The 72089-nt window shown below is 41.4% G+C and overlaps 1 protein-coding gene across 1 annotated transcript; it reads left to right on the top strand.

Annotated features, from left to right (window-relative positions):
* The first annotated feature begins 17943 nt into the window (after nt 1-17943).
* SHCBP1 (SHC binding and spindle associated 1) lies at nt 17944-45168 on the top strand. Its single transcript, XM_002913393.4, has 13 exons — nt 17944-18089; nt 20846-21013; nt 21210-21325; nt 22773-22981; nt 27844-27936; nt 31895-32128; nt 32219-32387; nt 32687-32807; nt 35642-35773; nt 36430-36548; nt 41740-41826; nt 42214-42355; nt 43949-45168. The coding sequence occupies exons 1-13, from the start codon at nt 17981-17983 to the stop codon at nt 44272-44274; spliced, it is 2025 nt and encodes a 674-aa protein (XP_002913439.1). The 5' UTR covers nt 17944-17980; the 3' UTR covers nt 44275-45168.
* Nucleotides 45169-72089: the final 26921 nt, after the last annotated feature.

The following is a 72089-nucleotide window of genomic DNA, read 5'->3' as shown; positions in this document are numbered from 1 at the left end:
CTGACAACTCCTATTCTCTGTTAACATTTCCTGACAAGGGCTAGAGCCTCCATGTGCCATAAAGAGGGCTCTCTCCTGGTCTGATTACCACAGGGCCTTCTTGGAAGTGCTCTCCAGTGGGCAGGTGAGAGGGGAAGGTATATTCAGAGCCACCTGATGGCTGTTCCTCCAGCTGCTCCAGGCCCCAGACCTCCCTCAGTTGGGCTAATAGAGTCAGAAGTATGAACGTGTTAGCAGAAACTCTTGACCTCTTCTGTGCCATGATCCCACTGGGTGAAGCCTCTGGATCTCTCTACAGAGTCATATTTTTAGGTGCATAAATAAAATATATAGGATTACAAAGGAAACCAATGATAATGAAATGCAGTTATCAAATTGTTATAAAAATATTTTTGATATAGTAATATATGTGCTATTTTCTCAACTCATCAAGTAATGAGATCTAGAGGTAGGATTGATGACTAGAGAAAGTTCAGAGGACAGCAAACAAGGAAGGGAAACAAGGCTCCCCGGAGGATGTGGGCTTACCCTGTGCCTTAAAGATGGATAAGATTTGCAAAGACATGGAGAATGGATCATAAATACAGAGTGGAAGAGACAGGGCCAGTGTCTGAGAGAAGGTGACCCTGAGCTCTGCGGAATGGAACACAGAAATCTGGGGTGTGTGAGTCACTTTAATTGGGGCCATGAGTCAATTATAATATTTTAATTACTTTCTATATTTTACTATCAATGTCCCTTAGTTATAAGCATCTAAAGTAATAAAGAGGCATTCAATTAAAAATATGTCTGTCTCCAAATCAGCTGATCATGAGAGTCGGCCCTGTTTTGGAGTCAGCAGATCGCATACGGCACAAGCTTCTCCTCCGTCCATGTTAGGGTTGGACCAGCACAGTGGGATTTCTTGGGGCTGAGCTAAAGGAAGGTGAGGTAATGCCCCTGACACCCTCCTTCCCAGGTACCTCGGGGTACCTACAGGGGCCGGGAGAAGGATGCAGGCTAGTTGCTGCAGTCTTGGGTCAGTGGGAGAATTCAAGGATTGGCAGCTGGTCCTCATTTGAAATATATATTCATACTGTGTGTGTGTGTGTGTATCTGACACATAAATATATGTATTTGACACACATACACATATATGTACCACACACACACACACACACACACGTAAAGGCCTGAGAGCCAGAGAGCTGATGGTATAGATTTCAGTCTTGGACTAAAGGGCAGGAATTGATCCATGTCCCAGTCCAGCACTCAGGCAGAGAGAGGTGCCATATCCTCTTCCGTCCCTCCATGTTTTTTCCTCTAAATCTTCCTTTCTTCTACCCTTTTGTTCTATTCAGGCCCTCAATGGGTTGGATGATGTTGCCCACATGGAGAAGGCAATCTCTTTACTCAGTGTAGGGATTCAAATGCTAATTCTGGAAACATCCTACCAGACAAACCCAGAAATAATGTTTAACCAGATATCTGAGCACATAAAATTGACCCATGAAATTAATAATCACAAATGCGCCTTTGTTGACGTGGCACCCGTACACATCTCCTTAAACCACACTTAATCTCCAAACAAAGACAATAACAAGGTCATAATTCCACCTACCGTGACACAACTATCCTGTGTCAAACCAAAAACACACTAACCCCCTCCCCAGAAAAGGAGGTAAAGTCTGTGGACAATGCTTACTTTCTTGATATCCTGTGACTTACATACAATGATTTAAAGTCAACATATGGGCACCTGCGTGGCTCAGTCAATTAAGCAGCTGCCTTTGGGTCAGGTCATGATCCTAGGGTCCTGGGATGGAGCCCCACAGTGGGCTCCCTGCTCATTGGGGAGCCTGCTTCTCTCTCTGCCCGTCCTTCCTGCTTGTGTTTGTTCTCTCCCTCTCTCTCAAAAATAAATAAATAAAAATACTTAAAAAAATAAAGTCAGTGTATTATGTTACACTGCTAGGGAGTGGTAGAGGAAAGAAAACGTGTGTGCATGCATGCATGTGTGTGTGTCTGTGTGTACACAATGCATTCATAACAAAAAAAGGAGGAAATACTCATGGCAATTATAGTTCTTGTTTCTGTAACTGGTCACATGGTCATGGCTGGTATTTATAACAACCTTCACTCTTCATTTTGGATTCCCTTTGTTCTAAGCAAGCACCTCAGCTTGTCATGGTTCTTCACCTGGTGGGGTGACCCAAATCTTTATCTCTGAAGAGGTTGGGTCATTAGTAGTCCTGCCTGGATTGATTTATTGTAGTTTTCCATTGACTTTAATCACAGGGCATGGTAATATAAGAGGTACCCTAAAAGATCTATATTTCAGACTCTTCCCTACCTCCCTTGTCAAATTTCCCTTTGGTGATCTGGATCAATCACCCCAGATGGCACAATAACTCCCTACTTTGCCTGTTGATTCTGAGGTATGAAGAGCACAAAGTGGCCTGGTGGCGGTCTTAACTTACAGTTCAACGGAATCATTGTTGTATCTCCTGGTGGAAGCATCTCACCCACTGGAATTAAGACCTGTAGGCCAGCAGAGTGTAATGTGGGTACAGGAAGAAAAAATTTTGCTAATGGGTCATTAAGAGTAAGAGTAAGTGGCACCACTCTCATTTCCACCTCTTGAATTCCTGGAGTCATGAATCCTGGCTATGGGAGAAACAGTACCATACACTGGCACTAATTCAGAGCATATACTGCCTTTTGGAAAGCTTTGCCCCAACTCTACAACGCATTGCCACTAGCTAGCGCTTAACAGAGTCTTCAAGAGGCCATTCTGCTGTCAACCAGCTGCTTCAGGATGGTAGAGAACATGATAAAAATTCTAGGAGCATGGCCAATAGCCACATTTCTTTTGCTCTGAAGTTGCTTGATCAGAAACAATGCTCTGTGGAATACCATGATGGTGTATAAGGCATTCTATAAGACCATGGATAGTAGTTTTGGCAGGAACATTGCATGCAGGGAAGGCAAGTCCATATCCAGGGTAAGTATTCCAGTAAGAACAAGAGGAGTCACATAAGCAGTCCAAGATAATCAGCCTGACACCAGGTAGCTGGCTGATCACCCTGGGAACGTCCCCATTTCTGGGACTCAAGTCCATGGCCTGAAGCCAGGTCATCTTTGGTGAGTGCCTAACTTCTATTCTTGCTATCATGGCCATGTTCTTCATGAATCCAGTGGGCAATGACAGAGTGGCTGGGGAAAGAGGAGGACCGGTATCCACACACCGGATCACCCTATCTGCTTGATTATCATTCTCTGCTGAGGTCCCCTTTTGGTGAACATTCAAATGGGACACACGTATCTTCACATTTGTATGCCCATTCAGAGAAGCCTATTCCATATCTGTTCTCTAAATTTCCGTGTCAAAAATTATCCAATCATGTTCCTCCCAAGCCTTGGACTATCCAGTCAAACCATTGGCCACAGACCATGAATCTGTATGCCATCACAGAGTGAGCAAGCAGGCCTTCTCCTCACCACTGTCCTAAGGACAGTCCTGAGAGGGACTGTTATGCTGCAGCCACTCACTTTCAAGTGGTGCTTCGATGTTGTACCGAACCGTCTGAAAACTCTTCTTCCTGTGTGAACTGACTGTAGGGACCTCCCCACGAGGCTGTAGGCTCTGGCTGGGAGAGACAGAGCAGTGTTGTGGGAGCGGGGATCATGGGTATTGGGGTCACTTCTTAATGTAACTTACTTACACCTTCAGGGCCTGCTCAGGTATTTATTGTTTCTATCCGATGACGTAGTGGGACTGTGCGTGTCACGGCTTGGTGGGTCAAATATCGCTCAGTTCATCATGGGTATCTCAGTTTGCATGACACTTCGCTGACCCATGGTTAAGTGTTTCGTCTTTGCTAAGGCCCCGTAGCAGACAAGAGCCTGCTTTAAAAGGGGGTCATTATCCACAGAGGATGGCAGGGCTTTGCTCCCAAATCTAGGGACTCTGTGCTGTGATTCATCTATAGGGACTGGCCCGAGGCTCCAGACAGCATCCTGATTGGCCAGTGGCACTTCAAGCACCATTGGATCTGCTGGGTCACATGGTCCAAGTGGTGCGGCAGCATGCGGGGCGGCCCGGACTTACTGCAGAGACGTCTCCTGTTCTGGGCTTATGCAAAACTAGCAGTTTTTGGATCACTCGGTAAATGGGCCCAAGTAACACACACAGATCAGCAATACGCTGCCTCCAAAATCCAAAGCACCTCACTAGGCATTATGTCTCTTTTGTGGGAGGGGCTGGATGAGTAACTTCATTTTTATTCTAGAAGGGTTATCTCAATATGCACCACACTTTTTTTATTACATTTTTATTTTAATTCCATTATAGTTAGCATACAGTGTTATATTAGTTTGGGGTGTACAATATAGGGATTCAACAGTTATATACATCATCTGTGCTCGTCATGACAGGTGCCCTCTTTAATCCCCACCATATAGTTCACCCCTCCCCCCACCCGCCTCCCCATTGGTAGCCATCCGTTTGTTCTCCATAGTTAAGAGTTTGTTTCGTGGTTTGTCTCTCTGTCTCTTTTCTTTTTTTCCTTTGCTTGTCTGTTTTGTTTCTTAAATTCCATATATGGGTGAAATCATATGGTATTTGTATTTCTCTGAGTGACTTATTTCACTTAACATTATTCTCTCTAGTTCCATCCATGTCATTGCAAATGGCAAGGTTTCATTCTTTTTATGGCTGAATAACATTCCATCAGGTGTACACACCACATCTTCTTTATCCATTCATCTATCAATGGACACTTGGGCTGCTTCCATAATTTGGCTATTGTAGGTAATGCTGCTATAAACATAGGGGTGCATGTATCCTTCTGAATTAACGTTTTCCTATTCTTTGGATGAATACTGAGTCGTGCTACTAGTAGATGATAGGGTAGTTCTGTTTGTAACTTTTTGAGACGCCTCTGTACTGTTTTCCAGAGTGGCTGCACCAGCTTGCATTCCCACACTGCAAGAGGGTTCCTTTTCCTTTTCCTTTCCTTTCCTTTTTTTTTTTTTTTTAAAGATTGTATTTATTTATTTGACAGAGAAATAGAGTGGTGGGAATGGCAGAGGGAGAGGGAGAAACAGCTCCCCTCCAAGCAGGGAGCCTGATGCGGGGCTTGATCCCAGGCCGCTGGGATCATGACCTGACCTGAAGGCAGACGCTTAACCTTCTGAGTCACCCATGTGCCCAAGAGGGTTGTTTTTTTCTTCACATCCTCACCAACACTTGTTGTTTCTTATGTTTTTGATTTTACCCATTCTGACAGGTGTGAAGGGACATCTCACTGTAGTTTGGATTTGCATTTCCCTGAGTGGTGTTGAGCATCTTTTCATGTTTGTTGCCCATCTGGATGTCTTCTTTGGAGAAATGTCTTTTCATGTCTTCTGCCCATTTTAAAATTGGATTATTTGTTTTTGGGTGTTGAGTTGTATAAGTTCTTTATATATTTTGGATACTAATCCTTTATCAAATGTCATTTGCAAATATCTTCTCCCATTCTGAAGATAGCTTTTTAGTTTTGTTGATTGTTTTCTTTACTGTGCAGAAGTTTTTTATTTTGATGTAGTCCCAATAATTTATTTTTGCTTTTGTTTCTCTTGCCTTAGGAGACATATGTAGAAAAATGTCACTATGAATATACCCCACACTATTGAACCCCTGGAGATTTCACTGGGGTAGAAGGTTCCCGATTTTTTTTTTAGATTTATTTTCCACCTTCTGGCATGCAAATGTCTTTCTAATAAGTCTGGGGTATAGTTGCTACTTCTTGCTTACTAGGTCCAATCAGCATACTGTTATCAATGTAATGGACCAGGGTGATATCTGGTGGAAGGGAAAGGTGATCAAGATCTCTGTGAACTAAATTATGACACAGGGCTGGAGAGCTGATAATGCCCCTAAAATAGGACTGTGAAGTTGTATTGCTGGCTTTGCCAGCTGAAAGCAAACTGTTTCTGGTGGGTCTTACAGATAGGGATGCAGAAAAATGCATTTGCTTCATCAATAGCTGCCTATCAGGTACCGGAGGATGTGCTGATTTGCTCAAGCCAGGAAACCACATCTGGCCCAGCACCTGTAATTGGAGTCACACCCTGGTCAAGCTTACGATAATCTGTGTGTTTCTCTAAGATTCATCTGTCTTCCACACAGGCTGAATAGACAAGTTGAATGGGGATATGGTGGGAATCACTATTCCTGCACCCTTCAAGTACTTGATGGTGGCACTAATCTCTGCAATCCTGTCAGGAATGTGGTATTACTTTTGGTTTACCATTTTCCTGGGTAGAGGCAGTTCTAGTGGTCTTCACTTGGTTTTTCCACCATAATAGCCCTCACACCAGAGGTTGGGGAGGCAATGTGGGATTTTGCTTGTTGCTTTGTATATCTATTCTAATGATGAATTCTGGAACTGGGGAAATGACCACAGAATGGGTTTGGGGACCAACTGGACCCACTGTGAGATGGATTGGAGCTAAAACTCTATTGAGCACTTGACCTCCATTAGCCCTACTCTGACTGGAGGGCCACAGTGACATTTTGGGTCTCCTGGAACTAGAGTCAGTTCAGAGCCAGTGTCTTGAAGTCCCCCAGGTTTCGCTTATTTTCTTTTCCCCAATACATAGTTACCCAGGTAAAGGCTGTTGATCCCTTTGGGAAGGCTAGAAGAAAAATTAATTGTATAAAATTTTGGCATATAGTGGGGTTCTTCCTCAAGGGGACCCATCTTCCTCTTCATTCAAGGGGCTCTGGGTGTGTAAACTGGCTCAAGTCTGGGAATTGGTCGAAACACCATGACTATGTTTTTATGGTTCAAGTTAGACTTTTATTTACTTCATGTAGAACTTTTCTGCTTATACAGATCAGTAAGAATTTAGGTGGCTTCCTATTTCACTTCTAGGACCACCATGATCCATTAGCCAGCACCATAGATCTGTGTCAGACCATTCTGATCGCAGCTTTAACTCTACTGTCCTTTACCAGTAACCGTGCTCGCTTTTCTTCTGGTAGTTGAGTGCCTTCACTTGGCCCCTGCCACCCTAGGACCCAATTACTCCCATTGCATTTAGGTTTCCTAATTCAGTGGCTGCAGTACCCACTGCAAGTTCTGGCCACAGAGAAGAGTCATGGAGCTCTTCAAGGATAGAGCTGCCCTCAGAAATTTATTTCTCACAATCGTGGTGATGGGTATGTCTTCGGAATCCTCCCAATGTGGGTGAGTAGGTCTTGAGTGACCAATCTATTTTAACATTCCAACCTTCCTAAGGCTTCGAATCCTGTCCTCTCCATTAAACCAAAGCATGTTGGGCACTTCCAATTTGTTCACTGGGTCCACCTTTCGGTGGCCAAAACCCAAGTTAAAGTCCTTTCGAACTCTCCAAGTTGCTACATTAAACAGAGAATCTGCTTATTGAGGCCTTGTCCAGTTTTATGTTCCTTCCGCCATTATCCCACCCTCTTGGTATTCATGTAGGCACATGTTGTCTGGATTTTGGCTTGTATAAATTAGAAAACTCAATTAGTTCTTTTGGAGTATAGCACATCTCCTCATGGGTCACACTTCGTTCTTTACCTTTAAGGACCTGGTGGGACTTGAGTCTAGTTATAGGTCAAGAAGCGAAGAAGCAGAAGGGGCGGTGGGGGTGGGTCCTGAGGAGAATTAGCATTGCCTTGCAAGGCAAGTGCCTTGGGGGAGGCCATTACAGTTTCCTTAGACGGGGCAGGGTTAACATCCTCTGATGGGGCGGAGAGGCGGCTGCTTCCGCTGGGATTGGGGAGACCACTTCCACTGGCAAAGATTCATGAGAATTTAGGGGGTCAATGTCCCTAACTTTATCAGTGTCCCTAACTTTATCAGTAATCTGACACATCCACCTTTGCTTCCCAATCAATGCCCTCACTTTACCGGTAGACCCCTGTGAGGCTGGGAGTTCAACTTGCCTTGTAATTCAGCCCGTGGCAGGATAAGATTCTGTGGTGGATTTTCAACAGTCTCAGCCCTGCAGTTACAGGACAGAAGGGTCTGTTTCAGGACGTACATGGAAGCTTTCAGGTCACTTATGTGGTATTTGATCTGGAAATTTAGATCCCTGAGTTTATCCTTTTTTAATGTAGTTTGCCCAGTGATATCAGGAGCAACCAACGTCATTAAGTTCATCAGTTTTCACAAAATGTTCAAAAGTATCATATACACAGTCCCTCAGCTTCTTGCTTCCTATAAGTGGTTTATTAGGAGTATCCAACGCAAATATTTTGCATCTCTCGATTACCATGTCACATCGTGGACATGGTATTTTATTGGAAATTTGCTCTCTTATTGGAAATAGAAGCCACTGGTATTTTTAAGTCTAGTCAGATTAGAGATTCAAGTCTAGAAATCCCAGGACAAATTCAGAAAATTCATCCCTGTGCTCTCTTATTGGAAATAGAAGCCACTGGTATTTTTAAGTCTAGTCAGATTAGAGATTCACGTCTAGAAATCCCAGGACAAATTCAGAAAATTCATCCCTGTAATTCTGTTGCTCTAGAACCACTCTCAGTACCAAAATCTGTATTAGTCAGGGTTCTCTAGAAATAAAGAACCAGTAAGATATATATATTTATTTACTTACTTATTATAAGGTATTTGCTCTACTCAGGCCCTCAGTGGATTGGATGATGCCCCTATGCCTTAGGGAGGATAATCTGCTTTACTCAGTTTATGAATTTGAGTGTTAATCTCATCCAAAACACCTCATAGAAACACCCAGAATAATGTTTGAACAAATATCTGGGCACTCCATGACCCAGTGAAGTTGATACATAAAATTCACCATCACACCACTTAAGAAATAATTTGGTGTTTTTTCCCCAAAAGTTAAATACACACTTATGTGACCTAGAAAATCCATTCCCAGGTATTTACTCAGGAAAGATGAAAATATGATCACAAAATGACTCATACTCAAATATTCATAAAAGATTTATTCATAATGGTAAAAAATTTGATACAACATAAATATCTATCAACAAGTGAATGGTTAAATAAATTGTGGGGAAAACTTCCATACAATGGGAATAAAATAATGAACTACTGTTGTATGGAACAATAAATGTGAGTTTCAAAAACATTATCCTAAGTTAAAGAAGCCAACACAAAAAGAGAACATACTATATGATTCTACTCATATGAAACCCAGAAAAGACAAATCTGTAGTGACAGAAAGCAGATCAGTGATTGACAGGGGCTGGAAGCAGTGGGTTTTTTTTTTTTTTTTTGCGGGGGGGGGCGGATGTTGACTGGGAAGAGGCATAAGAGAATCTTTTGGGGTGGTGAAAATATTCTGTATCTTTTTTTTTTTTTTAAAGATTTTATTTATTCATGAGAGAGAGAGAGAGAGAGCACAAGTAGGGGGAGAGGCAGAGGGAGAGGGAGAAGCAGACTGCCCACTGAGCTGGAAGCTGGACATGGGGCTTGATCCCAGGACCTGGAGATTGTGGCCTGAGCTGAAGGCAGGTGCTTAACCTCTTAACCGACTGAACCACCCAGGCATCCCAGAAAATAGTCTATGTCTGTATTGTGGTGGTAATTATACAACCGTATATAATTGTCAACTTACAGAAGTATATACTTAAAATGGGTGAATTTTATTGGTGTAAATTATAACTTAATAAAGTTGATGTGAAAAAAAAAGAATACTCTGGTTTCTCCTCAGATTGAATAAATATATCACCCTGTTTCCTCTGATGGTAACATTTGCAAAACTACAGTATAACGTGGGATATATCATACCAGCTTATCAACACCGATAAAATCCACTAACTTTGATCGGATTTCCCCAGTTTTCCTTACACTCATTGTGTGTGTATGGGTGTGTGCACACACATATTAAGGTCTATAAAATCTTATCACCCATGTAGGTTCATACACCCAACACCACAGTAAAGATTCTGATCAGTTCCTACATTACAAGGATCTCCCATGTCACACTTTCATGACCACACCTTCCTCCTTCCTTTTCTCTTCTCCCCACTCCACCCCCACTCCCAGTGCCTAACCCCTTGGTACCACTAATTCCTCTTCCATTTCTAAAATGTTGTCATTTCAAAATGGTATATGAATGGAGTCATACAGTATGTAACCTGTTGGGATTGCTTTTTTCACTCAGCAAAATTCCCTGGAGAGTAATCCAAGTTGTTAGATATACCAGTAGTTCACTCCTTTATTGGGTAGTGTATGTGTGATAATTAGTTTCACGCATCAACATGGCTAGGCTATGGTGCCCCGTTATTCAATCAAACACTAATCTGGGTGTTGCTGTGAAGGCATTTTGAAGGCGTGGTTAACATCTACAATCAATTGAGTTTATGTAAAAGAGATTGCCCTTGATAGTGTGGGTAGACCTCATCCACTCCGTGGAAATCCTTTGGAGCAAACTCTGAGGTTTCCCAGAGAAGAAGAAATTCTGCCTCAAGACCGCAGCATTAACACTTACCTGAGTTTTCAGCCTGCCTCCTCCCCTACACATTTTTGGGCTTACACCCCCACATTTGCATGAGCTAACTCCTTAGTATAAATCTCTCTCCCCCCTTCTCTCCTCCCCAGCCTGCTCCATTTCTGTCTCTCCCCCTACCTCTCTGTTCTCTGTTGATTGTCTCTCTGAAGAACGCTGGTTGATACACATGGTATGGCGGTACCAGTTTGTTCAACCATTCACCTTTTGAAGGACATCTGGGTTGTGCCCAGTTTTTGGTTATTGTGAGTAAAGCTGTTATGAACATTCACGTACAGGTTATTGTAGAAACACAGTTTTCATTTCTCAGAGATAAAGCCCAGGAGTGGAGCTGTCGGTCATAGAGTAGTTGCATGTTTAGTTTTTTTTAAGAAACTGCCAAACTGTTTTCCAGAGCGGTTGTTTTCCAGAGTAGTTTTCACTATTTTACATTCCTGCCATCAATGTTGGAGTGATCCGGTTGCTCTGTATCCTCAGAAAGATTTGGTGTTTTCACTATTTTTTATTTTAACTGTTCTCATAGGTATTAGTAATATCTCGTTGTGGTTTTAATTGTCATTTCCTTCGTGGCTAATGATACTGAGCATTTTTTTCATGCACTTATTTCCCATCCTTAAATCCTCTTCAGTGAAATGTCTGGTCATGTCTCTTGCCAATTTTCTAGTTAGTTTTTTTTTTTTTTTTTTTTTTTTTTTTTTACTGTGGTGTTTTGAGAGTTCTTTATATTGTGGATACTAGTCCTTTGAGGCGTCCCTTCTGGCCGGTCTGAAGTCAGATGTCTCTCAGGCCTATGTGAGTTGTGGTACTTTCTTAACTTAGAACTTCTTGGCCCTGACTCCTGAAGTCCCACCCTGTGCATCTGTGACTTAGTATTCAGGAACAGACCAGAAGGGAGCCTTCTGCTGATTTCTGGAGCTTTTTCTGTGATCAGTTCTTTTTCCTGGTCCTCATTCCTCAAAATCCCAGCCTGTCTGTCCGAACTCCCATCTCTGTGTCCTCAGCTCAGGGAGATGTCAGGCTCTGGTTAAATCCCCCTTTCAGACACTATAGCCCAGAAACTGCCGCTGGCACAAAGGTAGGGCAGTTATAGGATTCACGTCATTTGTTTCTCTTCTCTCAGAGACGATGGTCCTGCAACATCTGTTGTTTGAAAACTGTTGTTTCACATATTTTGTCCAGGTTTCTGGTTGTTTATGGTGAGAACATAAGTTTAGTCCCAGTTACTCATCACAGCTGGAAGCAAAAGCACTGATCTGTGTTCTTACAGTTGGTTAATGTAAGCATAAACGCCGGGCTGTGCAGGTGGTGATGTCCAAGAGTTGGAGTGGGTGGGTGAGATGAGCGGTACTAGCTCTTTTGTCGCTTCTGAATTTTATTAAGAATTTTCCAAGTCTGTCCTGTACTAGTTCCCGAGACTGCATATGTCCAGACATATGGAGAGCTTAATGCCTGACCCGTTCTCTGCAGAGTTTTGAAGATCAGGATATAAGCATCACTTTTACTTGCTAGGTTAGACAAATATAAATAAATAATAAATAAAATAAAAATATGGATGTATAAATATATTTATGTCTATCTACACAAGTATATCAAGTAATACGTATTTGGACCCTATAGTTCAAGTCAAGATTAAAAGATCCCTGAACTGGAAGTCCAGCAGACCTTGGTTAGAGTCCAGACTCCTCCATTTATGGATCCCTCTGACTTTGGGTGACTCATGAGAATTCACCGAACAAATTTCCTCTAGGTAGACATCTCAGAGCAAAGTTGGACAGGGGGAAAGACATTGGGCAGAGGGCTGAGGATCAAGTGAAATCACTTTTGTAAACTGGAGAGCACTGTGCAATGTGGGGTGTTTCTGTTAGTTTTACACAATCTCTGTGGGCAGGCAGCAGATGGCCCCAAATGTCCACATCCCTCTGCAATGCACTCTCCATACAGCGGCCAGCACGCTCTTGCCAGAGCACAGGTCAAATCTCCTCTTCTTCCTTGAAGCTCATCAATGGCATCCTGTCACATGTTGAATAAAATCGAACTTTTCATGAAAGATGGCCTTCGAGGCTTTGTTGCCCCAGCAGTCTTCTTGCCTGCCACTTCCTCCTGCACGCTCTCCTGAAGGACTGTGTTCCGTTTCTGCAACTCACGGAACTCTCTCCTGCCTCAGAGCCTCTGGAGCTGGGACTGCCCTCTTCTTGCATCACCTGACTGTCCTTCCTGGATTCCCCTCGTCTTCCTGAATCCCCTGCCACCTCCTACCATGGCTTAACGTGAAGGTTTCAGCCCCATATCCTCCCCTCAGTGAAGTCTTCCCATGGCTTCCAGTGCAAAGAGGGTCCTGCTCTGGGATTTTGTCTCCTTCATGGTCATTATACCAGGTTCCGACTCTACGTTCACTGGGTGTTCTCTCTCCCGCTGGACCGTGAGCTCCACGAGGGAAGAGCTATGCTTATTTGTTCCCTTCTCAACCCAGAGCCTCACGCAGGGCCTGGAGGCTCAAGAGGAAGCCTGAGGAAAGAACTCCACGTTTTACCAAGTGCTAAAGAGTCACTTTCTTTTGAAAGTTTAAGCTGCCCTGTAGTGGAAAATACAACCCCATATTCAGGCCTGGCTTGCTTGCTTTGTTTCTGTTCTTGCTAGTGGGATCCCCAGACTTTCAAATCAGAGTAGCAAAGACCTAGCATCTTGTGTCTCCCTGCAGCAGAGCGGACATCGTGGAACACCTGCCCACCCTGGGCCCACGTGGAGCCCCCTACAACAGCAGGTGGAGGGACACACTTCCCCCGGTGGGACCCCTCCCAGGCTCTGGGGCCTCTCCCTGTCCTTCTGTGACAGTCAGAATTTGCACTGTCTATCCTGATTTATGTCTGCTCCCAGAAATTCATTCATGTGGTTGTGCAGTTACATTCTGTAGTGGGGTAGTGGGACTATGGTGTGCCCCTGTCTCCCAGAGGGTCAAAGCCCCCTTGTATAGCTGGAATCACCCACCAGCTCAGAGGCGTTTCTGTCCTTGGGGAAGCTTGGGGGCTGGTTTGAGGGCAGAGGGCCCCTAATCCAGGTAGCCTTCAGTGACTCTGACTTAGGAAATGGGCAAATGATGAACCCGTGATTCCAGGAGGCCTCTGGGCAGCAGCAGCCACAGGAGTGGTCCAGCCCCTGGCCACTTGCTTCTAAACCTGAGCCTTTGGTTTAATGGCATCGTAATATTACATTTGCTAAAGAACAAAACTCAACTGAAGATCTTATGGGTATTAGTCAGTGATTCATGAATCGGGAAGCATCCTGTCTAGCAGATAGAAAAGAGCTCGAAAAAACTGAACAAAATGGGAGATTTTATAAGCAGGGGGTAGGGACAAGGAAAAAGTGTTACCTCGTCCTTCTTTGGGGGCAGAAGGGGTCTATCAAGTGGATGACCTCACTAGTGCTAACCAGGAAGGTCCAGATTTAATGGTTTAAGATTACAGTCCTGGAGAGGTTGAAACCGCACTTAGATTAGGTGTTAAATCTAGGTTTGGTGATGTGGATTTAGCCCAAGTGACTCCATTGTGGGCCTGCTGTCTATCTGTCTCTCTTAACACGTTATGTATAGAAGGAGCAGAATTAATTTAGTTGTCCCTTTACTAAGTGAAGTTATGGAGTCAGTGCCAGCAATACAATGATGAATGGGGTGAGCTACTTGTCTTCGAACTCGAGGAAGCCATAGCAATGTCTCTGATGCGATGTCACAGGGAGCTTACATCTCTGAAGTGGCAAACTGATGTTCTACAGATGTTTATTTGGCTGGCACAGTGTTTAAGTTTTTAAAAATTAGTTGCCAACATTTTAATATGGGCGATTTCTTATAAAAATTGGATTTCTGGCTTCTCTTGGAAAACCAACATGGCCACACTGGGTCCACCACTATTTCCCATAGGACTTACACAGGGGCCCACTTCTTTTCTTCTTTTCTTCTGTCACTTGCCTGGCCATTCTGGCCATTTATGCTTGAGACCTCTGTTGTAGGAGCAGCAAAACGGGAGCAATTAATTCTGAAAGCAAGTGAGAGGGTGGGTGAAGTCTTCTCAGACAGGGTGACTTCCCAGATGCCATCGTGCCAGCCTGAATGGGAGGTGGTGGTGGCCCTATGGGGCTGTGGCAGGGAAGGTGGGGTGAGATGAGTGTCATATATGCTGGAAGATAAGCTACACTTGGGTTTGGCTTTACAGCACAGCAAATGTGAATCATGGACAAGAATTCCAGGCCAAGTGTCCCAGCAGAAAGATGAAAACTGAACTGGCCTCAGGACAGAAGTCAGGTGTGAAGGGCTTTGTGTCAAATATGAATGATGTCATTTGAGGACTAGGGATCTTGTTGAAATGCAGATCCCATCCGGCGGGGGAGAGACCCTGCCTTCCTAACAAGATCCTGGTCCCTGGGCTATACTTTGAGTTGTTGGGGCTCAGAACACGGGCTGCAATCTAGTGGGCCATGGGTCGGATCTGGCCTAGGAAATAAGCTTTTCTGGGTTGCATAGTGTTTACATTTAAAAAAAATAGTTGTTACTTGAAAATCAGGCATTTTCACATAAAAATCTGATTTTTTCCTTTTCACTCATCATTCTCTCTCATATCACTAAATTTTATTTTTAGTATTTTTCATAAAAACTCTTTTTAATTGCTTTTTTTAATTGTTCATTGTGTGTCCTCACGAGGCTGTGAATTCCATGCAGACAGAGGCCTTCCCTGTCTTGTTTACCCCTTTTCTTTGAGTCTAGAACAGTGTTTGACACATAGTCTATATTCTAGTGTTTATTATGCGTCAAGTGAGTTAACAAATGCAGTTTCCTGTGTGCTCTCAGTGATTGCCCACAGTCCATACTTAGCTCTCTTCACTCACTTAGTTACCTCCTGAGAAAGGCGGAGTCAGGACATGCCCTTGGGAAACCCCTAGGTTTAGGGAACCTGAGGGGAGGGAAGAGGAATGAGGGCAGGAAGGAAGACTAGGAGAGTGAGTACCCGAGGCCAAGGGAGGAAAGACTACAGAGGAAGAGTGCTGGGCAGTCAGTGCTCTCACGGAGTGGAGGGTGATGGAGGGAACTGCTGGCCTTCAAGAAAGCAGGAGAGGAAGAAAGCACGTATTTTAGGATTGCAACCGGGCTTTGGGAAGTTTTTTGGGGAGGGTGGTTAGTTTTGAGTCCTTGTGTAGACATAGTATAATGACCTAGTGGTGGGAAAGAGAGCAAAGATATTAACAAGAGTGGGAATAATGGATGCCAGCCCAATTTAGGGTAAGTGGAAGGTTGAGATAGGCCACAAGTGGAAAGAAAGAAGGAAAAAAATCCTTTCCTTAGGATAAGGGGGAGGGAGCAGGGAAGGCAAACCCCCAAGAAATGTGTACACCTTACAGTTCTCCATTTAGGGGAAAAATCTAAAAACATTTGATATAATTGAGCAAGTAATGAATAAACATTGATGAAGGTTTAGAAATGCATCCAGTTTAATAAATAATTTGTCCTTGATGGAGTTGCAACAGCATTTGTCCCTGACTCTGTGGCCTCCTGTTTCTTTCCAAGATTTTTCCAGAAGCACTGGTTTGGGTAATATCTTGACAGCTGATGAAATATTTGGTAATTGAACAAGAAGAGAGCTATGTTGGGGCGACTGGGTGGCACAACGGTTAAGCGTCTGCCTTTGGCTCAGGGCGTGACCCTGGCGTTCTGGGATCGGGCCCCACATCAGGCTCTTCCGCTATGAGCCTGCTTCTTCCTCTCCCACTCCCCCTGCTTGTGTTCCCTCCTCTCACTGGCTGTCTCTATCTCTGTCAAATAAATAAATAAAATCTTAATAGAAAAAAAAAAAGAAGAGAGCTATGTTGTCTCCAGGGCTGAGGGAGAAAGGTGAGGAGAAATCCTGCTACCTGTGGTGTTTGTGGGCGGGAGGGTTAAAAGGACAATAATGAGAAAACTAGCTTTGTCTTCAAGGCCTGATGCTTGTCTCGATTTTACTGTTTTGTGTGTTTTCACCTTGTGGAACTCAAATATTTGCTCAGTGAATGAGTAAATATAAGGTCAGACCCTGTACACAGGAGTCAAAGAAATCGTATTTCCTGGAAAAGCTAGTGGAATTAAGTGCAGGTTTCCACAGTCTCCTCTTCCAGCTCCATTTCGTTTAGTCATAAGGGATCTGAGGGACTTTAGCCCAAGGTCTTCCTTCAAGGCAGTAAGTGGATACATTTTCCCTCTGACAAGACTGCACAGCCCGTCACAACCAGGGTCTTGGCCTTCTGTGGGACTCAGCCCATGAAGTGTTGCCGTAACCTCTGCCATCGCCCATCCACCTCAGCTCTGACAGGTCATGGCCCGGCTGAAGTATAAAGGGGTGGCTTCTGGAGTTTGGCTGGTTTATAATCTTGGCTGTGCTGGGTTAAATTGGGCAAGTTAGTTGACTTCTTGGTGACTCTGTTTCCTCAAACGTAAAATGAGAGTAACAATATTTCCTGTCTCATAGGATTTTTTTGAAGATTGAATAAAATAATGCAGGTATGTAATATACAACATGATGACTATAGCTAAGACCACTGTTTGATCTATAGAAAAGAGACTAAATCCTCTCATCACAAGGAGAAAACATTTTTTTCCTTTCTTCTTTTCTTCTTTCTTCTATTTTTATTGTATCTGTCTTTGAAGATGGATGTTAGCTGGACCTACTGTGGTAATCATTTCACAATATATGTAAATCAAATGGTCACGCTGGATGCCTTAAACTTATGGGGTAATGTAGGTCAATTATTTCTCAATAAAACTGGGAAAAAAAGATAGTATAGGTAAAGCATGCAGGCGGGTGTCTTGCACACAATACTCAATACATGGTAGTCATTATTATTGGAGATCACAGTTGCCTTTGATTAATAATTATGGGTAAAGCCTACTTTTACTTACAAAATTTGATGTGACATTTTTTGAAAATATTGTGTGTGCGCATACATAGCAAATGAGAGAGAGGTGGGGGGGATGTTGAGAGAGACTGAGGCTCATTTTTAGTGATGAAAAGTTCACAGCCACCTAGACCAATACACTATTACGACTGAGGACGACCTTCTGACAGGTGAAGTGCCTTGCTTAAGGTAATACCACTAGTAATGGCAGAAACAAGTCTGAATACTATGTGTTTTGATCCCCAATTAAGTGCCTCTTATGCGAATATCCATTTCCAGGCATGGCTTGGTAGCGTTTCAGAAATCATCCCAAATTACTTTCCAGTTCAATTTTGTCCACGTTAGTCGCAGTCAACGAAGACCGAGAGCTTGGACGAGAACAGCCGTCAGCCCGCCCAGTAGGTGGCGCAAAGGCGCTGTTACTGGGGTTAGAGGGGGCTGGAGGGGGCGGAGCTCGTTCGGAAACGGAGCAACGTACGCCTTTCTTTAATTGGCCGGAGAGCCTCGGCCCACCATCCAATCAGAAGTGCCTGCGTCACCTTGTTCCCAGCTAGGCGGCTGCCCGCGGAAATTTGAAATGGCTGACGGATTGCTGGCGGGTGGCGGGCTGGGGTCGCAGACTATGACTCCGCAGCCGGAGCGCACGGGCTGGGCGGTCGAGGAGGAGCCAGCGCCTCTGGAGAAAGGTGAGCGCCCGTCTTGTCGGGCCCGAGGAGCCAGCCGCCTCCTGGCAGCGGACCGTGTCCGCGGTGGCTTGGGACGTCGGGACCCTCCGAGGGCGCCTGGGTCTTACAGGCCTTCCGGACCCGGCGGGCCAGGGTGGCGGCGGTGACAGCGAGAGGCTCCGACCCCTTCTCAGAAAGTCAAAGTCGGGAGGTACCCGGGACATATCCCCTCCTCCTCGCCTCCTCTGGCTTCAGCTTCCTTGAGACTGGAGGGGGTTGGGCCGGCTCAGGGATTTCCAACCTGGATGCCTGGGTGGGCTTCCGGGGTTTTTTTTGAGCGTTCATCTGTGCAGAGACGTCTCCTCTTTCTCATCTCAATCTCAGAAGAGATCATGAACCCTTTCCCAAAAGAAGAAACGTGAACTCTTGGCCTCAGTAGCTGCCCTGAGCACGGAGGGTCGGTGACACGCCCAAAGTTAGGGGAGCCAGGATGGGACCGAGTCTAAGAATAGAGCCCTAGTGTAATTTTCAGTCCTGTCTACCTCTTTTTGGAGATTCCGTTATGACTTTTTTCCTGATATTTTAAGCTGTTCAGACTTTTCCTTTAACATTTTCAGCTGGATTATGTAGTGCCAGCAAAGGGAGATTGTGTAGTTCTGGCAAAGGGAGAAAACATATGTGTGACTTAATTCCACTACTAATCCCTCTTGTAAACTGGCAAAATTTGGCCTTAGTTCTCCAGAGCCAGGGGTCCCACAGCATGTTGAAGATGAATTGAAATAATGTGTGAAAAGTAGTACTTTCAAAGTGGCTGTAAAGAATTGTGCTGAAGTAAGGTACTCTTTGCTTTTTTATATTGTGTTAAAATACACATAAAGTTTACCATCTTATACCATCTTAACCATTTTTAACTGTCTAGTTCAGGGTATTAAATGTATTCACACTGTTGTGCAGCTGTCATCACCATCCATCCCCCTAACTCTTTCATCTTGTAAACTGAAACTCTGTACCTATTAGACGATAACTCCCCATCCTCCCCTCTCCCAGCCCCTGGCTACCAGCATTATACTTTCTGTCTCTATGACTTTGACTACTCTAAGTACCTCATCTCAGTGAATTTTTACAGTATTTGTCTTCCTGTGACTGGCTTATTTCATTTAGCATCACGTCCTCAGGGTTCATCCATGATGTAGCAGGTGTCAGCATTTCTTTCCTTTTTAAGGTTGAATAATATTCCTTTGCATGTAGATATCACCTTTTGCTTATCCATTCATCCATTTTTGGACACTTGGGTTGCTCCCACCTTTTAGCTACATGCAAATAATGCTGCTGTGAACACGGGTGTACAAATGTCTTTTGGAGATCCTGCTTTCAGTTCTTTTGGATATATACTCAGAAGTGGAATTGCTGGGTCATACGGCAATTCTACTTTTAAATTTTGGGGGGACCACCGTCCTGTTCTCCATAGCCCTGTACCATTTTCCATGCCTACAGCCGTGTACAAGAGTTCCTGTTTTTCCACATCCTCACCAACACTTGTTTCCTCGATAGTTTTTCTTGTTGTTTTTTGATAATAGCTATCCTAATGGGTGTGAGGAGAAGGTATTATTTCTTTAATAAACATTTATATATACTATTTGATGGGTACTGTTGTGATTAACAGGTGAGTTATTTAATTAATATAATTGAAATAGTCATGCTATTTTCATCTTCCCTCTATAAAAGAGGAAACTGAGGCGCAGAGAGATTGCCACACAGCTAGTGAGGTATTGATGTCGTCTGAGGCTCATGTGTGTCGGCTTTTGTGAGCAGTAGACTTGAGTACGCTGTGGGTCATTTGTGGGGTCAGGTAGTTCTGGTGGCCTGAATAGAGACAAAGAAGTCAAAGGAAGGTGAAATAGGAGGAGTAGGGGGCAGTGGGGTGGGCTGTGGTGGAGAGAAAGATTGCTGTTAATAACAGTCTCAGATATCCTTCCTGAAACAACCTGTGGAAACTATTTTGCCAGCTTAAATTCTACCCTCAGCATTGTTTATTTAGTAGTTGTTTTGTCTATTAAAAACATCGTATTATACAGAATTAGATATGCAACTGACCAAGTCACGCCTTATGAAACATAATTGCATACAGCCCAAACCTAATGTGATTAGCATTTTCTAATCCTTTCTTTAGACGCAGTCACTGAACTTAGTGAGGAGGAACCTTTAGTGAAGTAACTATAGTGAAGTGAACCTTATGCATTATTAAGAATCTCTCATCCCTGTTTATTGAGGGGCCATTGACAGACTGATATTGCAGAAAATAAAGGGAGGCTTCAGCTCATTTGTGAAGGAATATAGGAAACCAAGTCCTAACTTTAATGCAGCTTTATGGAATTGTTTTGGGAAAAAAACAACTGTAAGGTATTTGACCATGGTAAGTTGCTAGCTATAGTAAGAATCATAGCTCTATCCTTTGAAGGAGATCTTTAGTGATTTCCAGTGAATCAAAAAACCCTTTTTCTCTGCCTCCCTGTAAAACTTCACAGAACAACAAAGACCTAACCTGTGAAAGATTTTAGGTTCTTATTGTTTCAAAGTAGAACTTGGATTTTGAGATATTTTCAAGTTTGGAAAACTGATTTCTTCTGACAGTGATAAAGGTAAATAAAGCATCACGCCCCGATCCTTGTTTGTATTTTGTTTGGAATTTCTAAGCAAGGATATGAAATTAGAAGCAGTCTAGAAGCACTGGAAGGGTCCAGGATAGTTAAGCCTGCTTATTTTCTTTGTTCTTTTAGGTCTGTTGCAAGATGAAGATTCATGCAGTGATTGTAGCAATCATGATAAGCCAGGTTCTAGTTTACCAAGTTTTGTGCCTGAAGGAAAGACTCATTTCCCAGAAATATTCCAGACAAGTCAACTTTTGTTCTTTGAGCGATTCAGAGCTTATCAAGATTACATTTTAGGTGAGTAGTTTTTGTTTGTTTGTTTGTTTGTTTTGGGTTTTTTTTTTTTTTTTTTTGCTGCTTTTATCTTTTCGGTTTACAAGTAGATTGTCTGTCTCCATCCACCAGATTGCTAGTTGGTTCTGAGAAAGGGGATTTATTAACTTTTCTCTGCATTATGCAGTCTCAATTCTTATTGTGTTTAATTTGTTTGTAGCTGACTGCAAGGCCTCTGAAGTAAGAGAATTCACGGCTGAGTTCTTGGAGAAGGTCCTTGAACCATCTGGATGGCGGGCAGTCTGGCACACTAATGTGTTTGAGGTGCTGGTTGAGGTAAATTTAATTCTGTTGTTAAGACATTTGTCTCTAGCTAAGAGCACTTTCCTTCAGACTGTTACAGCCAAAGTGCTTATTTTTAATTAAAGTTTATGAGCTGATTGAAAATAGCATGTTTTTTCACATCTAATTGTCATGGTGTATGAAGTGTTCCGCAAATTCTAAACGCAGCCAAGGAGGAGCTACCAGGGAATTGAGGCGGTTAAAGTTCCAGTGTCCTTTGACAAGGGGAAACGGACTCTAAACCTATCAAGTGGAGGAGATGTTTGAGACCATTTAAAAAAGAAAGAGGCCTCATTATGAAGTCAGCGGAGTTTCAATTAATTTTTTACCTTCTTAGTTGTAGCCCATTAAGTAGCTCAAACCAACAGGCATTTTAAAACTGGCCTTTTTTTTGCCTAACAAATTTGTAGATATGTGGTTAATCTCTCGATAATGTGTCCCATTGTCAAAAGTAAAAACAATCTTATTTTTCACCCGACTGGGCCTTTTACACTAAATTCACACTCTAATCACAGCTGAGAATTTTTCTCGGTGTTTGTTAACTGGACCACAGAAAGCCCTGTTAACCTAAAATGTTAAACAAGGGAGTGAGAATACAAGTTGTTGCTGCAGCTATTTTAGAAAATGACATCATTTACTGCAGTGATTATAGACGAGGCAGTGGGTTGCAGCTGTTCCTGGTGACTTAAATTTTGTATTATGTTAATATCTTTGGTTGCAGTAAAGGCCTATTAATTTGGTTACGATAGTGTTGTCATCGGCTGTGTTGTCCGTCCACGTCTGACCCCCCCACCTCCGCCCTGATCTCTAATAGTTGTCAAGTCATGTCAAAGTCATTGTTTTAAAAGAGAAATGTGTCATTCCTCTGCTTAAAACCTCTAATGCATTGCGTTTACCAAAGCCCTGGTGTTGGCTTTGTGGCTTCTCATTGTCTAGAGAACACAAAATCCAAGCTCCTTCCGTTGCTCTTTCCGTCCTGATCTCTTTGCCCTTTTCTCTCACCTCATGTCCTGCTGCCCCTCCCCCGCCCATTTCTTTCCTTTGGTTCCAGCAAGAAATACTGCCTGTCTGCTGCTCCCGCAGCCAAGTTTTTCTCTGCCACAGGGCCTTTTCACCTTCCTGCTCTTCAGATGGCTGCTTCCCTTTCATCCTGTACATCACAGCTAAGAAGTGACTTCCCTCGACCACCCCAGCAAAACCAGGCCACCACCCCTCCTGGTTATACCTTGTCACTTGCTCATCACAGTCCTGTTTGTTTGTCTCCTCAATTACAATGTAAGCTCCATTTGGGTAAGAGCCAGGCCCTTCTTGTTTATTTTTTATATTATGGAAGAAGGCTCCCTGTTCCCATTACATGCATAAAAAAAATCAGGCTAGTAGTAGTGTTTTGTATGTATCTTAATTTTGATTTCCATGTAAGTCACATTATTTTAAATTTCAGGTCACAGATGTGGACTTTGCAGCCTTGAAGGCAGTGGTGAGGCTTGCCGACCCATACCTCTGTGAATCTCAAGTGAGCTCTTTTAACTTGGAGTGTATGAATGAGCTCCTCGATCTGAAGGAACATCGGTTGCCCCTGCAGGAGCTGTGGGTGGTGTTTGATGATTCTGGAGTATTTGACCAGACGGCCCTTGCAATTGAGCATGTCAGGTAGGAAGAGAGAAGAGTTGATAAAAATAACCCCGTGGTGGGAAACTTTGGATGAAATGCAGTAATTCTGGTCTGTGTTATATACCCAGATTTAAAACTCATACTGTAAAGTTGGTCTTTGTAGTATTTTAAAATATTCAAAGATAGGGGACTCTTTTTTAAGTTAAAAAGATTTAAAAAGCATTTACAATTTTCATTTTGAGATAATTTCAGACTTATGGAAAAATTGAAAAAAATACAAAGAATTCCTGTATGGCTTTCATTCAGTGTCCCCAAATGTTAACGAAAGGTAGAGGATTCTTCATTTGGTTTGCATATGTTGAGAAACTGTTAAAAGTTCTGGATGCTAAGGCTTATGGTTGATGTACTTGAATATGAGGAAAGGAGAGAAAGTGAGGGAGATGTTACACCATGTCTTGTGCACCAACAAGGCACGCATTTTTTTTTTTTTTCCAAGAATGTATCTGCCCAAAGAAGATGTCTTCTTAGGTCATTTCCAGGATCCTTCGGGGATATGTTCATGCCTTTCAACCTTTTCTGGCATTCTTGATTTCCCCTTGAACATGTGCACTCTTTGTCCTTTCAGTGAGGAGGAAAGCTCCTACCTGGATCAAGTGGTATGCGTTTTTGTTTTTTTTTAAATTTTGATTACAGTATAGGTAACATACAGTGTTATATTAGTTCCAGGTGTACAATGTAGGGATTCAGCACTTCCATACATCACCCCGTGCTCATCATGACAAGTGCCCTCCTTAGTCCCCATCACCTACTTCACCCATCCCCCCAACCATCTTCCCTCTGATAACTATCATCAGATAAGTCTTTTGTCAGATAGTTCCTGATACAGATAGCTTTTTTGGATCTTCTGTGTTATAAGTATATTCACTAAGGAAGGCTGATTTTTGTCTATTTAAAAATGCACTTCTATTCCTCTAGGAACTGGGAGACTGGATAATTTAATGATCATGTTAATAGTGTGGCATAGTGTCTTGTAGTTTTCAGTTTTTATACCATTAGTGGGTTAACCTGGTTTTGCTGAGCTTAATTTGAATGGTTTACAAAGAAGCAGGGTGTTTTGGGCCCTGCTTCCAAGACCTTATGGAAAATTTCTAATTCTATGCAAGAGCTTTTAACCCTGTATGTTCAGTATTAGGCCAAGCAATACAAATCTAAAGAACCGGCTTCTGCCCAGAACCAGAATAATTCTCTTATGTTTCTCTCACTTGAAAAAAATCTGCCAATTGAAACAGTTGAAGGGAAAGGGATAATTGGCGAGTTTAGGAAATTAAGAATCAGGGAGCCAATCTCTAGGGGTATTGAAGGTGGAAGACAGACTAGTATTTAGAATTAGTAGTGGTATTATTTGAAGGTGAGCCTAGCTAAAGTCATTTTGAGGACTCAGATTCTGGTCAATACCCAGAAAAGTTCCAATTATGCAGGTTCTCATTTATTTATTCAATGAATATTCCAGTGCTGTGTCCCGAGTTGAAGGGGAGATTTGACTGGTGCATGACACTGACTCAATCACCATCACCAGGGGGCTATCAGTCTAAAGGTGGAGATGACTCTTAACCCCACAAAGGTGTATATGTGGCTGGAAACTGCAGTGAGTGCAGTGAAGAGGTAGAATGTTCTAAGACTAGGTCAGGTGGCTGTTACATGGCTGTCTCCTGAGGAAATGGCATTTGAACCTGGGTCTGAGTGTTGGCTAGGTGAGAGGGGCCGTGGCAGGGGTGAGGAGGGAACAGGTTCAGGAGCTGAGTGAATTGAAGGCGCTGAAAGGCCAGCGTGGCTGGAACACAGGCAGAAATGGGGGAGGCTGAGGAAGCCAGCTTAGAGGTTGTCAGGAGTCAGAAGACGTAGGGCTTTGTCAGCCAGTTAGTCATTTTTGTCTTTAAGGGCACTGGGGAAGCACCGAAACGTTTTTATTCAAAGGTCGATAGGATCAACTTTGTATTTTAAAACGTTCGTTCTGGCTGCTGCGTAGAAAACAAATGCAGGGAGATGGACTAGGAAGACCAGGTTAGGGGCAAGAGAGTGGACTGGAGTGAGGTATGGAGAGACACGGAGGCTTCCTGAGGAGGTAGGATGGCTGGGACTTGGTGGTGGAGTGGATCTGGGGGATGAGGAGATCCGAGTGGATATGGCAGAAATCAAGGTTTCTGTCTTGAGGGAATGAACACCGGAGGAGGTGCTGGTGTGAATGACGTATGAATGTCCAGTACGGTGCTGATGAGCTTACTACTTGAGCTGGGTCTAGACATGTAAGTAGAAGCCAGGTGGAGAGGACGGACAGCCTGACCAGCATGACGCCTGGAGGTCTGAAGAGCTTGTGAAATGGGAGTTTGCATGTAGGAGGGCTGAGGCCAGAGATGTGCTCTAAGCCAGATTGTGAACCCATGGAATACCGCCATGCTCGGGATTTTGAACTTCATTCTGAGGGCAGGAGCCAGCAGTTTTTTTTATTGAGTAAAGGCATGCTCGGGTTCATTTTTTTTTTTTTTTTTAAGATGAGTCTAGAGGGGGCACTTGGGTGGCTCAGTCTTTTAAGTGTCTCCCTTCAGCTCAAGTCATGATCTGGGAGTCCTGGGATCGAGCTCTGCGTTGGTCTCCCTCCTCAGCAGGGAGTCTGCTTCTCCCTCCGCCTGCTCTTGTGCTCTCCCTCTCTCTCCCTCTCAAAAAAAAAAAAAAATCTTAAAAAAAAAAGCCAAACAACAACAAAAAAGATGACTCTAGAGGATGAAGAGACTGGCAGTCCAATCTACAAAGATTAAGAGATGGCTTCATTTCACTGATCCTTTTCACAGCAGAACTTGTTGACCAAGTTCTGTGTAGTCTCAGGCTGCACTTGGCATTCCAGTAATGCTTCCACTGACGCACAGTGCCCCTGAAATTGTGCTGATGTCCTCCTTCCCCATCATCTCATCTCTGCCCTTATCTTGCTGTCCCTCTTGGTTGCATTCTAGCTATTTGATCATTCCCATCTTCTTAACACACTCTCCTCCCCTCTTCTTAGTCACCTTGGCCTGCTGTTCCTCTCTTGTTCAAGACTTTAAAATGTTGGAGTTACCCAGGGATCCGTCTTAGGCTAGCTACCCTTCTGTCTCTTTAATCAGCCTTGGAAGCACATTAGAATCACCTGGGAATTGTTTTTTATAGGAGTATTCCAACTAATACATGAAGAAAGAATGATAGGATCAGAATATTAGTATTTTATAACCTGTAATAAAGAAAATAAAGATTCGAGGCAATGGTCATGATTTGCCACCACAACCACTGGTTACAAACTCACAGGGAACTTTGTAGTGGGTGGATCAGGCTGAGAAACCTGAATCCAGTGGTTTCTTAAGCACATCATCGGAAGAGATGACCAGGTCTCATACACTTCCTGATGGAAGTACATTGTGTCTCCTTTTAAGTATCCTTGCCAAAAAAAAATTTTTCCTAAAGCTTATCAAGCCTTTAGATCTTACTCTCTGTTTACCAGAAGTAAAAGACAACAGAAGAACATGTTAAATGACCCCATGAGGATGCAATCAATAAAATTCAGAGTGTGAAAAACTGTTAAATAAATTGCAAGGAGAAAAGGAAGGAGGGATAATCTATAGAATAGAAGTGATTTAATTAAATGCAAGGGTTGACCCTTGTTGGGATCCTTATTTGAACAAGGCAATGATAAAACAACAACAATGGCAGAAGAGACAAACAGGGAAAATTTAACACTAACTAGATACTTGGATGTTAAGGAATTATAATATTTTCTTATATAAAGATTTATTTTAGAGCTACATACTAAAATTTGTGAATGATGTTATATGTTTGACATTTGCTTTAAAGTAAACCAGTGTCGGGATGGTGGGGGTGGGGAGCAGAGGAGTAAGGATGGGTAGGGTAGAAATGAAATAAGATCGCCTATGCATTGGTAATTGTTGAAGCTGGGTGATGCATACATGGTATTCATGATACTCTTTGCTTTTGTATATGTTTGAAATTTTCCATAATAAAAATTTGTTAAATCACTTGGAGAGGTTTAAAAAAATTGGATTCTCTATCTAACCCCTGCCTCCCCCAAAGATTCTGATTTATTGGTCTGGAATAGGTTTGGGAACCAATTTTTAAAAGCTTCCAAGGGGGACTCTAGCATGCAGCCAGGTCTGAGAACTGCTGCTTTATATCATGCCCCCAGATGATCTCATCTGTTGTTTTCATGCAGTCAATACACTGACAACTGCCAGGTTTAGGTCTTTAGCCCTGACCTTTCCCTTGGGCTCTAGGCTTGTATATTTATCGTCACTCTTGACATTATCCACTTGGAGGTCAGATAGGCATCTCAATTCAAACATGCAGAAAACAACTCTGTTTTTAACCTAAACCTATTTCTCTCCCAGTCTTTTCTCTCTTAACAAATGATACTTACCATCCACCCAATTATAGATGGTCGATAAATCTTCCTTTTCTTTTATTTAATTAATTAATTTATTTATTTATTTAGAGCATGAGCTGGTGGGGAGAGGGACAGAGGGAGAGGGAGAAGCAGACTCTCCACTTAGTTGACCTGGGACTCGATCCCAGGACTCTGGGATCATGACCCGAGCTGAAGACAGATACTCAACCAACTGAGCCACCCAATCACCCCAATAAATAGTTCTAATTAAAGATCATCATTGAACCAGTGTTGTAGAAAAATTTCTTCAGCCAATCCATAGAAGTTCTATAACTCATGACTGTTAAGTCTAGAATTTATGTAACATTCTCTACTGTAGCTGATACAGTCGTTTCGATTTACTCTGTAGTTTGCACCCCTCCAGAACCCTAACACTGACCCAGTGATTGAATTTGAATGATATGAATTTCCTTTTCAGGTTTTTCTATCAAAACATTTGGAGGAGCTGGGATGAAGAAGAGGAGGATGAGTATGATTATTTTGTCAGATGTGTTGAGCCTCGATTGAGATTGTAAGTATTTATTAGTGACCTTGTACGTGTTGGAGAAACAGCTGTCCGTGGTTTAGTTTTACCCATCTGGGGCCCACACACAGAACAGGCCACCATACGAATAGTATAACCCATTGAGAAGTTATTAAATGAAGCTTGTACGAGTACAGAGAAACCTACTTTTAGTTTATAAACTGAGTAGCAGCAGAGTTCAGGGACGTTGAACTTAAACAGCTAACTGTTTTGTAAGTCTAAGTAAAACTCAGTTGAGCTAACGTGTTAAAAAAAAAACAAACCCCTGTGTTAAATTCCAAGACAGTTGTTTGAAAAATAGTGAAATTAGTTGAATTATAGACTTCTTCTGCTTTAATTTTTCAAAAGAGTACTTTAAAGAACATTTGGCTTTATTCTAAGTTCCTACAGTAAAACACACTAGGTTAAACTAACAGAATTATTTCAGGGTGTTTTGTCGAGTTCTTGCCCTTGAATCTTATTTGACAAATGGATGAAAATACTAAACAGTTAATATTGGTGGTGCATAAAAATTTCCTAAATACTGAAACACATTCTTTTTCTAATTTGTCATATTTTAATAGGGAAAAATGTTTACATTACAAAATACCTTATGCAATCCGTGTAGTCGTTCTGCACTGATTTTGTTAAATGTGGCATTCAGATTTCCACTAGATGACACTCTAAGACCAGGTAGTTTTTCTTGTATTCGTAAGCAGTAATTTAAAGGCAGTGCTGCAATAAGAATAAAATTAGAACTTGCACTCAAAAAAATATTGTAGAAGGTAATTTTTTTCCCCCTGTGTGAAAGATGATTTGGTTACATAAGGTAGTAACCCTTTACATTTTTGTGGAATCCAATTAGATTTAGTAACTTTCTCTTGGTTTATATAGTAAATAATAAGTAAAAAAATATGTGAAAAGTCTGGTTAATGGTTCTACCTGATTTAGAATTATGTGTGATTTCTATTTAGCCTTTCCAACTTTTCCATTGTGTATTTCCTATTTTCCCATAGTATAGTCAATAAAATGCCAGGATTTCAATAAGCTTGCATATTTTCTAGTTTTGGTACGCTTGCTCTTAGAAAGCAGTGATCGGTTTTGATTGAAGTGAAACGTAATGGTAGGTGAATATTTTGTATCCAGCAAATTTGATCTTGGAAAGGACTGTATTCTGATTTGACAGCTTTACATGTTCAAACAACAAGAAATGATTTACATACATACCTTGTACATCACTGGCAGATAGGAAAGCATAAGGGAGGAATTGTTTTCAGCTATGGAGAAGAAACTATGGTACTTGATGGGAAAACTGGAATGTTATCAAATGTAGGCAGACTCTTTAGAAAAGGTCCCTGGGCAAAGATAGCGTGTTTTCAACAGACAGGATTTAAAGGGAACCAAACCATATTGTCTTGATTTTTCCCTGTGAGGTAGATGTTCTTCCTTTTTAATTCAAAACACTGTGCTTCAAAGCTTATGGGTCTGAGACACAGATGTTTGTTCATTGCTTCCAGACCACAAAGTATCACTTTAATGAGAAGAAACAAGCGGATTGGCATGGATATTGGAAATGCTAAGAAACTTACTTTAAAATTTGAGTCTTAATCTTCATAACTTAATAGACCTGACCAAGCAAGTGGTTTGGTTCCCAATTTTTTGTTTGCAAAGTGGATTTCTAGAATATCTTTAAATGAGTATGGATTAGCCAAAGCAGACAAAATCCATGCTTTTCAAGCTCACCTAATTCATTTACTTGAAAAGTGGGGAAAAAATTATTTTTTATTCATTTTAAATAGTGTTTGAATGTTAACTGTAATTTCATGTAAATTTGTTTAGGATGTGGTTCTGTTTTTTCCCCCCGATCTTATTTAGAGCATGACTAAGTTGAAAAAACATCATCTAAGGCAATAGTTTTCAACTTTGCACATCAGACTCGCCAAGGGACTTAAAAAACAAACCTCTCTACTTCTAGAGACCAATTTAATTGGTCTGAATGGGGACCTGAGCATTTGTATTTTTAAAAGCTCCCCAGTGATTCTAATATGCAGCCGAGGTTGAAAAACTGGCCTCAGGCATAGCTAGTCAATGTACTTTTAGCTGAGAAATAAAGCAATTATTTTAAAACTACAGGTAATGACAATAATATTGCAGTTTATTTTCAAATCCATTAATTTCACATCCATTAACGTGATTGTACTAAATTCATAAATTATCTTATTACATCTAGAGATACTTTTTGCTCTGTCTATATATTTGGGAAGGTATATAAACTAATAATAAATTTTAAGTGCCAATAAGGTTGTCCAATACAAGGTTATTTTGTTTTAATCACTCTCTAGTTTAGTAGTGGCAGCTTTATATTTTTTTTCTGAGAATCTCAAAGGCTTATGTTTTTGAAACATACTCTAATATTCTTCCTAAGGGAATATTCAGCATAATTTTGAGCTGTAGTGCTTTAAATGTGAGGAAGGAGTAAAGCCAATGCTTGAATCATTTTTAATTTTTGATCTTATAAATATGGTAATCTTCAACATTGTTATGAAACTGTTGGGATACTTCCCTCCCCTCTGCCCCACATCCCCAGATTGCCCTCTGACATCTGCTTTTTTTTTTTTTTTAAAGATTTTATTTATTTATTTGACAGAGATGGAGACAGGCAGCGAGAGAGGGAACACAGGCAGGGGGAGTGGGAGAGGAGGAAGCAGGCTCCCAGCGGAGGAGCCTGATGTGGGGCTCGATCCCAGGACTCCAGGATCTCGCCCTGAGCCGAAGGCAGACGCTTAACGACTGAGCCACCTAGGCACCCCATTTGACATCTGCTTATTAAGATTTTGATTCTAAGGCGCCTGGGTGGCTCAGTTGTTAAGCGTCCGCCTTCCGCTCAGGTCATGATTTCAGGGTACTGGGATCAAGCCCTGCATCTGGCTTACTGCTCAGCAGGGAGCCCACTTCTCCCTCTCCACTCCTCCTGCTTGTGTGCCCTCTCTTGCTGTGTCTCTCTCTGTTAAATAGATAAAATCTTTATTTAAAAATTTTTTTTAAATTATTAAAAAATATTTTGTTTATTTATTTATTCTGAGAAAGAGAGAGAGCACGAGTTGGAGGAGGGACAGAGGCAGAGGAGAGGGAGAAGCAGGATCCTGGCTGAGCAAGAAGCCTGATGCGGGTCTCAATCCCAAGACCCTGGGATCATGACCGAGTGGAAGGCAGATGCCTAACTGAGCCACCCAGGTGCTCCAATAAATAAAATCTTAAAAAAAAAAAAGATTTTGAATCTAATATATGAGAACATAATTTTTTATTAAATAATGATTACAAGTGGTTAAACATGAACTTTCAGTGTTGCTAAAGCACAAATGCTTGGATCTAAGGACAAAACCCAGCAACTCCTCAAAACAGGAGAAGTTAGTGACCTTAACTAAGTGGTCCTTAAAACTTTCAATAGCTTCTACTTATAATAGATTGCTATTCAGAAAGACTTTACAAGTACCTGAGTTACGTGAGATAAAATGCTTTTCTTCCTGGTCTTTGAGGACTAAATGGGCTGTTTTAATGATAGGAAAATGTGTCAGAAAGGCAGTGGATTTTTTTTTAATTTAATAATATATATTTTTTTATTATATTATGTTAGTCACCATACAGTACACCCCCCAGTTTTTGATGTAAAGTTCCATGATTCATTACTTGCATATAACACCCAGTGCACCATGCAACATGTGCCCTCCTTAATACCCATCACTGGCCTATCCCATTCCCCCACCCACCTCCCCTCTGAAGCCCTCAGTTTGTTTCCCAGAATCCATAGTCTCTCAGGGTTCATTCCCCCTTCTGTTTACCCCCCCTTTCGTCTTCCCTTTCTTCTCCTACCAATCTTCCTACTTATGTTCCATAAATGAGTGAAACCATATGATAATTGTCTTTCTCTTGAAAGGCAGTGGATTTCAATCTTCTTTTAAACTTTCAGGCATTATGACATCCTCGAAGACCGAGTTCCTTCAGGACTTATTGTTGATTACCGCAATCTGCTGTCCCAATGTGAGGAGAGTTACAGGACATTTTTAAATCTGAGAAGCAGTTTGTCAAATTGTAACTCCGATTCCGAGCAGGAAAACATCTCCATGGTTGAAGGGTTAAAATTGTATTCAGAGATTGAACAGTTGAAACAAAAGCTAAAACTCATTGAGAATCCTTTGTTGAGGTATGTTTGTCTTTATTATTCTTAGTTGGCTGGCATCTTTTCTAACCAGCTATCTTACTAAGAACTGATAGGTCTGTTGGTTTCTCTAAGATACGTGTTTGGTTATCAGAAGAATTCGAATATTCAAGCAAAGGGCATTCGTCCAAATGGTCAGAAGGTCATGCATGTGGTCTCCTCCACCATGATGACTGGCCTGCTGCGGTCTCTGCTCAGGGACAGACTTTGTCAGGAGCCTTGTAAGGAGGAAACAGAAATTCAGGTAAAAAGAGTTTTTTTGCTTCAGGTTGCTTTTCTTCTTCTAATTCACTCCAGAATTTCCTGAATTCTACAAAGTGTTCACAGGAGCTTACCATAGTTGTTTTTTTTTGGGAAATGGGTGGTAGTGAGAGCCCTGCCTTTCATCAGCTTTAGTAAATTACCAAGCATGTGTTACTCATGAGGAGATATTTAAGCATGCAGTTTTGGCTCCCTTTATAAAGTGAAGCACGAGAGTACCTGGAGTGATATGTAGGTTGCCATTTTGGGGGTGTATATTTGCAATCTGTTGTTGTTTTCTAGTTCCATAGTGATCCGTTGTCTGCTATAAATGCCTGCTATGAAGGTGACACTGTGATCGTTTGTCCGGGCCATTACATGGTACATGGCACATTCGCCATTGCTGATTCCATTGAGTTGGAAGGTGAGTCTGGAATATCATGCAACCAAACTCTCTTCCGTGATGCGCTTAAGAAAACAGTAAGTCACTGATCTTGTTGAAGCTCCGAGAGTATGATTTAATCCATTTGATTTCAAATGAGTTGCCTTAAAATATTAAAAGTATTTAAAGTGTATAGGAGATTGACTCAACATTTGAGCAATTTGAGATATGATTCTTTGTATGTGTTGGGAAAACAAGCACATAGAGAAAAAGAGACTGTTAGGAAGAAGTATATTTTCCAGGTTTTAGGTGGTTTATGAAGAGGAAATCTTGTTTCTAGAATAAAAATTTTCCTAGCAATATTTTTTTAGAGTTTAGTATTTTTTATTTCCTGCTTACTCTTATTTCTTATATGTTATGGATATGTTGATGCATGGTTTTTTGTTTTTAAATTTAACGTATTTCTGCATAGGTATTGGTCCAACTTGAAAGTGGACCAAAAGTCTTTTATCTTATTAATTATTTTTTATTTTAAATTAATTTTAATTTTCTTTTTTAAAAGACTTTATTTATTTATTAGAGAGAGAGTGAGAGAGAGAGGGAGAGCACGATCAGGGGCAGGGGCAGAGGGGGAAGCAGACTCCCTGCCAAGCAGGGATTTGATGCCGGGACTCTGGGATCATGACCTGAGCCAAAGGCAGATGCCCAACCAACTGGACCACCCAGGCACCCTTATTAATTCTTTAAAATCTTGCTGAGGGGTTTTTAAAAGTGGCTCAGTCAGTTGAGCATCTGACTCTTGGTTTTGGCTCAGGTCATGATCTCAGCATCTTGGAATCAAACCCAGCTATGGGCTTCATGCTCTGTGGGGAGTCTGTTTCCCTCTCTCTCCCTCTGTCCTTCTCCAACTCGTGCTTTCGCGCTCTCTCTAGAGAAAAAATAAATATATAAAAGCTTGCGGAACGTCAAATTCTATACTTCATGTCTTGACCAAAGTGTACTTTTGAGAACATTTATGTTGAAAGATTCTATTAAAAAGAACTTTTTAGCAGTCATAATCTTATTGTACATTAGAATGATTCCTAAATTTAGGTTGCTTTGCAGTTGTTTATCTTGGTCCTGTGTATTTCCATAACATGTCAAATTTAGATGCACCTGTTCAACTATTTACCAAAAGAGCTTCAAGTTAGCCATAAAGCTTGTAATGCAAAAAGTCGTTTATCATTTTGGGACTTGTGCAGCTGTTCACAAACTGCTTAAGCTATGTTCTTTATCTTTATCTTGTCAAAACTTCTTAATGGAAGCAAGGCTGGGAGTTTAATTTCCTGCTGTTCACTAGTACATCACCTCACCCCTTTTTTGTTTTATGTATGTAATTTTTGTTCTTTTTCCTCTCCAATATTTGATATATAATAGATGTGTGTGTATAAATAACACATCTGCAGGATAAATCACTGCAATAAAAACGCTTTATTTTTTGGCATAGTGAAAATAACATTGTTATTATAGATTGTATGGTGGATAAGAGTTCTTCCTAGATTGGTGAGGATATTAATAATGAAATTGCCAACGTGTAATAAGTAACCATATAGAATTCTGATAGTTAAGTGTAAAGACAACTAGATTTACTGACAGCGTTTCTGAAAATTTGGGAAATCCTATGGTACCTCTAGTGTGAATTTATGGAGTACTTGTTCATGAGTAAGATTGAAAGTTATCTGATATCTTTTCTGATCTGTAGCTAACACTTATCACAGGAGATATATAATTGAGCACCTACTGTGTGTAGGGTGTTAACAGTACTTTAGTAGGGTTTTCTTTCTTGTTTAGAACATATATTCACTTAAGTGATGGCTTTATGTTTTAAACTACTAAGAATATGTAGCTTATTTATGCAATAACCTGTTTTTTTCTCAAAATGACAATTATTTTTAAATTTTTTTGGTGATAAAAAACAATGGTTATTATAGAAAATGTTCCAACTCCAGGCAGACACAAAAAGAATCAGGAAAAAAAATGCTTATAATCCAGTCATCCAGAGCCCACCACTGGCAGCATTCCCTACTCAGGAGTCCCCTCGCATTCTCCTCCAGTGTCCCTGAAGGCTTGTCTGTGTCCTTTGAGTACAGAGGACTTCCCTGGTTTTGCCTTTAATGTAGTGACTGCTTTCATTTACTCAAGGAAAGGCTCATCTTAGACAGCGAGAGTTATGTCTTACAGCTTTGCCTATGTGCTTCTGTTTTATGATGAAAGTCAGGCAACTTCTCCAGTTTTCTGATACTCCAGTTTTTTGTAAGCCCATTCAGAGGTCTGGCCTGTATTATTAGTTTGGGATTTGTAGAGATCCAGTGTTTTTTTATTGGTTCGCAAGGTAGACCTGTTTTTTCAATGACTAAAATGGTTTTAAGTCAGTTTGTCAGATTCTAAGTCAGTCTGTTTAAGAGAATACTAAAATTAGAAAATCTTGAGAAATGCTTAGGCTTTTTTTAAACCTAATTTATATTAGAATAATAGAATTTTAGAGTTGGGAAAAAACTCACAAGGGTTAAATGCTTTAAAGCTTTTTGAACCAGCTGTATTTAGGATTATTTATTTTTATATAGCAGTTTTGTAAGCCAATTTAGTGCCGAGCTGGTCTGAGATATGGTTGATAGTGTAGTCTTCCTGATATGGGGGCAAACTGAGGAATTGTTATTATTAAAAATTGTATACCTGGTTTAAAATAAACAAGATATGTGGGGAGATAATTGGATTTTATTTAAATGCAACTTGGTTGACTGGTCTCATATCATTTGAAATAGAGAAATCTATGGTAGCAATTTTATGTTTAGACATTCCCCCTCACCCATCTTAAATGCTCTTGTTCTGTTCCTTAGGTTATGGTCTACCAGATGATATTGTGATAGAAAAGAGGGGCAAAGGAGATACTTTTGTCGATTGCACAGGTGTGGATATTAAAATCTCAGGCATAAAATTTATTCAGCATGATGCTGTAGAAGGAATCTTGAGTAAGTATCTGAATATTTCCTATATTATTTTGTTCCAGGTTTTAAAAGAAAACTTTACTTTTCCTGGAAGGTGCAATTTAATAAACCACTCTTGAGTATAAGGAAGGCTGATTAATTATTTATGTGCATAACATGATGACTTAGGAAGCTTACTCTAAAGTAAAAAATAGTTCAGCGTATTCTTGAAAATTTGTTCGTTTAATACTGGTTTCCTTGTGATCCTTTTTTTCTTTTAAACATTCCAATATTGTGGTGTCTGTTCTTTGTATTCGATTTAGCCCTAGACTCAATGCAGCTGTATTCACATTGTGCTGGTATTGGTTTTCTAGAATCTATCCCCTTTCTTGAATTGGGTCTCCTTTTCTCCCTTCCAAGATACTCATGAAAGTTACTCTTTGATACTTTTTTGGTAATGAAAAGTACTTTTTAACTTGATTTTGCATTTCTGAGATCCATTCATTTGTTTTTAAGAATGCTGCTTTTAGATTTTAGTCATTATTTTATAAATTATGAGTTTGTAATTCCAGTAACAAAGTTTAAATGGTAGCTAGAGAAATATTTAGACCACCTAATGTACCTAATGTCAGCTCTAGGCCATTTCTAGTATTGGAGAGCACACATTACTTAAAGCATTTGATTGCATGTGTTCCTCCTAGTCATTCACCGTGGTAAGACCATCCTGGAAAACTGTGTGCTGCAGTGTGAGACTACAGGAGTCACGGTGCGAACATCAGCAGAATTTTTAATGAAGAACTCAGATTTATATGGTGCCAAGGTAGGATAATCTCTTATCCTTTGGGGAAGTAGTTTAGGTTTAAGTCCTAAATATGTAAACAAAATGTGGGACCAAGATGTAAATGCATACTCTTATTCTCTGTCTTCAAAGAAGTTCAGACACTTTTATGTACTAAGTCAGCCAGATTCAGTTGTATAAAGAAGAAAAATAAGAAATCTCAGTTTCTCTATGATAACTGAAAAATTTAGACCCTGCACGTTTGTTAACTTTATAAATGATTTTGCAGCAATTGAAGCTCAGTTGCTTTTGTTTTTTAATTAGACTTTTTATTTTGAGAGAATTGCTGAGATAATGTGTTGTCGTAAGAAGTAATACAGAGAGATCCTGTATGTGTATTCTGTTCTAGTTTCCCCCAGTTGTAACATCTTGCAAAACTGTAGTACAGTAGCACAACAGGATAACGTCCATTCAGGCAAGCTGAGTATTTCCATCACCCCAGTGATCCTGCATATTGCCTTTTGATAGCGACATCCACTTGCTTCTGCTTCAGACTTCTTTAATCACTGTCTTCTCCATTTTTGTTATTTCACCATTTCAAGAATGTTAAATCATTTTACATTCCCATCAGAGATGTTTGAGTGATACGGTTTCTCCATATCCTCGCCAGCATTTGGTATTTTTACTGTTTTAATTTTAGCCATTCTGATAGGTTTATGGTTTTAATTTGCATTTACCTAGTGGTTCGTGATATGGAACATTTTTTCATATGCTTACTTGCCATCCTTCTCTTCAGTGAAATGTCTATTTGTGACTTCTGCCCCCCCCTTTTTTTTTAAGATTTTTAAAATTTATTTGACAGAGAGAGACACAGCGAGAGAGGGAACACAAGCAGGGGGAGTGGGAGAGGAGGAAGCAAGCTTCCCACCCAGCAGCGAGCCTGATGTGGGGCTCGATCCCAGGACCCTGGGATCATGACCCGAGCCAGAATCAAGAGTTGGGTGCTAAACGGGCTGAGCCTCCCAGCTGCCCCTGCAGATTTTTATGCTCGTCCAAAGCTTGTCTTTTCATTTTCTTCACATGGGCTTTTATAGAGTAAAGCTTTAAATTTTGATGAAGTACAATTTATTGATATTTCCTTTTATGGGTAGTGTTTTTGGTGTTAAGTGTAAGAACTCTTTGCCCAGCCTTAGATCGCAAAGATTTTCTCTTTTTTTCCTAAAAATTTTATAGTTTACATTTTACACTTAAAGTCATGATGTATTTTTGAGTAAATTTTGGTATAAATGTGAGTTTTAGGTTGAGGTTTATTTATTTGCTCATAGATGTCCAATTGTAACCACATCATTTCTTGAAAAGGTTGTCCTTCCTCCAATAAATTGGTTTTGCACCTCTGTCAAAAATCATCTGGAAAATTTGTGTGGGCGCATTTCTGGGTTCTCTTTTCTGTTCCACTGATCTGTGTAGCTGTCCCTCACCAATACCTGCTACTGTAAAGTCTTAAAATCTGGTAGAGTGATTCCTCCCACTTTATTTTCTTTTCCCAAAATTGTTTCAGCTATTCTAGTTTCTTTGCTTTTCAATAAAAGTTTAAGAAAAATATTATCTCTATCTCCAAAAAAATCTAGCTGAGTTTGTGATATGAATTCTAGTAAACCTGTATATCCATTTGGGGGGGGGGTTGGACATCTTTTTTTTTTATGTTGAATCTTCCAATCTTGTGAACACTCTATGTCTGTCCCATTTATTTACATCTTTGATTTCTTTCATCAGCATTTCTGTGATTTTCGGTATACAAGTCTTGTATGTGTTTTGTTAGATTTGTATGTAAATATTTCATTTTTTTAAGTGATTGTAAGTCATCTACTGTTTTTAATTTCAATTCCATGTGTTCATTTCTACTATATAGAAATACAATTCACTTTTGTCTTATATTCTGTGACCTTCCTGACTTTTCTTAGTTCTAGGAGTGTTTTTGTAGACTCCTTGGGATTTTGTACGTAGACAATCATGTCCTCTGCAAATAGGGACAGTTTTATTTCTTCCTTTCTGATCTGTATGGTTTTGTTTCCTTTTTTTGCTTCACGGCACTGACTAGAACTCCCAGCACTACATTGAATGAGAATGGTCAGGGTGGACATCCTTATCTTGTTCTTGATATTAGGGAGATTGCATTCACTATTATACCATTAAGTACAAGGGAAACTGTAGGCTTTTGTAAATATTCTTTTTTTTTTTTTTTTTAAGATTTTATTTATTCATTTGAGAGAGAGACAGAGAGAGCACAAGCAGTGGGAGACGCAGAGGGAGAGGGAGAAGCAGACTCCCCACTGAGCCAGGAGCCCGACATGGGGCTCGATCACAGGACCCTGAGATCATGAACCGAGCCAAAGGCAGATGCTTAACTGACTGAGCCACCCAGGCGCCCTGTAGATATTCTTTATCAAGTTGAAGAAGTTCTCTAGTTCTGTTTTGTGAGAATTTGTATAATGAATATGTATTGACATTTGTCAGATGTTTTTTCTGCATCATTTCTTATGATTACATAATTTTTCTTTTTCAATGAAAGAAAATGGTGGATTACATTGATTTTTCAAATTTTGAACCAGTTTTGCATCCCTAGAATAAACACAACTTAGTCATAGTGTATTTTTTTTTATATATTGCTGTATTACATTAGCTAATATTTTGTGAGGAGTTTTTACATCTGTATTCATGAGGGATATTGAAGCTTTATTTGCACTGTCTTTGTCAAGTTTTGGTATCGGGATATTAGCTTCATAAAACAAATTTGGAAGTATTCCCTTCACTAGCTTGCATTCTTTAAATGTTTGGTAGATTTTTCCAGTGAAACCATCTGGACCTGGAGATTTCTTTTTTGGCAGTTTCAAAATTATGATTCAATTTCCTTAGTAGTTATAGGGCTGTTCAAATGACCTATTTCGTATGAGGTGAGTTAACAGATATGCTCATAGGTTACAGAGCCCCTGTTAGTGGGCACCAGGTCGGTGGTGAAGGGCTTCCTGTTTGGTGGCAGTGGCAGCCGTGGCTCCTGGTGTAACAGGTGCTATATGCACCACCTCCCACCCAGCCCATTAAGCTTCACACCAGCCTGGGGAGGCGGGTGACATCTCTCCTGCTAAGTTGTCAAGTTCACATGTTTCGAGTTGTTTGTAGTATTCCTTTAATCTTTTGATGTCTGCAGGGTCAGGGCTGGTGTCTCATTTCATTCTTGATATTGCTAGTTTGTTATAGTCTCACAGGTCCCTGAGGCTCTATTCACTTTTCTTTTTCAGTGTATTTTCTCTCTGTTGTTCAGATTGGGTAATTTCTGTTGTTCTGTCTTCCCAGTTCACTGATTCTTTGCTCTGTCTTTTCCTTTCTGCTGGTGAGCCCATCCATGGACTTTTCATTTCGGTATTTTTGAGTTCTGAAATTTCCATATGGGCCTTTAAAATCTTCTGTTCCTTCGCTGAGACTTTCTATTTCTGTATGTGCCTTTCATTTTTCATTTGTTTTAGATATGTTCATAATTGCTCATTAAGGCACTTTTAGCATGGCTGCTTTAAAATCATTGTCAGCTAATTCTAGCATCTCTGGACATCTTGGTTTTGGCATCTATTGATGATCTTATTCAGTTTGACATCTTCCTGGCTCTTGGTATTGGCAAGTGATTTTCAGCTGAAACCTGGACATTTTGTACTGTATTATGAGAGCCTGGATCTTCTGTTTTAGGGACACAGCTATAGGAAGGGATTTGGTGGAGGCCACTGCCTTGTTACTGCCAGGTGGAGGGATGTAAAAGTCCAGGTTCCCCATTTAGCCTCCACTGATACCCAGTTTGAATGGGGAGCTGCTACTGCTGGCAGGGGGTGGAAATTCTGGTTTCTCACGGGTGGGAGTGGGTGGTCTCCACTGATGCTACTAGGGCCTTGTTACTGGCTGGTGGGCATGCAAATCCTGGCTTCTTGCTTGCCCTTCTCTGACACCATCCCATTGGGAACGTTGGGGTGCCTGGTGACAGCCTTGGGAAGGTGGAAGTCGATTCTCTCCTCTTGGCATTTGCCAGCATGCCTGGGGATGGGCGACTGTTTTTATCTTTGGTGTTTGGCTGGTGTAGAGCTGTAATTGTCTGAAAGTTTTCTGTCTAGGCTGCCTGGTCCTTTGGCTAGAGAGAGCAGGCTTTTCAGGAGGCTTTTCTGGTCTGTGTCTGGTGGTGTTTATGGATTGCCAGCTTCTTCAGCCTCCAGTCTGGGGACGAAAGCCCAATTAGCAGACCTTTTTTACCTCACAGAGAGTTAGACTGGTGTGTAGTGGGCCATGTGGACATATATGTTCTTGTATTCCCGAAGGGGGAATTAATAATAAATGTTTTCTCATGGCATATATTACTCTTAGAAAAACAACTCAATATACATGCAGTAGATGTGTTATAAATGGTTAACAGCAACTCTTCTTCAGGTATGATATTGTGTATGAAATTATTCCAAAAAATGATTTCTTGCATAACTCTAGAGATTTGAGTGAATTATTTTTACTTCCCAGAGTGCTTAGTATAACTTCAGGAAATAAATTATTACTGTTACTACTATTTCTTAACTGGTACCATGTGGCCCCAAGGGACAGTGTGAAAGAGCTGGGCCATGCGTAGATCTTTCTGGTTTCTTTGTATAAATGAGACACTTGAAATGGCTGCTAATTTTAACATGTGTAGTAGTGAAGGCCATTAATTGTTTAGCTCATAGAAGTGATTTTTAAGTTATGCTGGGATGTTTTAAAACTGATGTGTTTTTAAAAATATCGGGTCTTTTTTTTGTCCTTATATTACAGTATTTTACTAGACTCATACTGTTCTCCAACTAATTTTCTATCTCAGAGAGGATGTTCATTTTAAATAAGTGCAAAATTGTTAAATAATTTGTTCTTTTTCTTTGGCAGAATCAGAAAACTGACTTGTCCAGAATGAAAGGGAGTGGGACAGTAATCAGGTGTTGAAAATCTTAGCCAGTGTTTTGTGTGTGTATCTGTGTATGGTTTTTGAAATTGATAAATGATAGACAACTTGCTGGAAATGGAGCAAATGGAAATGTTGATTAGAAATATCTAGTAAAACTTTCTGTAAAACACTTTATATTTGCACTATGTTAAGGTTTCAGAAGTGATTGTAATAAATCTTCTCTTGTAGTCCTGCCTTTAAAAAACTGATTGTGATACCTTAAAATGTAACTTGTAGGGTGCTGGTATAGAAATATATCCTGGAAGTAAGTGCACCTTGAGTGACAATGAAATCCATCACTGCAAGGAAGGGATACTCATTAAGGTAAGTACACCTGCTAAAACACCCTGTTTCGGAAAGTTAGTTAGAATGGTTTCATCTATGAAATAATTATGTTTCATTAAATTCCCATGTTGAGTTCTATTGTTTTCTGGTTTTGAAAAGCACAAACGGTATATACATCTTAATAATCATCTTGATATCAATAGTTGGTGATTGAGGGTCTTTTGTGAGAATACTTTGCTGTCTGTAGATCTGCAGAAATGACAGAGGAATGCTGTGTCACTCAGAGCTCAGACTGTGCTACCACTTATTAATAAGCATAGCTCTCTCCTTTATTTTTAGCATTGCCTGAAAGAAGTGAGAAGATTTTTAAAATCAGGCTGTGTTGACTATGACAGTTCCTTAAAACATTTGTTTTCAATGTCACAGGACTTCTTAGATGAGCATTATGACATTCCCAAAATATCCATGGTGAATAATGTCATACATAATAATGAAGGTTATGGTGTTGTCTTGGTGAAACCTACAATCTTCTCTGACCTGCAGGAAAATGTCCAAGATGAAACTGAAGGTATGCTATACCTAGTGATTTTTTAGAAACAAAAACCAGATCTAGTTTACTTTATTTCAGCATTAAACTTTGATTAAGGAACTGAGTCTTCCTCTCCTCCTTAACAAAGATAACTGGCATATACTTGGACATGGAGCTAGAGAAGCTTGGGGAAGCTGTAACATTATAGACTCTCAGGGTGAAACTTTCAAGGTCAACTAGTTCACCTGTTCATTCAAAACCTTGGTGTGTGGTTTCTTTGGTCCCACAGTTCCCTTCTTATCATGCTCGGCTTTCTGTACATTTATAGAGTAAAGCTGGGCGTATGAGAGCAGAGGTAGTTCCTGCTGGCGTTTGTTAAGGATGGAGGCAGAGAAGTGCGTGTGCCAGCTCGAAGGCTGCATTTACTGGAGGGGATCATGGAGTTTCTCTCTCTCCTTTATTGGCAGAAGTAATGCCTCCCTGTCAACTGTTTTTCTTGGCAGCAAAGCTGAGCTAACTCAGTAGGAAATTCATGACTTTCAAACCATGACCCAGATTACTATGAAATCTCAGTCAGGGGGATTAAGTATTGGCCTGAGTGAGGAAAGTGGTCCTCGTCAGCCTTCAGGACCCACTCCAGTTCTCTGTGAGTTTTCTTCTCACAGTTCTTTAGGTCGGAAGTCCAGGTGGGCTTGGCTGCATTATGTACTTAGGGTCTCACAAGGGTGAAATGGAGGTGAGTAGGCTTTTATCGGAGAGCTCTGGGGGGAATATCTGCTTGAAACATGAGATGTGTTATTCAGAGCCAATGCGTATTCTTATTGTTGGCAGAATCCATTTCCTTGAGGTTGTAGGAATGAGGTCTTCATTTTTTTTTGCTATTGGCTGGGATTGTTCTCAGCTTCTAGAGGCCACTGTAAAGTCCTTGCCCTATAACGTCTCTATCTCAGCAACCTTCCTTAGGAGAACCTCCCTCAAGGCAAATTTTGCTCATGCTTCAGATCTCTCTCATGTTTTGAATTTCTTCATGCTTTCCTCTTCTTCATCTAGCCAGAGAAAACCCTGCTTTTAAAGAGCCCGTATGATTAGGTTAGGGACAACTGAATTATCTTCTTTTCTTGAAGTCAGCTGATTAGCAACCTTAATTACATGCACAAAATCCTTTTGCCATTTAACAATCGTGAAAGTAACACTGGGGTTGGGCATCATAGGGGCCATCTAGAATTCTCCCCAACAAGCACTCATAAAGCTGGCATCAGCTGCTAGAGTGGGAGTTCCTTTAGGAAGAGTGGCGCTGTCTTATTAGTCTTTGCATCTAGCTCCTAACACCATGCTTAGTAGGTAGTAAATACCCCGAAAAGGTCTGTTGAGTGAATGAGAGTCTAGAATAAAAAGAGAAGAGAATTCAAAATTGGTAATCCTGTATGAGGGTCAGAAAGCCTTGAGGCAAAGAGTAAGACAGCTGTTCGTTGAGATACTTACTGAAAAGAGTGCAGAATCCAGTTGGATGGCAGCAGGAATCCTTGGCAGAAAAAACTTGAAAGCTCTAATAGAGTATAGAAATATATATATTTTTTGTTGGGTTATTTTGTACATTTATCTTTATTTGTTATAATTTGTTTGTTTCTCCAGAAAATAGAGCACTTAAAATTCCCACAAGTGAGGAGGCAGGCACAGCGGAAAGGGTGGATTTAGAAGAGCTGATTCAGTGTGCAACTGGCAAAATGGAGCTTTATGCAAGATCCACCCTTTCTGAGCACGTCGAAGGCAACTGTGAAATTGTAAATGAACTCGTTGCTGCCTCCACCCAGAAGGGCCAGATGAAGAAGAAAAGGTTGAGTGAGCTGGGGATCACACAAGCTGATGACAACTTAATGTCACAGGAGATGTTTGTTTCAATCGTGGGGAACCAGTTCAAGTGGAATGGGAAAGGGAGTTTTGGCACATTTCTTTTCTGACCACCATGATGTAAATAGATAGCAAAAATTGGATTTTGCACATGCTGCCCCAAGAATCACTGCTGCTAGCGTAGTTCGCTTCATGTCTGTATTTTATATTTGATAAACTTGATTGGGTTTGAGTGAAATGTACATCTATTTCTATCTGCAGGTGTTGCACATGAAACATTCCCTCTGTACGAGGAAGGTCATAGACACATATAAAATAGAAAATATTTAAAGATTTCTTATCTAGAAAGTCTTGCTTTCTCAAACTCATCATTCTGTCAGGTTATTAAGCCTGTCGATAACTTTCTAGTGTAAATACACTTTAACCTAGCACTTCAAAGATGAGGCAGAAAGTCAGGGAGTGCAAGATGAGTGCCCAGAAATGCAGTCAGTGTCAAATGTGCAGTGTTCTTACACTTGTCTTTTTCTCCCAATTACAGCAAGTCTGATTTCCATGCTGCATTTGCATAATAATTGTCTTAAAATAAAAGCTTTTATGATTGGGAGGTTATCTGCATAATCAGACTTATTATTGAGAATCTGAGTGGGATGCATTTTTCTGTTGAACTGTGTAATCATCAAAACAGTAATAGATAGCATGGCAGGTTTGAAACATGAGATGTGTTATTCAGAGCCAATGCGTATGTAGAGCATTTTCACTGTTGCTGAATATGAATGATTAAAAAGAAGATATTTTTCTTTCACCATAACAGTATTTTGATCAGATTTCCAATGTCTTGCACACGGTGATTACTTTTACAACCTCTGTCAGCTCTGTGTTCTTGAATATCATATTGTAAAACACAGCTTTTAAAAAATATTTATATTTTTAAAAAGTATATGTGACATTAATGTGCTTACTTATTAAAATTAAAACAATGAAATGGTAAATTGAATGTTGTTATATTTTTCCAGATGGATTATGGGCCATAGTGCTGTGTAGCATATGTGGTCCTTTGGAACGCACACAAAATTTTTGTCTTTTTAGTGTTTCAGAAGGCGTATTAATTTTTTTCTTCAGTGTGGTTGTTTATTTCTTAAATTTGCATACTTTATTCTTATTTTTCAGATGCGACTAAATGTGGAAGAATTTATGTTGGATATTTTGTTTGACTATCGAAAGGCATTTTTCTTTACTCTTTTTAAATCCTGTTGCAGAGGTAATGCTAATTAATTCTGCATCAACTTGAGCCAAATACTGATTTAAAAACCACTTATTCAACTTAAAAAAGAATCAAATTGGTTTTCCAATCAAATTTCCACTTTATCTTGGAGTTTAGATTTCATATATTGTAACTTGCTGGAATGTCAAGAGAGTGACAAGCAGCAAGTAAAGTTAATACCTTCTTTATTTCTTTTTATAGCTTGATAGTTTTTAGATTTTATTTCTAAGTTTAAATCTAAACTTACATTAATTTTTATTCACATGGTAAGTTATTAATGAATAGGCCTAATGAATTCTTATTTAAGTTATGTAGAGTACATTTTGCCTCAATTGTGAAGAGTTGAACACCTCAGATGACTTAGACTTAGTATGGGGTAGAGAGAGAGCTCTGGAAGGATGTGGATTTGACGTTTGAGGTGAAAACACTGACATCGAAGGACTATCATCAATGTTGATCGAATTACCGTAAGTCTTATCCTTGTGGTCTGCTCTTAGTGTAACCTTGGATTTATGGCAGGTAGCAAAGTTCTGTACCTTGATTTGAGCATTTGAGATTCTCTAGAAGTATCTCCTTTGGTTTTTTATTTTGTTATTATGCCACAGATATGTATATGAATGTATTTTTATTCATTCAGCCAGAGGTCATTTATTCTGAAGTGTGTCCCTCCCCCTTCTCTAGAACTTCTGCAATGTTTAGTTGTAGGAAGTTGGAGAAATAACCCACTTATCAGATTTGGCTCTTCAGAGGGAGGGTGAGGAAACTTACCTATAGAACTTTGATGAGCACCTAGGAGTAATCCCACTTATGTTGCTTTGTAATTCAGTTTGCTATTTTTATTTCTATTACTTTCTAGGAAAAATATTCCATAGGCTTCTGTGGAAATTGGTGGTTAGGCCTTGATGCAAATTTCATACATAGTATTTAATTTTATAACATTTTATTTTATTCTATGACAAAAAATTACATATATGTACAAACTTTTTAAAGTCTTATATGTGTTAAAGTAAACATTCTCCTCTTTTCCCAGTTCTCACTATTAACAGAAAAACATATATCCTTAAAAAAATAAAAAAGGCATAGTATATAATGCTCTGAAAATTACTTTTGCTATTTTCTCTTAACATATTACAGAAATCTATGTCTGTATGTACAGATCCATCTCATTCTTTTTGTGGATTGTGTTATACTCCATTGTCAGAATTCTTTCATTTATAAGTGATAGAAACCCAACTCAGACAGGCTAATGAGGGTTGGTTGCTGGAAGTAGGAGGTCTAAAGACTAGAGCTGGTTTTGGGCATGGTTGGGTGGCTCTGTCCTTTAATTCTGCCTTTCCTGGTGTTGGCTTCATCCTCATGTTGGCTTTTTCCATGTGGTGGCAAAAATGGCCCTCAGTAGCCCCAGTTTTTATGGTCCCAGAAGGGAGAGAGACCTCCTAGTGTCTGGTTGGTTCTGCCAGTATCTGCTTGTCCTTTGACCAGTCACTAGAAACCTGAGGGATGGTGCCATCTCTCGTTGAGTCACACTCCACCCTAAGGAAGACGGGGGAGCTTCACGATCAACTCACTCTCCCAGGGGTGAAAGAGCAGTTCCTAGAGGAAAAGGGCTCTGTTACTAGAAACAGATGGAAGGGCTTTGCTTTGGTGGCAAAAACATAGATGTCTCACCAGAGAAGGATGAGGCATAACTTAACCTATTCCCTTGTGTTGATGGACTTTCAGGTTTTCAGTTTTTCATTATTACAAATAGACACACGTAAAAGGATGCTCAATGCAACACTTGTGACGTCTCTAAGATTTTCTGTGGTTAAATTATTAGATGAAGACTTTTTGCGTTGAGAGTTGTGGATTTAAATTTTGATAGCTATTGCCAGACTGTTCTCTAAGAAAATGAGCACTGGCTTATATTCCTGCCCACAGTATATGGGAGTGACAGTTTGCCATATTCTGATAATACCAAATATTGTCGATTAGAAAAATATGCTTGGGGTGCTTGGCTGGCTCAGTCAGTAGAGTGTGTAATTCTTGATCTTGGGGTTGTAAATTCGAGACCCTTTTGGGTGTAGAGATCACTTAGAAATCTTAAAAAAATTGCTTATCTCATGAGTGAAAAAATCATTTGGACTAGTGTTTATTTGATTACTATTTGATATTTTATCATTAACTATATTTTTGTATATCTATTTTTCATTAAATTGATAGTTGAATCCTTTGTCTGTTTTTCTATTAGGTAGTTCGACTTTGTTATTGACTAATAGGAGTTTTGTATAGGGTGTTTTTTAATCCTTTATACTGCAAACATTATATATATATATATATATATACATATATACATACTTATATATAGTATACATATTAACATATAAGCATACTTATATAAAAGGTATATAGGCTTATAAATATATAGTATACATGTATATGTATAATGTAATCTCAAGCTATCTGAGCTTTGTTTATGGTATTTTGTTTCACTGAAATTTTTAAGTTTTAATTGTCAAATTTACTTTCTGGGTCTTGTAATTTGTTTACATAAAGCTTACCTATCACCAGATTATAAAAATATTTTATACTTTAGTGTTTTTTTTAAAAGATTTTATTTATTTATTCGACAGAGATAGANATAGAGACAGCCAGCGAGAGAGGGAACACAAGCAGGGGGAGTGGGAGAGGAAGAAGCAGGCTCATAGCAGAGGAGCCTGATGTGGGGCTCGATCCCATAACGCCGGGATCACACCCTGAGCCAAAGGCAGATGCTTAACCACTGTGCCACCCAGGCGCCCCTATACTTTAGTATTTTTATAATCTTGTTTAAATTTACATTTCTAATCCATCTATTATATGGTTTTGTGTATGGTATAATATAGAACTCTTTTTCACTAAATGGTTAGTGAGTTCTCTCCATACCGTCTTTTGAATGGTTCATTCTTTTCCCTCTTACTTGGAATCTAAGTTCCCCTGTCTACTTCTGACTCTCTGGTTTAGGTACTACTGGCTAATATTCTTCAGCTAAATGTATATGCTGTTACCAAAATCCAAATCACTAGTACTCAATCAAATGTGACCAGAAAAACGGTTTCCTGGCTACCCTCCATATAGCAAGGTGTTTCCTAGTAAGGTGTCTTGGGGAAAATGTAGTCTTACTCCCACTCCATTCTTATTTTTCAAAACCTTCTTGGCTATTGAGTTTTTTTTTTTTTAATCTGTTCTTTTCAGTTTTTTGGATACCAAAAAATCATCAATTTTAAGTATATAATTCTCTTGGTCTTGACAAATGTATGTAGTTGTGTAAACACTACCAAAGCCGTAATGTTGAATGTTTCTATAATTTTTCAAATTTCCCTCATTTTCCATTGCAGTCAGTCCCCTCCCCCAATGCTTGGACCCTAGAGATTATTGAACTGCTTTCTGTCACGTTTTTGCCTTTTCTAGCTACATAATAAAAAGAATGACTCAGTATGTAATCTTTTGTGCCCATCTTCTTAAGCTTAGCATAATGTGCTTAAAATAAATCTGTATTGTTTAATGTGTCACTAGTTTGTTTCTTTTTACTGCTGAGTAGTTTTCCATTGTGTGGATATTGAGTTTTGTCTGTCTATTCATCACCAGTTGATGGGCCACATTGGGTCTTTGTAGTGTTTGGTTATTACGATGTTGCTAAGACTATTTGAGTAAAAGCCTTTGCCTGAACGTAGGTTTTTATTTTTCTGGGGATAAACACCTACGAGTGGGATTGCTAGGCTGTATAGTAAGTGGACATTTTACTTTGCTAGAAAATCTCGAATTGTTTTCCTTTTTATTAAAATTTTTTTTTTATTGCTACTATTTTTTAATATGTTACATTAGTCACCATACTGTATATATCCTTAGTTTTTGATGTAGTGTTCCATGATTCATTATTTGCATATAACACCCAGTGCTCATTGCAATACGTGCCCTCCTAAATACCCATCAGCGGGCTAACCCATCCCCCCATCCTGTTTCCCTCTGAAACCCTCAGTTTGTTCCCCAGAGTCCGTATTCTCTCATGGTTCATTCCCCCTCTGATGTCCCCACCTTAATTTTTCCCTTCCTTCTCCTAATGTCCTCCATGCTATTCCTTATGTTCCACATATAAGTGAAATCATATGATAATTGTCTTTCTCTGCTTGGCTTATTTCACTTAGCATAATCTCCTCCAGTCCCGTTCATGTTGATGCGAATGATCAACATCCTTTCTGATGGCTGAGTAATATTCCATTGTATATATGGACTGCGTCTTTTTTTTCTTTTTAAGATTTTATTTATTTATTTGACACAGAATGAGAGAGAGGAGAGATCACAAGCACACAAGCAGGGGGAGCGGCAGAGGCAGAGGGAGGAGCAGGCTCCCGGCTGAGCAGGGAGCCCAATGGGCTCGATCCCAGGACCCTGGGATCATGACCTGAGCCGAAGGCAGACACTTAGCTGACTGAGCCACCCAGGCATCCCAACGACCACATCTTTATCCACAGGATTGTTTTCCAAAGTGGCTATCCCACTTTGCTTCCCTACCATCAGTATATGAAGGTTCTAGTTGCTTTACCTCCTTTCCAATACTTGATATTTGATATAGCCTTTAAAATTTTAAGTATTCTAATGAGTATGCTGTGATAGCACATTGTGCTTTCAATTTGCATTTCCCTTATGATTAATGATGTTCAGCATCTTTTTAATGTGCTTATGTGCCATTTCTTTATCTTTGGTGAAGTGTGTATTCACATTTTTGCTGTTCCCTCCCCTGCCCCAATCAGGTTATTTGTCTTATTGAGTAGTAAGTTTTGTTTGTTTTTAATTCTGGATACAAGTTTTTAATCAAATATATGTTTTGCAAATANAGCTCTAAATACAAAAAAGTTTTTTTTTTTTTTTTTTTTTTTTTTTTTTTTTTGATTTTATTTATTTATTCGACAGAGAGAGAGACAGCCAGTGAGAGAGGGAACACAAGCAGGGGAAGTGGGAGAGGAAGAAGCAGGCTCACAGCGGAGGAGCCTGATGTGGGGCTCAATCCCAGAACGCCAGGATCACGCCCTGAGCCGAAGGCAGGCGCTTAACGACTAAGCCACCCAGGCGCCCCTGGGTTTTCATTTTCTTAACAGTATAATTTGAATAACAGAAATTTAAATTTCGATCAAGTCCAATTTATCAACATTTTCTTTTATGCTTTGTGTTTTTGCCACAAGATCACTATGAAAGTGCACACACAAGTTGTGTCTTTCCACAACGTCAGCTTTATTCGATCATAAAGCAAAGTTAAGTCACAATTATAAAGTAGGTTCAGGATTCCAATATCCATGACAATTCACCATGTGATTAAACTTGGCTTTTTACACAGCACCCAGAGCAGGACAGAAGACAAGCCACACACGGGGCCCCTGGGTGGCTCAGTCATTGAACATCTGCCTTCGGCTCCGGGCGTGATCCCAGGGTCCTGGGATTGAGTCCCACATCAGGCTCCTCCGTTGGGAGCCTGCTTCTTCCTCTCCCACTCCCCCTGCTTGTGTTCCCTCTCNGGCTGTCTCTCTCTGTCAAAAAAAAAAAATCTTAAAAAAAAAAAAAAAACAACAAGCCACACAACAAACAAGATAACAGAAGGGTGCACAAGTTTACAAACCAAACTCGAAGTCAGTCTATAGGTGCGCAGTTGAGATAAGCCTTGATCTGGTTGGGGTCAGCTCTCCGCCCTTAATGCTTCTGATGTTCAAGCAGGGAAGCCTCTCGATTCTGTTCGGAGACCCATCAGGCAGAGCCTTCAGTGGCAGCTGCCTTTTTTAAGTGGTCAGATGTAGAGGGGTCAGGTGTGAAGAGTCTGACAGTTTACTGCCAAAGTCCTTCCCCTTTTAAAGCGATTTAATCAGTTTTGTGTCTCTGCAGACCTTCTCTGGTTCTGCTCGTTGTCAGTTCTGGGGTGTCAGCTGACATTGGTCCCGGCGATGCCTCCTGTCTGCAGTACCGTACCTGCTTGCGTTATTGCTTGACATGGGCTCCTGATTGACACAAGAGACTCCATTTTGCTCTTCACAGTTTTTTATGTCTTATCTGAAAAATCTTTTTTCTTTTTTCCTGCCTTCTTTTGGATTGAGGGCTTAAAAAATATTTTTTAATGGATCCTTTTTAACTTTACAATTGGCTTATTATATATATATAATTTTTTTTTTTTTTTTTTAGTTGTGCTCTAGGGCAATAGTTATCAACCACAGGCAAGTTTGGTCTCCTACCCTAGTCCCAAAAGGACATTTGCCAGTGTCTGGAGACATTTTTGTTGTCATAGCTGGGAGTGGTGCTAATGGCATTTATTAGGTAGAGGCCAGGGATGTCACTAAACACCTACAATGCATAAGATACCCTCACAGCATGGAACGATACTTTGGCCTAAAATGTCAAATGTGCCAAGGTTGAGAAATCCTGCTTCAGGACTGAGCTCAGCAACTTTTTCTCTAAAGAACCAGATAGTAAATACTTTAGGCTCTGTATGACATATATGGCCTTACATCCCCTTTCCACCCTTCACTCCTTCTGAATTGTGAAAGCCATTCTTAGTTCTGAACTGTACAAAAATAGATAGCAGGCTGGATTTGGCCTGTGGCTTGAGTTTGCTGACCCCCGCTCTAGGTTTTACAATATACATCTATTATCTTCAAATATTGTTTTTTAAAAAATTATTTATTTGTTTTTTCTTTTAAAAAAATTAAATTCAGTTAATTAACATATAGTGTATCATTAGTTTTAGAGGTAGAGTTCAGTGATTCATCAGTCTTATATAATACCCAGTGCACATTACATCATGTGCCCTCCTTAAATGTCTGTCACCCAGTTACCCCATCTTCCCACCCACCTCCCATTCAAAAGATATTTTATCACCTTATATGTAAGGTCCACTTCCCCCTTCCATCCTTTGTGCTATGGCTGTCAAATATTTTGCATATATTATAAGCCCCTCAATATTTTGCTGTTATTTTTGCTTTAAACTATTATTCTTCAAAAGGTGTTTAAAATATCTCATATTTATTAACATATATGCCATTTCTGTTGTTTTTCATTTTGTGTAGATCCAAATTTCTATTTGGTATCATATTATACTTCAATACCTTCCCTTATCATTTCTTTTCATACAGGTCTGCTGACAGTGAATTCTTCTAGGATTTGTGAAAATGTCATTATTTTGTCTTCAATTTTGAAAGACGAATTTTACTGCTTAGAGAATTCTAAATTGACAGTTTATTTCAGTATAAAAGATGTTGCTCCATTGCCATTTGGCTTGCATAGTTTCTGACACGTAGACTGCTGTCATGTATCTTTTTCTCCTGGCTGTTTTAGTTTTTATCGCTGGTTGTCAGCAATTCATTATCCTGTATTTTGTGTGGACTCCTTGATGTTTATTCTGCAGGGAGTTCATTGTGCTTCTTCATTGTGTGAGGGTTTTTTTTCTTTTTAATCTTTTATTTCTTTTCTTGACTCTTAATACATGCATGTTACTGTTTTATTTTGTCCCATGGGTCACTGATGCTTTATTCATTTTGGGTGGTTTTATTGCTGTGTCTTCAAGTTTACTAATATTTTCTTCTGCACTTAAAAAAAAAAGATGTATTTATTTGAGAGAGGAGGGGAGGATCAGAGGGAGAGAGAGAATCTCAAGCAGACTCCCTGCTGTGTGCTGAACCCATGCAGGGCTTGATCCACCTTGAGATCATAACCTGAGCCAAAATCAACAGTTGGTCGCTTAACAGACTGAGCCCCCCAGGCGCCCCAGATAGTATATCTTTTATCCCAAGATGGTATTTTGGGAGGACTTTTTTTTTTTTTTTAAGATTTTATTTATTTATTTGAGAGAGCATGTGCACAAGTGGGAGGAGGGGCAGGGGGGGGGAAACAGACTCCCCACTGAGTGTGGAGCCCCACGTGGGGCTTGATCCCAGGGCCCTGAGATCATGACCTGAACTGAAGGCAGACCTTAACCAACTGAGCCACCCAGGTGCCCATGGGAGGACTCTTTTTAATATCTTCCCTTTCCCTTTTCATCATGATCATATTCTACTTTCTTAAATATGTAAAACATATTTATAATAGCTATTTTAGTATATCCTAATTTATTTTATCTCTATTGCTTCTGGGTCTGTTTCTATTGATTAATTTTTCTCTTGGTTATGGATCATATTTTTCAGTTTCTTTGCTGTCTCATTATTTCCAATGGGTGCTGGACATTATGCATTTTATGTTATTGCTTTAATTTGTTTTATTCCTCTAAGTAGCGTTGGATGTTCTTCTGGAATGCCATTATTTGGAATCAGTTGGATCCTTTAAGTGTTTATTTTTAAGCTTTGTTTGCACAGGACCAGAGCAGCTTTTATTCTAGGGCTAAATACTCCCCCCCCCCGAATTCTATCTGGTACCCCACATATTATAAGATCTTTTCACTCTGGCTGGTAGGAGTCAGTTTTTTTTTTCTTAAACTTTTCTGGTGGACTTTCCCCAGCCTTGGATAGTTCTCACACATATACAGATTGGTACTCAACCAATACTCAAGGGGATCCACTGCAGGTTCCTGGAGCTCTCTGTGCCTCTCCCTCTTCCAGTATTCCACCTTGGAAAATTCTGGTTGCCTTGTCTCCTAAACTCTGATTTCTGTTTCCTTACCTTCATGAATCAACTGGGGTCTGTTTCCCCTCCTTGTATTGAGGCCTGAAAACTGCCTCCAGGTACAAAACTGGTGTAATTATAGAACTTCCCTTTTTTTCCCTTCTCAGGTATCACACACAGTCTTGTGTCGTTTGATGTCTAGAAAACCACTGTCTCATTTATTTTGTCCAGTTTTCTAGTTATTTAAGGCAGGAGGGTAAATCTGATACTTGTTACTCAATCTTGACTAAAACTGAAGTCTTTTTTTGAATCTTCCTGGTTGGAACCATTTCCAAAGGAAGTGAAGGACTCTATATTGGTAACCGATTTAGGGGCAGAGGGAGAGGGAGAGAGGCCAATTGGTTACCAGCTCAAATTTCTCAGTTTCTCCAGCTCATTTTTGTTGAAATCTTTACTAGAACAGTTAGGATTTGACCATAAAAACATTTTTTGGAATATTTAACAAAAGGGGAATGTGGGTGGGGTGGTATCACAGGGCATTAACTCTTTCAGCTGAACACACACATGTTCCAGAATCTCAGCCAGCCCTAATTTGGTTTGCTTACAGCCAAAATTAAGAATTTTCTGCATTCAGGCTTATTTATGTGGGTGAGGTCCTGGTTGGTTGGCAAATAAACTCTTACCTTACTAAGAAGCCTGTGTGAGCTCACCATGTGTACATACTTCTGGAGTTTAGCTTTTACTATCTAGCCAGGTGGGTTGACAACTTTCTTACTGAAATATTGGAAATAATCTTCATGCGTAGCTCTTTAAAGGACATTTTGAATAAAAGGGCCAATTTATTAAGCAATTAAAAAACTAATTAAAATCAATGCATTATTTTCATGGGAAGCATAATGCATTGCAGTTACTTGAGAATGTTCCTGCAAAATCAAGAATCCCTAATTTATAGTTGGCCCTTGAGCTAGAGGCAGCTCTCTCGATGATAGCTGGTGATATTTTCCATCAAGCCTTTTAGGAACTCACGTACTGTTTTATTTTAGATCTCTAAAAAACTTTCTGAAGGTGTTAGGCATACTAATAGTGATGTGGCTTTTGGTACATTAGTAAAATGCTCCAGCACTTAGCTTTTCTTCAGTGCTTACAAGGTACCAAATGAGCTGCAAGGAAGATGAGCAGACAGTTTAACACCTTCTAAAGTAATATGAGGCTTTATAGCCCTAGAAATCTACTTAATTCCCTGTCATCGCTTCTAAAATGCATTTCAAATCTGTTGTCATTGGTAAAATGCTCAGAGTCACTGGAGAATTATTTTTGACTTAGTGTTTATATCTAAAATTTGCTAGTGAGACAAATCCTCTCTGGTACTGGAGGAAATTAAAATTTTGGCTTTTCAACATAGTATTGATATTAGGTTAGAGTTTATGGTTCCCTAGGGTCTTTCAATCTTATGGGTTTAGAAAGGCTAACAGATTTCCTACCCCTTGTTTTTGGAAAGTCACATTGTCTTGGTCACAGAGTTTTCTTCTAAATCCAATTTTCTGTTCTTTTAAATAACCATTTTGTTAAGCCAAGTCTCTCTAATTCCATATTACATTAGATGTTGTCCCTTAATTTTAAAAGCAGAATCAACGGCTGTAATTCTTTTTTTAATCAGTGTAAAACGTGTATGTCCAGAATGTAATTGCCTATTCCACAATTGACAGGGGAGGGTTCTGCTTGGCTCTGTGGAATATAATGACTAATTTGCTGATTGCGTTATTCTGTGATGGGGGAAGGGTGGAATTTTGCTCTGTAGGACACTATACGGAAAAGCTTTTCTGGAGGGGAGGCTGATGGGAGCTGTTAATGTTAGACATGTTCTTACACTATGAAATCAACTGCATAATGTCCTATGGAAAGATCTGAGGATATTAAAGCAAATATTGACAGTAGTAAAGCTAAGTCATTTCCCCCAAGATAGAAATGTTGGTTTACAGGTATTTTTCTGTAGCATGTGTTAAGACACCTAGTAGCTTGAGGAAAGAGATTGGATCTCTTTTCACATCCAATTTTTGAAGATTTAAGGACGTGGAAAGGGCAGGAGTATAGGAGACTCTCAGAAGATACTATTTTAGAGATTGTGGAAATGTCTGAATGTCTCATGTCTATCCAGCACTTGCTTAAGAGAGTCTAAGGATAATTTCCTTAGAACATGAAGGCAGAGTTATTTCAGATTTGTCACTCACAGGGTTGTTTATGAACGCGTGTGAGTCTGAATCTCCCATTATTGCTCTAGCCATTTTTAGAGGTTAAACAAATAGGGACATTGTTTCAGCCCCTTTTATGTTCTGTTTCCACACCAGCTTAATAGAATGACACCAGGCTAGGCCATTAGATGGTGTTTCTTGGCACGTGGCTTGGAATCACCTTGTGTACTTAAAAAGAAAAAAAACAAACAAAACCCCAATCTTATATTTAGGCCCCCGTATGCCCCAAATTCTGAATGAACTGGTCTAGAGTCTGTTCAGGCATAGATCACAGCAATCCTGCCAACATAGGTATTGGCCACATGATGGAACAGGCCCAGAAAAAGGGAGGGACTTTCTCTTGACCACTGTGAAAGTATTTTTCAAAGGGTGTTTCAAGGAATACGAGTTCTGTAGGTGTTATCTGTGAAAAGGGCTCCGGGAAAGTAACTTTGGAGAACCTGGGCTTGAAAGGTTTCAGCGTACCTCCCTGCCTCGGGGCTAACATGCTGGCGTGCACAGTTAGTTCCGGAGGGTGGAAGTCAGGCGCGGGTGGGGTGAGCAACATTTCCCAAACTTACCTGATCACAGGTTTTTCTTGGTGGCAGGGAGAAGAATTAGGGGACTTTTGGAAACACTTCCCTCTGCCATTTAAGCAGAGGTCCTCCCTGGGATGGCTTTCTTGGCTGCAGTGCTGGAAGCTTCACTCTGGCCTCAGGGTGAGTCAGAAAGGCCCCAAACTGGACAGTGTAGCTGTAACAAGGGTACAATCCACAGCGATTGCACTGGAAAGCCTCAAATATCAAGTAAATCTCTTTCTCAGCAATGTTTCACTTTAAATCTCAAAAGTCATGCAGGCCCTATTATATCTTAAGTTACTACATCTGATTTTTTCTGTTTTTGAGGCTTGACTTTTTTCATTACCATTTAACCCATTCGCAAAAATCACCATTTTCTGAAGAAATGGGCCCCTGAACTTGCTCCAGAGCTCCCATCCCCCTGGGCAGGGCGGATGGGAAAGGTACCAGGATGATTTGGGGGCAAACTTACTTCACTGTCTAACACCGACGAGCAGCAGAGTTTTGGGGGCCAGGATGTGGGGCCAGGATGAAGGCCACTTGTGCAAGATTCCTTTGGCCTTTCTCAAGGTGATTCTTCATTAATCAACTCACCTTCAGAGCTGCTTGGTGACAAAGTTGGCCCCTCTGGGCTGGTTATGAAGAACGGACCTCACAGCTTTTAGCGGGGAACAATTTAGTTTAGTGGGAGGAACGGAAGATCTGGGGCAGAGGGTCTGGACCCCTAGTCCTGGATTTTCTGCTTCCTGACCATGTGGTCTTGGGCAAATCCTTTCACATTCCCCCTGCAGTTTCTCTTCCCTGGGGTATGGGAATATGGGAATAATCCTGCCTGTTTTACCTCTTCTCACACATTCTCCGAAATAAAGGGAGGCAATGTCTGTGCGGGGGCTTTCCAACCAAAAAACAACACGTGAATTTTATGTTAGTTTCTCTCTTAATTGATTCTAAACCTTTTCTTTCTCCTCTTCTTGTTTTGGACAGCTCAGTGCCCCTTAGTTACTAATGATGATGATATTCAGTCCTCAATAAATGTTGGCTAACTAATTATGTTTCAGGAGCTGAGCTGAGAACTGTCATGTTGGCTCGTGGGATGGTTGTTAACTTCTTTGAGAACCTGAGCCAGTGAACCTCTGTGATGTTAGGCCACCTCCCTTGGTTCACACAACTGGAAGTTAAGCCCAGAGCAGCTCAAACTCTTAACCCCTTTAATTGGCTTGTACTTGGGTCAGACCTGACTATAAGAAGGTGGCCTGGGGTCTGGAAAGGAAATAAAGCAATGACCGTCTACATCCACCTGGGGACAGAGTGGACAAGCCAACTGAGACTCCCTCTTTACACAACACTGTCTCACGTCACCAGCTTATCCTTAGGAAAGACACTTGCGAGCATGAATTTGAGTTTTCTGCTAGGGGTGAAAGTTTAAAAGGCATTGGGGGCTGGAAATGCTGCTTTGCCACTTTTCATCTTTAAGATATGGACCCAAGTTTCTAAGGATCTTTTTTGAAACCACTGGAAACCCCCATAATCCCTGGTGAGGTGAAGCAGGACTTTGGGCTCAGCATGGAGATTTAGAAAGAATGGAATGATGAACTAGAAGTGACTGAGTCTAGCTGGGAGGTGCTAAGGCCTCTTTTGCACAAGAAACAGTGCAAGTGACCTTCCAGGGGGTCCTGGAGCTCACTTTGCTAGTTAGGGCCTTCCTTGCACTGGGGTGATGCTGTCCAGCTCCCATATATTGAAAAATTTCTTCCTGGAGAGAAGCGTGTTCCTAATTTAGATTTTGTAATAAAAAGGCAGTCTCTCCACTGGGGCTGCAGATATTGGGAGAGTGAATGAACTGACACAATTTATATTTTTTAAAAGGTTGCAGAGATGAAACTGATGGAATGAATGACCTGATTGTCTCAGTCCGATTTCCACGTTTTTTTCTTATATTAAAAAAAAGAGAAAAAAAAGAGAGATGTGGTTAGATATTTAAAAACAAACCCAAGGGGCGCCTGGGTGGCGCAGTCGTTAAGGGTCTGCCTTCGGCTCAGGGGAGTGATCCCAGCGTTCGGAGATAGAGCCCCACATCAGGCTCCTCCGCTGTGAGCCTGCTTCTTCCTTTCCCACTCCCCCTGCTTGTGTTCCCTCTCTCGCTGGCAGTCTCTCTCTGTCAAATAAATAAATAAAATCTTAAAAAAAAATAAAACAAACCCAAAAACTACTAAGTCCAAAAGCAAAATGCAGGATAAATGAACAGTGGCCTGCAGCCTGGAATGATCCCATCTGGAGAGAGGGAAATGAGCTACAGAGGAAGTCAATGTCCGAACCGGGAGCTGAACACGCCCCTCAGCCTGCCGCCCGCCCTGGTCCGGTCCCCATTGCTGTGCGTGGTCTCCAGTGCCCGGGGGGGTGTGTGTACGGTAGGGTGTTACTGACGGGAGGGGAGAACGAGCTGAGAACGTAGAAGTTCAGCGTCTCTCAATGTGATCTTCATAATATTTCTGTATCTTGATATTTGCGGGTATTCTCTGTAACAACAAATATGTAAGTTAATTTATTTAACTCAATATTTCTCAAAGTTAAACATGCCTTGAACATTTTAAAGACTCAGAGAAGTCCCCCAGGAAAGTGTCTTGTCAGACTCCCAGAGGAGGACAAGTGCAGCTTTTCCTAAAATTTCTGGTCACTAGCTCTTTTTCAGGCATTTTCTAGCATACCGGTGTCACTAAGAGCAGCAGAAAGCGTGGTACTGCTAGTCAACACTTACTGAGAACTTACTAGGTACCTGGTACTGTGCTGAGCCCTTTTCCTCTCTTTTCTTGCTAATGCTTTTAGATAATGTGAGGATTGTCTCCTTTACAAACTGGGATAACAATAATACCTACTTGCAGGATTGTTAAAAAACGTCCCCAAGATCACACAGTTGATGAGTGAGTAGTGGGTGTCAAGATTGGAACCCCAAATGCGTTGCCTGGCAGTCAAGCTGTATTTCCTGTGCTGCCTCATGTCTCCAGCTGTCAGGCTCTAACCCCTCATTACTTGAGGTCACTTAAACAGGAGTCTGTCCCCAGAAACTTAGCAGAGCAGCTGACATTTTGCAGGTGGTCGTGTTTACCTGGGCTGTTAGGGCCCAGGGCCCTACAGACCAGTAGCCATACCCATGTCTTCTCTGAGCCCTGTTCTACCCTAGCCCCGATGGCGTTGCTGTGGGTATGTAAGAGGAGGAGTGTGGCTCTAAACTCAAACGTCTTTAGTGTAGCAGGGAGCACTTCCCCTTTCCTGGTTTGCAGAGGACATCCAAGATGGGTGGAAGTTTGCCAGTCTGGTTACAGAGTTGCCTGGAGGAGCTCTTGTTGCCCAGCCCCTCCCAAGGTCAGAGACCCCTTCATAAGGGCTCTGTGTGGAGTTAGCCAGGGAGAAAATAGCAATACCTCTGAAGCGTGCTGAACTTGGCTCTAATTGACCTCTTTCTGTTGATTAGAATCTATTTGCGTTCATTTTCCAGAAGAAGGGTTTCTCTGCCTTCTCAGATGGCTCAGCATCGGAGCAGGGCCACATGTGCCACCGACAATGCTGTTGGGCACAATTAGCCGAGGTGCATTAGGCAAAGGAAGAAAGGATCAGAGATCTCGGGAGGCTCACACATCACGTTCTGTGAGCTAGCTGCCTCCTGTCCTCTTCTCTTGGAGGCTATGGTCTTGGTGGGGTTGGAAGAACCAGCTGGATGGAGGGGGTAGGCAGAGAGACTATTTTGGGAGATGAAAGGCTGTCTGGCTGATGGTACAGCTGCTCCCATCAGAGCGCTAGGAAAGCTTTTGAAAACATTAACTCAATAAGCGTCCCGCTCTCGTTGACTGGGAAGCCACTCTCTCAGGCCCCCGTAGGCAGCCCAGATGCAAGGTGGTGATGGCCCCTTATCACCCTGGGCCACAACTGCGGTGCGAGGGGGTGCCTGCAGGGGTTCTGACTCCAAAGACTTTTTGAAATCTCTAATTTCCAAGGAATGTATTTATAAATTCTCTAAGAAGGTTTTTGAGTTCAGGTTCATTGTTTGCTTGTTTACTTGGCAAACACTAATGAATTGCTTGAACATTGCACTGAACTTTGAGCATGACCCCACACTCATCCGCTAAGTGTCTGCTCTGCACCTCATCTCCTCAGTGCCTCTGCATGGATTTGAGAAGAAGGTGGGAAGGAGAAGACAGTCTTGGCTTCATATCATCCTCTGTTTTCTTGAATGAGTAGTCATCCATGCAATGCCATGTGATACCCTCCCCCAGAATCAGTGCGGCTATCTTTGGATGGGTGGTTAGGGTCACCTGGGGAGCACCCTGATTTGCTAAGAGAAACTATTCCTCCTTCTCTCACTGGATGCAGTTTTTTGGGGGATGGTCAACGTTGATTCTGGTTCTTTCCTGGCCAAGCGGTGATGTAAGCTCAGGTTATCACACAGAACTTGGATATATGTGTGTATATATATATATATATATATACACACACACACATATATATATGTATATATTGCCATTGTTCAAACATTATTATTATTATTCTTTTAAAGATAAAGCTATTGTGGGGCACCTGAGTGGCTCAGTCGGTTAGGCGTCCGACTTTTGATTTTGGCTCAGGTCATGATCTCAGGGTTGTAGGATCGAGCCCCACATCAGGCTCTATGCTGTGTGTGGAGCCTGCTTAATATTCTCTCTCTCCCTCTGCCTACCCCCCCTAAATTTTTTTTAAAAAGTGTCTGACTTATAGGATCAAAAGTGGTCCTAGATTGACACTGGAAACAAAAAATTAAATTGCACCAAGGTAAAATGAAGGTGCAGAATAATGAGAGTTTTACTGTGTATAAAGGCACATCATGTTTTATGCAGAAAGAAGTCGTAATACTTCCACTGTGGAGGCTCAGCCCTATAAAACAACCCTACGTCAGCCTGTGGGAGTGTCCTGAGGGTCCAGGCCAGAAGGCAGCCATGCTTCTGCATGTGTTTCTGAGTTAGGGTAGCTTGAGGACTATGGTATTCCTGGTCTTGCCAAGTTGTCTGGGCCCAACCACTTAATCTTCCCCTAGAAAATCGGAATATCACTGGCTCCTTTCCTGTGATCTTGGGAAGGCCTTCCCAGAGATCCATCTGTGGATTGCCACAAATACCCAAATTTCCAAGAATTTGGTTCCTGAGCAGGACGACTAAAGAATGAAAATGGTGGCGTTTGCTCCTTCCAAGGGCCATGCTGAATCCAGGTTTCTGCTCATGGATCTCCAAGACTGCTCTGTTTCTGTCTTTTCAGACATCTTTGCTTTAGTCAGCAAACATAAAGGAGTCTTCTGGAAAGATATATGGTAGGAGGCTCAAAGACTCAGAATCCGTGTCTGCTGCTTGTAGCCATTGGCTCTCTTTCTCCCTGTACCTTCTTTCTCTCGGGTTACATCTGTTTACACAGCTTCTAATAGCATCTTTTTGCAGAATACTCCAAGATGTGCCTTTAGCTCTGACCTCTCTCCTAGCTCTGAGCCCTTCCGGCTGATGGAGAAGCCCATGGATCAGACAACCACATGAATGGAAAACCAGGTCTCAACACAAAAGAAAGATGAGCTTTGCCAGGATGGCAAAGCGTCTTAGTAAGAGAGAACCAAATTTCCACTCCCCCGAGAGCCTACCCTCCAGCCGTCCTAGCCTCCTAGCTCCCAACTCCCTCTGTCTGAGATCCCATCCATTCTGTCCCCAACTCTAGTGCAGGCCTGCCTCATCTCACTTGTTGCATCCCTCCTTTAACTACTCCCCACACAGCTCAGCAAACCTTCCCAGGCCAGGCAAGACATGTGTGGCGGTGGAGTAATGGGGGCTGTTGGCTGTCTTTAGACAGGGCTTGACTTCTTTAAGCAGTCGTGGGCTCTTTTCAGTTTGCAGGCTGGCCACCTCCCGCTCTCTGCCATGGTGCTGTACAGGTTTCCTTAGCATACCTTGCATCTTGCTCTAAAATCTTTGGATACCGTAGAAGGAACTTATTCTCTGGGATAAAGCTTCCCAAGGGCTTCCTATGGAAGACCAGAGCAGCGCTGGAGCGTTGGGCACTTGGTGGAGTCTAACGGAAGTGCTATGTAAAAGGGGAGCTCGGGAAACTTAACTGTTCTCCCAATGGGCTCCTCACGCTCTGCCCTGATGTCCAGACTTCTGATCCAGCAGGAAGTTCACTCTGTAAGAAGTCTCCTCTCTTTTCTATTAGATAAACCTCCTAAGCTTCCATTTCCTCCTCTGTAAGAAGGATTTAAAACTTCTCAGAGCTTTTGTGAGGATTAAAAGAAAGTTGACATGGGCACACAGACTTTATTTCCATCAAACACTGTGCAGTGTAAGGCTTTGTTGTTGAAAGTAAAGGTTAGGTGGCCATGAGGTCCAACCTCCCACTTGTGTATGCTGTCGAAAAGACTTCTGTGCTGACCGTTCGTGTTTGAATACCTCTGGTGGTGGGAAGCTCACCACCAGCAAAGCGGTCTGCTTCATTGTTGGATGCCTCAAGTTAGAAAGCAGGAATGACCTCTTTGTGACAGATGTCATGGGTCTTGATAGCACCTTGTCTAGGGAATGGAACCGTCTCCTGTGTGCTGTGTGTAACCATCATATCAGATTCTCCAGCTTAAAGGGAAGTTTGTGTTTGCTCCTTAGTGCCCTGGAAGTCTCTCCTGGTTGGAGAGGGAGTCTGGAGACATTCTCCATGCACTTTACATAGGAAGCTTTGGGGCGAGGAGGAGTTGAGGGAAGAGCAGGGACCTCCTCAGGCTGGTGGGTGAGCATTTGGGGAAGGGACAACAGAGTCTCTTTGGGGCAACAGCCAGCATCTGCAGTGGTTGTTAGACCAGCACATTATTCCTCTGTGCCAGGCCCAGAGGGGGAGTCATTGTTTTCCTGCTCTGCCAGCCTGCTTTCAGATCTGCACTGGCTGCCCCATCTTTGTGGGAATCTGAGGCAATGTGAGGTAAGGGAATCCACATCATGACAATCTACTAATAGTTTTCTGAGCACCTCTTCTAGAAATAGGGCCTGGAATTCTATTATCCAGTTGACTAGAGGGGAAAATTGTTTTCGGGGGTGTAATTAATGTGACTTTCAGAAACAGAAGTGATCTAGAGAAGACAATGAGTTGGTCTTAAGAACCCACCCCCCACACCTCTTGCCCCCTCGTGTGTTAAGAGACTCAGGATATAAGAATGAAATGAATTCAAGCCTAAAGGGTCCTCGGATGGCAATTCGTCCCTCTGTTCAGGTGACTTGCTAAGAGTAGAAAGGCCTGAAGTCAACATCAAACTTAAGACACTCAGAGATTGAAAACTGGTGGCCCCCAGATTTTGTTTTTGTTTTTTGTTTTCCTACATAGTATTTTAAAATGTCTAATTAGCAACCAAGAGGAAAAAAAAACATAGAGCTTACATAAGAATCAGAATTTCCATTGTCTTCTAAAACCCTGAAAGACATGGCACCTAGGCCCCAAGTCTGGTGTGCTCGGAGCTGAGAGGCTGTGGGTCCCTCCGTCTGGCACTGGCTCTCCTGCCCCCCACTGTCTCAGAGACAGGTGAGGCAGCCAGGTGGGAGGGAGCCCGCCCCTGTGCGAAGTGGAACTGGGTCCTTCCGGGCAGATTTTACTTTAGTCAAGTCTACACGCTGGTAGACATTGCTTTTTTATTTCTCCAAAGTAGGAGGCATGGAGCACAGAGTGACACAGACAAACTAAAATGATACACAAGAAACTGTTGTGTCAAATGAAAAATTCTTCCTGGGTTTCCTCTTCTGTTCCCAAGCTGAGAGTCGAAGAAAATGATGTTTGTTGTTATTGTTTTTAAGTGCCTTTAAGAGAAAAGTAGCTTTCCGGTAGTTTGGAAGCAAGCTAGTGGATTGTTTTTCTGTTAACCTTTTGGTCATTGATGGACTGGGCTGTTTCTTCTCCCTAACGACGCACACTCAGGGGCTTTAGCCAATGTCAGCAGTGGGAGAATTACCGGATAGACACCGAGGAGCCTGTTGTCTATTTACCCAAACGCAGACCGACCCTCGATGACTGGGTCAGCAGTGGCCCACGAACACTTGTGGTTGTGCTTAAATGTTACTGTTTGAGTTTCCCGAGTAGGTTTGGCGATCTCTGGATAAGCCCCACATGTCAGAGAGCTAGTGGATTTAGACCTTCAGAACAACGAGCAGTTCAGTGAAAGCATCCAACACGTCCAGTTAGCAGTTTTCAGAATTGAATTGTAAGCAACAGGGGCGCCTGGGTGGCTCAGCTGGTTGAGCCTCTGCCTTCGGCTCAGGTCATGATCCCAGGGTCCTGGGATCGAGCCCCGTGTTGGGCTCTCTGCTCGGTGGGGAGCCTGCTTCTCCTTCTGCCTCTCTTTTTCTGTCTTTTGTGAACACGTAAATAAAATCTTAAAAAAAAAGAATTATAATCAACATTATGAAAAATTGTTAAAATGGAAGTAGTTTCATTATACTAAACTTCCGCTTAAAAACTGGAAATTTAATGGGTGTTCACAGATATTCATCGTCCAAGACTTATTGAACACATGCTATGTGCCAGACCCTGCTCTGGGAGCTGCAGATTCCTGAACACGGCTGAGACAGAAAGCAGGTCAACTTTGCCCACAACTGACAGGTGACATGGGTGACCAAATGCGCAGTGTCATTTGGGTCAGCAATTATATGTATTGACAGCATCAGGAGACTAATGTGTTCCTAAGTTTAAGTACTTTATGCGTTGCCCTACATCTTTGTTTTGTTTTGTTTTGTTTTGAATGTAGGCTTCATGCCCAGCACGGAGCCCAACATGGGGCTTGAACTCAGGACCCTGAGATCAAGACCTGAGCTGAGATCAAGAGTGGGACGCATAATGGACTGAGCCGCTCAGGTGCCCCTCCGTCACTGTTTTTATCGGTTCTTTAATATTCCAATATATGGATGAATCCTAGTTTATTTAGCTACTTTTGATAGACATTTAAGCTTTTCACAAATTTTCACGATTATATAAAAATACGATAGTGAACATGCTAAAGGGAACACCTGTGCCCATGCATCACTGTGCACTTGTCTGATTATCTCTCAGTCTCTGCGCTGTTGCCGCTGGGGCCTGGACAGTCTCTTGGGAGGTGTGTCCTACACGTGGGAAGATACTCAGCAGCATTCCTGGTCTCTTTCCGCTTAGATGCCAGCCAGTAGCATCTCTCCGGTTGTGATTACCAAAAATGTCCGCAGATGTTGCCAAATGTTCCCTGGGCGGAAAAGTTCCCTTCTGTTGCGAGCCACTGCCTTCGAGTAAATTCCAATATCTAGAAATTGTGTATCAAAGGGGAAGTACAACTCCAAGATTTTGCGTATGTGCTCCAAATTAAAGGCTGAGGGAGATTATACGCTGGTGTTGATGATGGTGTAGGGGAGCAGGTATCCTCCTACACTGGTGGGAGTAAAATTTTTTTAAGTTGAGGTCAAGTTCACGTGACATAAAATTACCATTTTAAAGTGTACCGTTCGATGAGATGTAGTGCACTCACAATGCTGTGTAACTAGCAGTTCTTTCTAGTTTCAAACTTTTTCATTACCCCAAGAAAAATACTTACCCATTGAATAGTCATTCCCTGTTTTCCCTTCCCCCATCTACTTTCTGTCTCTGTGGATTTGCCTATTTTGGAATCACGCGACATGTAATCTTTTGTGTTTGTCTTCTTTCACTTAGCATAATATTTTTGAGGTCCTTACAAGTTGTAGCTTGTGTCAGTAATTTATTTCTTTTTATGGCTGGATAATATCCCATTGTATGAGTATATCATAATTTGTTTATCCATTCACCCATTGATGGTCATTTGGTTTGTTTCCGTGTTTTGCCTATTACGAATTGTGCTGTTATAAGGCACATAAATTTAAAAATTTTAACCCATCAGATGGAAAGAAGTTAAAAACAACACTGAGATATTTTAAAGGCCTTTGTTATAAGCGACCAGTAAATATGTTCAAAGATATTCAGATTCCTTGATGTGGCCAATGGCAGCCATTTTGATGTTTGTCATCCAACAGTGAATGTGGAAACGTGCTGGGTATTTTCTGCCTAGTCCTGTGTGAAGTGTTGGGGATGGTGGGATTTTCAAAAGAAGCATAGAGTTGTTTATTGCTTTACCCACCCACCGCCTCTGCCCCCAAGGAGTTTATTCTCTAGGGTTGCATGGGGGACAAAAATTCTGAGTTTGATTTGTTATTAGGCTATGACTTATGTACCTCTTGGCCTTAAACATCTGTCATGAGCCAGATGAGCCTCCCATGAATTATGACAGTGATTTCACAAAATTCATCTCCTCGAAGTCGCCGGGAAGAATAGCCTGTGGACACCACGTGTGCACAATTCTGGACACCCGTCTTCCAATGTTTACGTTCCACGCATCAGTGGCATTTGCAAGCTGCTTTAAAAAATATTTCATTTTTTTAGAAAGAATTTCAGTTTTACCTCTTTGGAGAAAAAACCTTCCTTAGAGTTAAATGTTTAATTAGGGATTTAGGAAAACAGGAAGGAAAACCCTTGCAGTGTTTAGTTCACTCTTCGCTAGTTCACTATCATGTGGGTCAGCCTATGATGATTATAATTTAGAGAGAGTCAGATCCTAAATGTAATACATTAACACTTCCTGTGTTGGTTTACCAGGACTGCCGTAACAAGGTACCAGAGAATGGGGGCTTAAATAGCAGATACTTATTTTCTCACATCTCTGGAGGCTGGAAGTTCAAGATCAAAGTATTGACAAGGTTGATTTCTTCTTTTTTTTTTTTTTTAAGATTTTTATTTATTTGTTCGACAGAGATAGAGACAGCCAGCGAGAGAGGGAACACAAGCAGGGGGAGTGGGAGAGGAAGAAGCAGGCTCATAGCAGAGGAGCCTGATGTGGGGCTCGATCCCAGAACGCCAGGATCACGCCCTGAGCCGAAGGCAGACGCTTAACCGCTGTGCCACCCAGGCGCCCCAAGGTTGATTTCTTCTGAAGTCTCTCTCTTTGACTGGCAGATGATCGTCTTCTGTGTCTTCAAATGGTCTTTCCTCTGAGCCTGCCTGTGCCCTCATCGCTTCTTCTCATAAGGACACTAGTCATACTGGATTAGGCCCTCCCATATGACCTCAGTTTACTTTAATTATCTCTTCGTGAAAGACCCTATTTTCAAGTACAGTCACATTCTCAGGTACAGGGGTTAGCACTTCAACGGAAGAATTTCGGGGGGTACAATTCAGCCCATACTCTTCCTAATGCGGACAGTTACCGGAAACCATACAGAACTTATAAAATGCTGGTACTACAAAATCTTCAAAAGTAATACATGTTTATCACTTTCAAGCCATTTCGTTAACCTTAAACTCCCTCAAAGTGTTGCTAAACTGGGCTTGCTTTATTAGCTGGATCTCTTATGCGTGTGTGCTACATTGTTTATATTTAATTTGATGAGAAAATAGATTCACCAACTAGGCTACCCACTCCTACCACATGTATTCTTTTTTTTTCTTTTTATTGAGATGTAATTCACCTATCATCAAATTCACTCTCAAAGCGTACAGTCCAGTATATTCTCAAAGTTGTGTATCCATCATGATTATTTAACCCCAAGATGTTCATCACCCCCAAATGAAACCTATACCCCTTAGTAGTCACCCTTGGCACCCCTCCACCTGAGAGCAGTTACTCTCCACCCCTCCTTCCCCAGCCCTGCTAATAACTAATCTATTTTCTGCATCCTGGATTTGCCTGTGCTGGACTTTTCCTATAAATGGAACCATACAATATGTTGTCTTTTGCATCTGCTCCCTTTCACTGAGCATAATGTTTTCAAGGATCACCCACGCTGTGGCAGTATCGGTCCTTCAGNCTGTGCTGGACTTTTCCTATAAATGGAACCATACAATATGTTGTCTTTTGCATCTGCTCCCTTTCACTGAGCATAATGTTTTCAAGGATCACCCATGCTGTGGCAGTATCGGTCCTTCAGTGGGGTTTTTTGTTTCTAATGGCTGAATAATACCCCATTGCATGGATATGCCAATTTAATTTGCCTATTTACTGGTTGATGGATACTTGATTTGTTTCCACTTTTTGGCTATTATAACTAATGCTGCCATGAACATTCATGTGTAAGTTTTTCTTTTCTTTTTGAAGAAGACTCCATGCTCAGAGTGGAGTCCAATGCAGGGCTTGAACTCATGACCCCGAGATCAAGATCTGAGCTGAGGTCAAGAGTCCTACACTTAACTGATTGAGCCACCCAAGTGCCCCTCATGCGTAAGTTTTTATGTAAACATTTATTTTCAGTTCTCTTAGGTCTATACCACATACTGGGTCATATGGTATCTCTGTGTTCAGAGATAAGGAGCTGCCAACCTGTTTTCTGAAGCAGTTCTGCCATTTTACATTCCCAGCAGCCATGCATGAGCGTTCCAATTTCTCCACATCCTTGCCAACATCTGTTACTGTCCATCTTTTTTATTATTATAGCCACTCTAGGGAGCCCATCTTTACTTTTAATTTGCTTAGCAAAACTTTGCTCATGGTACTGGAGGCAAACCCCTGACTCTTGATTTGGAAGGTTCTGACTGTTTTGTTTTGTTCCCTTGGGGGACTTCACTTGCTGTTGTCCATTTCCCACTTCCTCTTTGTGAGTTTTCATCCTGCATCAAACAATTCAGCTCCGGTCCTTGGAGCCTGGTGAGAGTCCGGGGGCAGGCAGGCTCTCCCCACACTGCTCCTGGGCCTGATGAATTAATGTTTCCGCGGCCCATTCCTGTCCTGTGTTGTCACCCGCCTTGTACAGCACGGAGGCATTAAGTGAAAATGTTTGACTCTTTTTTATTAAAAAAATTTTTTTTTCTGAATCAATAAGGAATTTACCCCCTTCTACTATCTTGCCCCTCTCCCAATTATGTAGTTTAACATTGATTTTCCCCCCCTCCTTCTAGACGTATAAAGTCTGTAGCTCTCTTTTTAATGACAAATCAATTCCAACACCTTAATGTTACAGACTTGGGAGAGCAGTTGAGTTTAAAGCTCTCATTCTGTCTTTCAGTTTAAAAAGCTCGAGTCGCCCGTGATTGATGGAGAACATTACTGAGAGAAGTTAGCACCATTTTGATTTATTTTGTTTACTTTGAAAACAGTTTTCTCACTTGTCAAATTAATTATGAGAAACGAATTGTGGAACCGGTGAGGAGGAAGGGCAGAGAAAGCCAAGGTTCAGAGTCCCCTCTTCTGCGGAGGACTGCCTCCACAGGGCCAGCCCCAGGGCGTGAGCTGTGGCTGGTGGCGGGGGGCTGGGGGCCCTGACTCCTCCCTGGGCCGCTAGCTGTCAGGAGGTGCTGGGGCTGCCGAGAAAAAGCATTTGTGTAATTATTTTGTAGTGCTTTAATTCCAGTCGCCTCACCCCTGGTTCTTTGGATACGAGTTTCCTCATAGCTCAATGTACTTTTCCTTCCTAGTGTGTAAATATCAAATATTATAATAAAAGATCTGTTGTGCAAAATCAATGATACTTCCCCCTCTAGAGAGCATGCACTATTTTTTTCTCGATCATGGCAGAATCCCAGTGCCCACCTCTGTGCCTTACTAGTAGGTGCTCAGTAAATACTCGTTTAAAGATAGAAGGGATAAATGTCACGAAGACAAAACAGAGCGCACAAGGCAGCATCTCATGTGATGGGGGAGGAGGGGCGGTGTGTACAGTGGTCTCAGAAGAAGTGAAGGATGAACAGGAGTTAGGGATCTGGGTGAAGAGGTTCTGGAAGGGGAATTCTCGCAACAATGGAAATGAATGAAATCACACAAGTATACATGAAATATTCAGGACCTAAGAAGCTGGAGCCCCAGGGAGTTCCAGCGCTTGGTGGGCCTTTTTCTGGCATCATTTCCTGCAGAATAATGAGCTCATGAGACAAAAGAGGATTCTGGAATTTGGGTGCTAGAAAGAATCTGCAAGTCCGAAGTCGGGGGACGAGTGGGCGGCTTCAGAGGGCTGGGGTCCTCAGTCCTGTGCAGTGCCTACACGGGATCCCGCTGAGCCAGACTGCGGGGGGCCGTTTCCCTTCATGGTCCCAGTGAAGCCCCAGGGTGGAGGCCTCTGCTCCCGTCTATCCTCAAGTTCCTTCCGTGTCATTCCAGGACTTTGCCTTTGTTCTTTCTCACCCAGAAACAAGGCAAGGCGGATTCTTACGGATGATTCAGCTTGGGGTTGGACTCTTTTGTCACCATCCTGCTGTCTCCTCGGCTCAGCTCCCCTGTCCTGGTGGTTTAAAGGCAGGTAGCTGATTTTGTTTCCCAGGAGAGGAGGCCCCCAAGGCCATTCTGGCTCCTCCTGGTGTCTGAGAGGTGCTGGCTGTCACCTCCTGTTGCCGTCTGCAACACTTGGCTTCACATTTGCCTGTCCTCTGTGCCTGTCCCAATTTGTCGTTATTATTTTAGTGATAACAGAGAAAGCACTGGGAGTGGAGGCAGCGGCAGCAGTTTTTACAGTTGATTAAATGCCTAAAGAACTAAAAGAGATGTGGGCTGGCTTACCCCTGGCTCACCTGGAGCCTGTCACACATCATCGTGCCTTTGGTTTCCTCTCTGCTTGGTGGCTCTTGGTAGCCACAACCCGCCTTACTTGCAACGCAGACACTTGTTCTAATTAGGGAATCCAGCTTAACATTTCCCTTAGAGTAAACATTTTGAAAACAGACATTTGAAAGTATGTAGATTCTTGGGCTCCTGTTGGCTTACAGAACATGTCACTACTTCTTGTCACCAGTGGAAAAGCCCTTAAAATTAAGCACCCATGCAAGCAGAGGTGAGGTACAGACAGGGAGTGTAACGCCCAGGTGGAGATGTGGCAAGGTTTTGGTAAGTGAAAGTTACCCTTCAGTTTGGATATCTCACAGGAGAGATAACGGCATGCATTTACATTTGCCTTCTGGAAAATGACTGCTCTGATGGATGGAATTTCCATTCACGGGTTCACAGGGGCCTAACTATGGGGTTTGCTCATGGTGGAGACAGGGGCCATCGCCTCGCAGAATGTTTTCACCTTCCTCTATGAAAGGGCTGATAGGCTGGGAGCTGTCTGATTTCCCACAAGTTGCGCGACTTGTATTCTCTCCCGCAGTGTGAGGTTGGGTGTCCTGTGACAGAGATGAGATGCTTGGAGTCTAACTGCTCTCCTCATGCGTAACTTGCTCCTTTGTAAAGTCTCTTCATTCAGTCAAGATTGTCACGTTCCCCTAGCGCGTCTGAATCACTG

Source organism: Ailuropoda melanoleuca, chromosome 12 (genome assembly GCF_002007445.2).
Source record: "Ailuropoda melanoleuca isolate Jingjing chromosome 12, ASM200744v2, whole genome shotgun sequence".
Classification (NCBI taxonomy): Eukaryota; Metazoa; Chordata; class Mammalia; order Carnivora; family Ursidae; genus Ailuropoda; species Ailuropoda melanoleuca.
The sequence above is the reverse complement of the archived record's forward strand: the minus strand, read 5'-3'. Positions and strand labels throughout refer to the sequence as shown.

Coding starts and splice junctions, on each gene's coding strand:
- SHCBP1 (XM_002913393.4), top strand. CDS start 17,981: ATGGCTGACGGATTGCTGGCGGGTGGCGGGCTGGGGTCGCAGACTATG. Junction 32,388..32,686: donor AGGAGGAAACAGAAATTCAG/GTAAAAAGAGTT, acceptor GTTGTTTTCTAG/TTCCATAGTGATCCGTTGTC. Junction 32,808..35,641: donor TGATTCCATTGAGTTGGAAG/GTGAGTCTGGAA, acceptor TCTGTTCCTTAG/GTTATGGTCTACCAGATGAT.